The sequence below is a fragment of the Miniopterus natalensis genome, chromosome 4, assembly GCF_054644295.1.
Source record: "Miniopterus natalensis isolate mMinNat1 chromosome 4, mMinNat1.hap1, whole genome shotgun sequence".
Lineage (NCBI taxonomy): Eukaryota > Metazoa > Chordata > Mammalia > Chiroptera > Miniopteridae > Miniopterus > Miniopterus natalensis.
This window is the reverse complement of record NC_142084.1, coordinates 29,433,572-29,505,660: the sequence shown is the minus strand read 5'-3', so window position 1 is coordinate 29,505,660 and position 72,089 is coordinate 29,433,572.

Here is a 72,089-nt window from a genome sequence, read left to right as displayed (position 1 = left end):
CATGCTCCCTGCCCTGAGATGCCTGGTAAGCTTTTCCCGCGGCCTGCGCGATGGTGGGGGGAGAGAGAGAAACGACATGTGCACGCTGAACATGCAGGGCTGGAGCAAGGAGGGGCGGCGTCCAATAGCACGACAAGCAGTTGGCCAAGTGAGAGCCAGGGAGCCCGCACTGGTATCATCAAAGTACATAAACGGTGTCAATTGTCATGTAAGTCGTCTTTTCTAGGATTCCTCCAAGGCCCTGATTAGGGTCAAGCTAAACTCTTAGGAGCCTCAGTCATTAAAAATGTAATGTTTCCAATGAGCCGCCGCAGCCTCCAACATGAGGTTTTCTTGTGAACGTGACAAACCATAATGAAACAGCCCTTTCTGCCGCCTCCCTGGTTTAAACAGTTGCGCGGAACACAAGCAGCACTTTTTCCGCACGGGGCACCTCCACGTGGAGCTGCTGGCGCGGGATCCTCCGTGGGGGGCGCAGTGACGGTGCAGAAGTTTGCCCGCGTGCCAGTCTTCAGCGTCATGCCCCATCCTGGCAGCTATTTTTACCTGCCTGTAAATGATCTCGGAAGGCATTTTTCACTTTGCTTTGAGGCAGTGAAAGCTTATTAATATAAAGTTTTGTATTACTATCTCAGCTATTGACTAGCAAGTTGGATCATCTGGAAATTTCCTCTGCAGCCTGAGATCTTTTCACACATTTTCCATATATAATCATTAATTTTCTGTCCTCACTCCACCTTTTGTCACTGCTGTGGGTGTTTATTTCTTTTCACATTTTCACCCGGCTGTGAACCAAGAGATCTGCTGCCAATCAACAGAACAGATTCTTATTGTTTCTGCTTTTGTTTTGGTTTTTCTTTGCCTCTTCCACCTCAGTTATATTTTTTAAAAGGCTAAATGTTCCATTCTAGAAACATCTTGAGCAGGTAGCGATGTCCATGGTGTGCAGTCATTCAGATCTGGTATTGGAACAGGAGCATTGAGAAATTAAGCATGCAAGAGTCAGGAGATTCCAAAGTTAAAATTTCTATAGTAACATTAATTCATCTACCTTGGAAAGATGCGGAGCTACGAGTCCATCATAGGTACCTGAACAGAGAACAGTTTATACAGTGTATGCACATTTGTACAATTAAAGATACATTGTGTGGTGCTCAACACTTTCCACACTTGACAGTTTCACAGTGAGTATGCTTTATAAAATAAAGAGTGGAAATATCGAGACGTATTGCACTCAAGGTCATACGCCTACCTGGTTCTCCCATATCATGTTCCTGATTTAAAATGCTTTGCCACTGGCCCTACAATATTGAGCTCTCCTAACTTGTCTAATCAGGACATAACACTCCCCCGCACACTGCATTTCACGTGGACTGGCTGCTTTCACCAAGCCATCTGCACGTTATTACCCCAACAGTATGGCTCACAGAGGGCTTGGCCAGAGCTGTGTTTTCCTCGGAAGGTTTTCAGACCTTCAGAAATGGTCTTATAATGACTAAATAAGAATACTCTTTCAAAAAGCTTTTTATTATTTTAATATTTAATTTATCTCTGATAATTTGTGCAGTGACATTTCCTGTTACTTTCTTCTTCCTGAGCGGTTTGTTAATATATATTATATTATAAAAGGTTATAATATAACCTTTTATTTTAAAATTTTCTATGAGCATTTGTAACTTTCTTCATTCCTCCTTATCAATCCCTCATGAAGCCTATATCTAAGTAGAAGAATATTGCTTGCTATTGCTAATAAAATTTTATTTTTTAAAATATTTTTACTGTGGCAATTGCTAGTAAATAAGATATGTTTAGTTTTATTTATAAACACATGTTCATATATTCTTTTAACCTACTGTATTAATTCATTTAGTTTTTTGTTTGAGTTTATTTTGTCAATCTTCTTGTTATAGCTGATACTTCTGAAGGAATTATTATCAGAATACCATGGTATTAATATGTTGGGTTTAAAATGAGGCTGTAGAACTGAGGGAACCATTCCTTGGGGTTGCTAAAACTTAATATTAGAGTAAGTCAAAGTGAGCAAATAGCAGAGCAGCCTCAGTATTAGGGTATTTTTATTAATGTGCTATCCATTATTAATATGTATGGAATATTATTTTATGATTTTGGATAGAAATGAAAAGTAATAGATTTCATGGGTTTTTGCATTACTGTAAACATGTATATTTTTGTAGAAATTATAGGAAATTATCTTCAGGGCTTTGGATGGTTTTGGAATCTATCTAATCTATCTAATATTGTAACATAAATAACACTTACAAATGGAATCCTTGTGAAAAGCATGCAGAGTAGAAAAATTAGAATATAATGAAGATCTTCTCTTGCTCTCCCTAGAGACTCTTTAGAACATATGTGAGGCTATCTTAAAATTTTGGTTGCATTTTCTCTAAAAGTTAAATTCTCTCAAGTTGTTTTTTTTCTTTTTTTGGCAGGGAAAGTGATTTATTCCTATCCTAAAGTTGCCTATTATTTCACCCATTATAATGATCCTTTGTTGTAATTTTTTCACATATTTACACACTTACTTGGAACTCCTGAGCTACTGATTACCTGTGAGTCTACTTATATTGACTGGTGTGGCCCAGGAAGTGCTTCCCGCCAATTACCCCTAAAGATTCTCTAAAGAGAATTTGTCTTTCTGGGTCTGCACCTTTGGGGTGTGCTAGTTTATAGGTCCTAGTTTTCTAGGGAGGACTGCATTTTCAAAGGGACAAAGCAGTGGATCCATTAAATTAGATGCTGAAACTGCTACTTTGGTTTTATCATGCTAATCAATAGGCAGAAAGGACTTTGCTTTCCAGAAGAGATGATCCTGACTATCAAGGGTAAAATGAATTGCTAATAACCCAATTTCATTCTCAGTGACAGGGAGATGTATGTCTGGAGACCCTCCTAGCCCATGTATGTCACGTGACAAATTTCAGTAGGAAAATAAAACTAGATAGACAAGAATGTCTCTGACCCAGACTCTTCATGAATGAAGGTTTGGATAGATGTGCCAGGCAATGAATCCTAAGCAGATGAGGTGCTTGCTGAGGACAAAGGGAAGAAGAATGTTTTAAATAGCTCCTATGGCCATGTGGCCAGTGGTAGGACAAAAGCTTTTGTAGTTATATTTATCATTTACTTTGATGGGGATCCATGTATGTGGGTATGTATTACCCAGTTCTTTTTTTCTTTTTTTTTTTTTTTTTATCTCTCATTCCTCCACTATCTACATAAAATGTGTTGAGCAGTTAACCAGACATCTCAATATTTGAGTTATAGAATGCCAGAGGAGGAGTGTGACTCAACCAGAAGGATGGCCTTGCTCACAGATGGATATAGTGAGACTGTGGAGTCTCTTTTGCCTAAGTGTCAGCGTATTCTTGCTTGTAAGACAGAGAATTGGACAAAGCGAGGTGGAAGCATAATTTTGATATCGTTTTTGGAGCTAATGTATACTCAAAAGATGATTATAAAAATTCCAAGTTGGCCTTGCTAGATTGTGTCCTATGGATTAGAGTCGCCAAAAGAGAAACATGCATGAACATTGGAAAGTAGAAGTAAAGCAGCGGGCACTGTTTTCAGAAGGTCGTGTGCTCAGAGGAGTCTCAGGCAGACACATGGGTTGTCAGTGGGCCTGTTTGTCTTCTGTTCATTGTCCAGTTTGTTTTCCTAAAGTGCTGGCCCTGCTAATATGGCCCACGTCCCAGCCCCAGATGCTTGACTGTGGGCTCATAAGTGGCTCTATGATTTCCCACTTTGCATCTCCACTCCACTGTCAGGATGTGTTAGTGTGTTCAGTTTGCTACAAACTCCTGCTTTTCCACCTATGTTAGTGCTTCAGGTAGATGGATCGATAATTATTTCTCTCATTATACATAACCTCCAGACTTTCACTTCCCTAAATCTCCCATATTTGTGTAAGATGCATTTCCTATAATAAATTTCTATTTACCATTAATCATATTTGCTCTACTGATTAAACCTTAACTAATATATTCAGTGATATCATTTAAAAACATTTCTAGTTAATTTAGCTTCATTTATAGAAATCAGCCTGATCTTCTTAAATTTTTATCTTCTTTCTTTTAATTTTTTAAATTTATCATTTTAAATGGATATATTTTTTATTTTGTATCTGAAAATCCTATTTAAAGTCATCAGTTAGCATGCAATTGCCTTCTAATAGGTCACATCAAAGCATAGCGTTGTACTGAACTATAATTTAGAAAGTCAATCTTCAAGGTACCAGAAACATTCCCCACCTCCAAGCCTTTCTGCAGGTAACAGCTCATGTTTGGAGGTAATTCAACAAGGGCTTGTTGAGAGGATGCTTTGAATTGTATTAAACAAAGTTTTAAGATAGACTTTACTGAAAAGTTATTGGAGTAGACTGGGATGTCATTGCTTGGCAAGCTGAATTATCCTTGCTACCCAGCAAGGTAAGATGTTTAACACAAATTTAATAGCAGCTTTTGAAAAAGAATTAAACATCTTTCATACATGTACCGTATTGTGTTGAAATCCTCAAACCTGCGAACCCAAACTTAGCAAGTCAAGCTCAGATCTCATCCTTTCCATCTCAGTGGCCTCGGCATTAGTTCACAAAACACCAAAAGGGTTCTCATTCCAGGGCTGATCTTTCTACAGAGGCAAACCTTTGTTCTGTCGTCTCTGAATGTCTTCCAGCTGCTTAGAAAAGAAAGTGCACATTTACAGGTACGGCCTGTCCTCGGCCGCCTTAAAACGGAACCCGCTGTTGTCCCTCCCGTGCCCCTGTACACACTGCGTTAGAAAGCCCTAAAGTTACTGCCTCGCTGCGTCCCACTTTTCCTCACCCGCCTGTTTGTCAACCTGCTTTTCTGTTTCTTTCTGGAAAGTCCTACTCATTTTTTGGTTAACACATCATTGCTTCCAAGAGACATTCCCTAACGTCCTTTATTATTAATTTATAAATATCTTGTCTGGACCTGCTAGGATTATAATAAATAATTTAACAAAATATTGTAATTATTTGCATATGAGCCTGTCTCCCCTACTAAGGCTTTAAACTGTTTGAGTAGAGAAACTAAGTCACAGAGACTGTTCAGTCTCCAGTGGCCAGACTTCGACTATTGTTTCGTAAAATCTTTACATGTACACATCTATCCTTTTATGTTGGATACTTTAGTAGTGGTACCTAGAGGAGAGTTGGAAATGGCCTAGATACTTATGGAGTTCAGAATCACAGAACTGGCAGGGGGCTGATATTAATCTAGTAAAGTTACCTGTATGATAATTAGATACTCTCTTGAGCTTTTTCTCCCTTCTCCCCCCCCCCCAATAATAAAATTGAAAATGTATTTCATGATATAAGGGAGATATAACTGAAGACTCACATTTGCTAGAATGGGATACATTTTAATAATTACTAAAGTTAACAACAGTATGAAAGTGGGGCTGCTTGCTCCAGAGAAAAATATTTTACAAGTATAGCAGCATCTAAAGTTAGAAATGAGCTTAAAACTTTAGAATTCATTATCTTGAAATCACCTTTAGCTCTGGCATAATATAACTTTCTAAAAGCCATTTCTAGGGTAAATTTAGAAGCAGGGCACAAGATTCAAATAAATACTTTTGTACATTTGCACAGCTCAAGCTTCCACTTCAGCAGGAGAGACTTTCTCAAATGAGCTCTTCGGCGATGACTTCTCAGCCATGACAACTCAGTGGTTTGGATTTGTAAAACTCAAATTCCAGTAATTTGATAAATTTGGAATCCACAAGTTTCTGCCAACACTAAAACTTTTTGAGAACACTCTTCTTGCAAAGTAGAATATAAATGTCTGTAACTCTTGTATGGGTACATATTAGTATTACAGATTCTGTCTAAAATTTGTCTAAATGCGGAGTCATGCAGCTTTTATAACTGAAAAGACTTCTCCAAATCATTTTTTTTTTTTAATTATCTTTATTGTTTTAAGTATTACAGATGCCCCCCTTTTCCCCATCATCTTTAAATGAAACTGCAAAAAAAATCTTGGCTTCAACTTTAATTAGAGTCAAGCCTTTCTTTATCCCATAGGACAAGCACCTCATTAAAACACATTTCCAAACCGCTTATATGATTGTGTGACACTGTGGATCTCCCAGGTGCTTTACAGATTGCTAGGGAATCCACTAAACGGTGATGTCTTTGAAGACAGTTCAGATGCAGACTGATTTCAAGACCTGAAAAAAATTCCCAAATGAATAAAATTCCTATAGGGTTTTGGGGAGTTGGAGTTCTGGAATCCTCCGAGGAGCTGCGGGTGGGCAGGAGACATGAATTCCAGCGCAGATGTGCAGCTCATCATTCCTGGGATCTCAGAAAATTCTCCCAGACATCACTGGCTTTATTTACTCCCTGGAAAACTAAGTGTTCATGGGAATGGGAATGTGGAAGAAAGGCCAAGATGATCTATTAAATAACTCTTAAAGTCTTAGCCCATAATATTGCTAGTGTGTGTTTATGAATGGATTGCTTCCCAGGATTACGTCAAATAAAATACCTGAATTACCATGGGTCTCCATGCTTGTCCTACATTTAGAAATTCTCTTTTAAAATATCTAGTCTATTCCTCCCCCTTCCCCACACATATATGCTCCTAAGAAAAATAATACCTCGAGAGAGTTTCTTAATTCTGTCCCACCAAGAATGTAGATGCACCTTCAGGCCGTCCGTCATCGGGAAGCATGATCTGGACGTGTGAAGCAGTGGTGCGAGCTCATATCAATGTATATGCCTGTTTCCTCTGTTTCCTTCTTTATTTTCAGTTTGTTTGGTTTCTTTGTTTCGGCATTGTTATTAGCATTTACTCAGCAACCTTTAGAATTGCTAGCAGAGCCTGGATTCATATCTTTTATATAGGGCTATGCTTGATTTCTTGCTTGAAAAAACACCTTCACTCATTCGGTTCCGAGTTTATACACATTTTCAAAGAAGAATTTCATAAATCCTCTTTTAGTGGTCCTCTTGTTTCGGGATTGTTCTCATTTTTCTATAATACCTACAATAAATAAGCAAGAATATAGAAAATATTTGTAAAACTCTTATCAGAGGAAATTATGTACTAAATATACCAGAGAGATATATACCTTTTTAATATAAATTACAAAAGAAAAATAAACTTAACCTAATTAATAGCAGCAGTCATATATAGGGTGGGGCAAAAGTAAATTTACAGTTGTTCATATGGAAAATAATACAATAATTAATAAAAAAGTAACAAAAGTAAACTCTGTGTTTCGCATACTCACAACTGTAAACCTGTTTTTGCCCACCCTGTGTGGATCTTCTATGTTATTGTAGCAGTGTTGCATTTTTTTAACAAATAATCAAAATATTATAAACAATTTAAACTTCATAGGTCAACTAATTGGTCTTCAAGCTATTTGATCTTAAATTACAAGACATCTGTGCACTCATGTATTTCCAGCCAGACCGCCGGTCTGATCACTGTAAATTGGAATTCTCTTTTAGAATTGGAATGCTCCTCCCTTCCCTCTATTTCTGAAAACTGGCCCCCCAAAAAAAGATGTGTTTTTTTTTTTTTTTTAATTCCAGATTTGTCAAACAATAGACTCCTTAGGATTTTGAGCTATACTTGAACTCGGGGAAATCACTGCTATGTCCCAATTAACCCAACTGAGATCAAATGCAACACGGACTTTATAAAGCATTCTGCTTCAAAGCACATTATCCATTGTCAGGTTCTCCCTTCAAACTTCCTGACTCACGTGAGTATCATTACGAACAGATACTCTTCTCTTAATTAACCTTTTCACAAAAGGTTAATAGAGATTTTGTGCATTTAAAAAAGTATCTGAAAATTACCAGTACAAAAGAAGAAATACTGATCACAAAGCATGCAGTTAAACTCTAAGTAAAATATGATGAGTAGTTTATTTATAAATACATTTACTCAAGCTTTTCTTATGCAAAGAGAATTTTAATATCTGATAGAAAGTGAACTGGCTTTTTATCTCCATAGGATAAAAACATTTTAAGTTTATATGCAAACAGGCTTTAACAATATATACCTCTTTATATGCAAGGGGAATGCTGAATGCTTGAATTTTGTATGTTTGTATGTAAAACGTCAAGTAACATAAAACTGTAACTAAAACCTGAATTTTGGTAGATACAGCATTTGGAGTGTCGTTTTGAGACTATGCTATGGTGGTAAAATAAATTTAATTTTGAAGTTGCTTTATCAAGTGATAATTTTGTTTTCATTTAAAAGAGGAATGAATGAAGATCTTTAAAACTGTGATTATAAAACCCGAGTGAAGAATTTAATGAAACCTGCAGCAGCAAAGGCAGTGCTGCCGGGACAATAGCCTCGCACCGGCTTGGACACTTTCTGGCAGAGGGACCTTAAGCGGAGAACCCGACACTTTTCTTTTGTCTCTTAATCCATAAACTAACAGTGATAATAAGCTATCTCTAAATTTAGCTTCAGTTGTAATGAAGCAAGTACTGAAAACCTCTATGAAGAAAATAAAATCAATGGCCTGGTTACTTTATTGTGACGCAGCTAGTCAAGTGGCAGCATTTTTGCACAGCCTCCGTGTGAAATAAAAAGGCATTTAGTACACAATGCATACTCCCCCTTATTATTTTTTAATTTGCTTGCAGGTTTGTTAGTTCTGTTCTTATTTTCTGTCACACCTCCAAATGGGTCCGAGGAAACTTCCTCAAAGTAAACGCCAACAGTAGCCGATATATATCACATAAAGCACATTATTAAAATGGAATAAATATGAAAAAACACACATTTAGATTTAAAAAGGGCAATATATTGACAGTGATTGTCAATGGACTTGCTGTGAATAAGCTTTTCAGTCACTGGCAAGGCAAAGCAGGAACCATGATGTCACACCGTTGTCATCATATGGGGGGACACAAGATGATTTCTCAGGAAGAAAAAAATCTACATTGATGCCTTTTGAGCAATCAGGTTGAAAGGGTAAAGCTAGATCATGGGATCCTGACTATCTCAATGAATTCTGACTCAGTCCAGAGGGAAAAAAAGGAGATTTCATAGGTTTCAGATTCAGGTTCATGATATACTTCATCTAGGTTAGAAAATTGAAAATCTGAAGTTCGTTCCGTAGTTCAGAGATCCACTGAAGACACCCTCGCAGGTGAGTGGGAAAGGAAAAGAAGACAAATGCATGGAACAGTGAGATAAGCAAAGGAAAAGAATAATGAACCTGCTGTTGGCAAGGAAGACATAAGGTTAGGGGCACAGTCATCAAAGAGTGGCTCTGCTTTTGGAGTTTATATCTGTCATAATGATAGAGTGAGCAGGGCCTTCAACAAGAGGATCTGTTTAGAGAGATGCTAAGTTGATATTAATCACTGAAAGTATAAATATCTCAAATCAGGAGGGAGTAAATATTTGGGTCACCATCTTGATAAGTAGTTATGCAATAAATGCCTCTTCTGCAATCATATTTAGAACTACAGCAATTAAACAATGATTTGGGTTAGGTTTGGAGTGATAATAAAATATAATCAGCAGTTATCTTTAGGTAAATCTTTTGTATCTTGCACACTGTAACTTGTGGAATTCTTAAACTAGGCCAAGTAAAGGGTTAGCCTGGTAAATGCCTTATTTAGTTTGCAAGATAATTGGCTTTTTTCTGTTTTCTTTTTTTGTATCTCTCTCTGCTTCAGTTATACTTTCCAGGCAGAATGTTAGCTTATAATCACCACTTTAAGCTTTAAGTTGAAAACATTTTATTGGTTGACTGAACCTCTCTGTTAGGAATGTCCACATCTGGTCAGATGGGGAGTTCAGTGTTTGCATTCCCCAGTCCACACTGCTGAGTTCAGATCCTTTGCTGGCTAGTTTACAAAGCTTCACTTTTTATAGCTACTTAATGTACAGGCTTCTATAGCATATACCTCCCTGAAGCACTTTCTTTCTCATACCATCTGGTAATGAGAGGATCATTTGCACTACATAAAACTGTGGCATCTGGAGAGGAGAATTAATGTGATAAAATCACTCAACTACCAGGAATGGCCATATTTCTATTTAATTTAGGGGAAATTATTTAATACTGAAATGAGATTTAAGAGAACCAATATTAAGTAAAAATGTTAATAAGTAACACCAGCATATTTTTAATGGGTTCAGCCACATAAACTTTTCTAGGGGGGAAAAAATCAAATAATTAAAAGCCATATATTTTAGTGAGATACAAGGCAAACACTTGGAGGGTAAAGGAACCATGTTTGAAATTAATGTCAACATTCTCCTTTAAGACAAATTTGGAGGTTGTGACAAGACCCCCTTCCCGACACCGTAGCTCTCTGTCAGATCTAGATGAAAGCCAGCAGCAGTTCTAGACGTTAGAGACAAGTGGGGACCAGCGGAGAGGGGGTTTGGTGATTATGAGCTCCAGCAAGGAGCAAGATGCACTCATTCACTGGGTCCCCCTCTCTGCGCTTACCGTATGCCAGGCCTTGTTCTTGTCACTGAGGGCACAGTTTTGAGGTACATAGGAGTGGCCTTTGCCCTCCTCACATTCTAGTGAGGGAGGAACAGAATGATGCAGCTGCTCCAACAGACATAAGACAGAGTGACTGAGGTAGCAAGTGACCCTTAGATGGTAGAGACAGTGACACGGATGAGGTGAGAGAGCTACTAAGTACGAATTGGTGCAGGACGGGTCTCTGTTAGGGGCAGAATGTAAGGTGACAGCTGATTGGATGTTAGGAGACAGCCATGCAGGTTAGTCTGGTCTTTGGGAGAGAAGACATTGAGCCCTGATTCAAGTCTAGAAAGTACCAAGGACAAGAAATTGAGTGAAGGAAAGCTAATAGGAAGTCAAACTCTTGGACAAAGGGAAATAATTTAGTACTAGGACAGAGTGACAATCTTTGGAGAAACTTGTCTGTCACTCTAACAAATCCTATTTCTGTGATATGTGATTTTTGTATTTTTCATATATGTAGACATTTATAGAGATATTATGTATATATACAGCGTGTCCTCCAAAATGTATACACACTTGGAATAATTATTAATTCCAATGGGTTAAATCTGAAAAGAAAGAAACATCAATTGAGCTTTCAGCTGTTAAAGTGTGTATACATTTTTGGAGACACCTTGTGTGTGTGTGTATACAGACACACAAACATATATATATATATATATATATATATATATATATATATATATATAATTAGTATATAAATATTTAATTTTTTTCCAGTCAGTCTCCTGTTACTTCAACAAGTCATTACAAGTCAGGTGTTGCCTTGTTTAATAGCTTCTTGAGTTCCCTTGCCCCATAGAGTAGTGAATCTCAGTGGGCAGTACAACTGAGGGTAGGGGGTATAGATATTTTGGTAACAATGACTGAGTTCTTTAGTGTGCAAAGGCCAAGGATTCAGTGTATATAACAGTCCTGCAAAACAATGAATTTTCTCACAGACTACACAACTTATAAATACTTTGTGACCAAAACTTAAGTGTAAAGGTCTATATATCTGGACATGACTATACTGAAAGCAAAAATTACACAAACTTTGACACAGACTTCAGTGATTTAAGAGAAAATCAGTATGTAGATAGAAGATTAATTGGAATAAAGTATATTATTGATGCTATTAGACATTTCAATTCCCTCAGGACATTCAAATGCCAGTAAGTAAATGAATAATTTCAATGCCACAACATTAATAGTAAATAAACTAGAAAGTGAGATATTCTTACTGATTTGGTAAGAATTTTATAATAATCTCATATATTTACTTTCATTAACATGTTAATACTTTTTTTTTTAAAATATGTCTTTATTGATTTCAGAGAGAGGAAGGGAGAGGGAGAGAGAGAGAGAGAAACATCAAAGATGAGAGTCATTGATCGGCTGCCTCCTGCACACCCCCGACTGGGGATCGAGCCCGCAACCCGGGCATGTGCCCTGACCGGGAATCGAACCCCGATCTCCTGGATCCTAGGTCGATGCTCAACCGCTGAGCCATGCTCAGCCGGACAACATATTAATACTTTTATTGACAACATGAGACAGGTATCTCATGTCTTAATTTTTTCACTTTTGAAGTCAATAGCATGGCATTTTGATATGACATGTTTTCTATTTTCCGATCTCTCTTGTCATATACAAGTAAGATTAGATTATCATTATTTATCCTGATAAAAGTTTGTATTTAATGCCCACCTAACTTTGACTTTTATTTTCCCTTATTTCATATGCAGGATAATTTCTGGGCTTTGTTACTTAAGTGAAAGCATTGTTTTGAGCATTTATTCATTATAAATTGGTGAAAGTATTTGACTATTTTGTTATAGGTCCTGTGATAGTCATACCATAGGATTTGTAAAGGCTTATTTGAATTTCATTTCAAGATAGTAAAGGGGATAATGAAAAATTATTTATTAGTCAAGGAGCTTGTGTCTGATGGCACTGAAAAATTAGAGAACAGAAACATGAATTTTGGAAAATAATACATTTGAGACTTGCATTTTAGAAGATGCATTTTGGACTTGATGCAGCCGCACTCAAATTGTAAATTAATTGGAACTTTAACCAGTGTAATAAAAAAATTTTAAGAGTGCCTAATTCTGGCTGGAGAAAAGTTTATATTAGATAAAAGACATTTCTCAAGATTTTATAAATTATACTAGGGATTTTAATACCCATATTATTAATTTTATTTTACTCATGTAAATATTGACAGCAGAAAAAAAAAAGTGTTTTTCTTTATATTCCCTTGGAGACCTTAATTGAACTTGGAGTTTTAAAAATAAATACCTTACCTTTGAATTATCCAGACATCAAGTTCTAGGTACATATTAGAGACTGAGTTTCCTGAACTCGGCACATAATGCTAAGTAACACCTTGCAACGATATGCAATTACCAGCTTCGATTCCCTTATGCTTGTGTGACTTACATTTCTGGAGGGTGGAACACTCTGTTTGGGCGGCTATAAATGCAGCCTACACAACGGGAATGAAAACCTGGGATAACGCAGATCATTCGATATAGAATGCTCCGAAGAATCAGTCACATCCCAACAGTGTAGAGAACTCACCAAACAATATGCACCTTAGAAATTATATTTTCTTCTCTCCCAGAGCTTGGTGAATTTGTAAAATCCTTTTTATTCTGTCAGTATAGCACAGAATGAGAAGCTTGTATAGATAAAATTTTCACAGACATCAGTTTTCTTTCTTACTGCATAAATCTGGAGAGCCAGTATTAAGAATAGCACAGCTAAATATATGTATACAGATATTTGATGAACACTCTGTGTTTAACTTGTCATGTATTTTTCAAAATGTTATGGGGGGTGATATAGCCCGGCTGCAGGGAAGGCACAGAGAGGTTGCACAGTCCAGAAATGAACAATGAGAGACTGACTACGGGTAGGAGACAGAGCAGGTATAAATAAATGTGTCAGTTGCATCCTGATGTTGGATTTGAATTGTAATAAGCTGAATCTGATGCACCCACAATGCATCTGACATGTAACCACATTTTCTATGATCAAATATTTAACACATATGCCATCCCCTTCATCTGTACTATTTACTAACTTGTATATCTTTTCATTGACAATTATAATTATAAAAAAGAACTGGCACAGAACTGTCTTACCACCGAGTCATTGAGTAAGTGGAATAGTTAAGAGCAAAGAACGAGGCTGAAAAATTAATTAAAAGTCACATAATCACCATATTAAATGCTTACTGCATATAGATAACTTCCTAACAACCTTGTGGTATAGATACTAATTTCTCTAATTTACATTTAATGAACCTGGTAATTTATTCAAGATCACACAGCCATAGTAGCCATAGTAGTAATATTAGGATTTGAAATTGTCTAATCTGATTCTAAAGTCCATAAACTTAACCACCACAGCATCTTGTTTCCAGAAAACTGAATCAAATTTCCATTTCATCAATCCTTATTGGGGGGTTTTGACTTCTTAAGTTAACATCTTTGTGTGCCGGTTTCTTGTTTCATAAGGATTAATGTTAATTGCAATGATTGTGTTTCAAATATAATGGTCAGCAAGTGTTAGCTATTGTCATTTCTGTTCATCAAGAAATATTTTTTAATAGTTCTGTTGAATATTTTAAACTTGAATACATTCTTAGATAAGCATGGTCCCAAATACAGTCGGGCCAATTCCTATGCATTCACTTAAATTAAGGAATAGCTACAATATTCACAGTAGTGATTGTGGACAATTCTAATGTGGTTCTAACAAGAATACAGTTAGAACCACATCAGAATCGGTTTAATAATCATGATTCTCTGAGATCTTAAGCTGCTCATTAGGACAAAGATGCACAAACAGAAGATTATGTTGGAAATGCTGTTGAGTATTGGAATGAATGAATGAAAGGTTGGCTAGTCTACCCTCCCTATATAGAGCCTTCTCACAACAGGACTGATATCTTCAATACCTAAGCTATGCAGTGTATTTAATGAACTTGTTTGGTACTTTCTTTTTGAAATGTATTAGTAACCGCCATAACGTAGATTAAAGAGATAGACATCAAGTTCAACCTTATTTTAATATCCCATTTCGTAAAATAACTTGAAATGTCAGGCATAGCCCCATGGTTTCTTGGCCTTTTCTGGATCAGTAAGACTCATATGTGGAATTACTCTGATAGAGGAAACCTCATTCCCATTAGAGACTTAAAGAATATTTAAACAGTGAAAGTGATGTATAACGGATGAGAGACTTTAACTCTTTAACTCCCAGATCTTGTTTGGAAATGTAAGTCAAAACCCATGTTACATTAGGACAATGTCATACGGAATCTCCAAAAGTTCTTAAATTCTAAACTTTTCCCCAAACTTAAAAATAATTAAAGAAGACAATTTCGGTGGCACAAAAAAAACCTTTATTTAGCACTTCATGAAGTGGACAGTCTCCATTTGGAACTACAAAATGGGAAGAAGGCAGGAAGCACTTACAGGGTAAAGAGTAACAAGGAAGAGCTTGGCTGGGTCACACAGGAACAGTATTTGGGGTGAGGGGACCCGGAGTGGGTTTGGCCGACCGGACAGACTGTCTTTCTGGTCAAGCAGCACATTCACAAAGACACAAAGCTATTGGAGTTTGCTGATGTGGGACCCCGGGCAGGAGCAGCTCCATGTTGGTGCTAAAAAATAATTTTAACAGCAGGAATTAATTTCATTATTAGTGCAGTAATTTAAGTATGAATTCTTCCCTCCCTTACACTCACGTGTTCATCGAGCATTTAGTATATAAGAGGCGGTCACATGCTTCGCAGGATTTAATGCCTCAGGATTTAATACATGAACATATTTTCAAATATAATTTATAAAATGTAAGGACTTCTCCACATGATTAAATCACTGGTTTCTTTGGTGTAATTACGTCTAAGAGAAGTGGAGTTATTGGTGGTGGGAATGTGACTCAAATTTTTATGCCTGATTTATTGTTGCTATTGAGACTGAGGCTGTGAAAAACCCCTCTAATATTTCCCCATATATTTCTTTGTCCATTTTTTATTTTGAAACTTGATGATTTTTTTTCAACCTACTGAGGCTTATAATGACTTTCTTTTTTACATTTTATGTAGAAATAGTTGAATTGAGAAAAATTAAAGATGAATCTGTAGAGGAACAATGTGATTGAAGATACACCTACAGATATGATATTTTCATTTATAAAGTTTAGTGTCATTTAATATTTTATCATAAATATTAGACATATAGTAGTGTCGCTTGTACTTTTACACGTTTAGACAAATTATAGTTGAATAATTATTATTTGTGGCATCATTCTGTTATATGCTTTCTTACCTTCCGTACTTCTTTATAATACTTATAAGCATTTATAATTAGCAATTATTTCTTATATGAATCTCTTAGCTGATACTACTAATACTATTACTACTAAGAGTTAATATTGTCAGCTCAGCATTGATTTAAAACACTTTGTATGTTCTGTCATTTAATGTTCTCAGCTACCTGAATGTTGTTGTAGATACCATTATGTTTCACATATTATGGATAAGGAAAGTGAAGCGGAAAGGGTAAATAATACTAAATAATGCAAAGATTAGTTCATGCATAGTGGAGCCAGGACTCTATCCTTTAAGGCAGTAGGAACACAGTCCAGTATCCCCAGCATCCTGCCCAGTTTCTGGCACTTATATGATCCTCAATTAATATTTGGTAAATGAACAAATGAATGTTTAAAAAATACAATTTAAAGGTTTGCACATGTTTCCTTGCTTAGCCTGATCTAAAGAATGATGCGAGATCTGAAAAAGAAAATTAGACAAGTTCTCTGATTAGTCTGACTTTTCAGCCAAGTCTAGGTGGTGTCCATGTGGATGCAGGAAAAACTGCGCAGTGTTCCCTTTACATTCTCTTGGAGGCATACTGTCACATAATTGATCACCTCAGAGATAAGAGTAAAATTAGATTCACCTGCTATCAGTTTTTTTTAGAACTGAACTGTGAGGATTCCTGTGCCCAATTAATTGACAAACTCACTGGGTTTGCTGAAATAAATTCAACTCTCTCACATTGAAGAAAGAGGGAACGTCAGCTTTTGTATAAACAAAGAAGTCAAATGGATAACAGATCATTTAGAGACTTTTGTACTTGAGAGAAACCAAAGAAGAAGAAAGAGAGAAAATCAGTTAAACATATTTTTTAGTAATAAAGTAGAGAGAAAGCAATGAAAATGACTTTTATGAGGGTTAGCAAAGGAGACCTTGGAGTCTTTTATATCCTTCAAGCATTTAAAACACACTCATTTTTAAACTTCTCTGGAAAACTTACAAAACAAATTGAAATCAACTAAGTCTATATCTCTCATTTTTCTTCCACCGAGACAAAACAATATTCTATTATAGGAACATATACTTTGATCTCTTAGGTAAACATTTGATACTGAATGAGATAAAAACTCTGAATATCGCATCTCTCTCTGTCACCAGGAAAGTCTGAAGTTGATTTCCACATCAAAAGTAACGAAGGAGCAAAATAGGCAATTTACTTTTATTTCTAATCCTGTAGTAAAACAACTTATGTTGGTTCTAAAAAACGTAAGGAAAAAGAAAAACCTAGTTATCATCTACAGCTCAATATTTACATACTTTTCTCATAACAAAAAGTGCTCAGCATTATTGGCCAAAAGAGGAGTGAGAAAAGATGAAGATGTGCCAGTAGAATTTGACTGTATTAAATGAAAGATTTTAAAAAATGCAATCCTCCTTTATATGGGAAGCAGCCTTATAGGCTAATCCCATTTTAATTTAAAATATTTATGCTGGGGTATTGCATATAGCATGTATCATTGTTGCTAAAATCTTATCTGAGTAAATGACTGATGTAAATAATCAGATGTGAAATAGATCATGAAGCCTTTGACAGACTTTCTTCATCGACATGTATCAGAGCAGCCTGTAGATTGTACTCACCCCCAAAGGTCTTCAAAATGGAGCACATTGAAAGGAGGTCTCTTAAATGCAGTTTCCAACTTATTCAAATTCCATCATCTCAAATTTGTGAAAATGAGAGATCCATCTCAGAAAAGATACCCTTAGGTGAATTAAGTGCATTTTGACGGTCTGCACAAATGCAAAGACATCGGGCTGCTAAGTGGCCACATGTGTATACACATGTTTAGTGTTAAGGCCATAAAGCAAACATTAGCAATCAAGAACATCAGGTTGATTTTGGAGCGCATGCCTTCCAAGACCCCACAAAATCTGGACAACAGCTTGGGAAAGATTCAGACAAGTACTTAGACAGTATGCCTCATTCTCGATTGCAGGAGATTGTGCTCATATGTTAAACTCACGAAGAGACTACCTAAAAATTCATCCCTACCTTTGATAGAACCAAGAAGTGAAAATTACAAAATCTGTGTGTCATCACTGACCTCCATCATGCTTCCCAGAAGACCCAATTGGTAAGCTCCATCAAACCCTACCGGCACTGCTGACACATTTAGAAACGTTAGTGCATAAATTGCTATTCTGCATTATTTTCTGGGCAGACTCTCATTATCATAGTCAAACAGTATGAGGCATTCGCACATGTGCAGACAGCATGTTCCCGCCAGGCACAGTCCGTCATCGTTGGCAACCGAGAGACAACAGCAATGCTGCTTTGTTGTGTTGTTATGGTTTCAAACAAACCTTTCCAAACTCGTCATTTATGCATAAAATGAGGTCTACACAATTGTGATTATCCAAATAATTTATAACAAAATATCATTTTAGTTGATGAAATAGAACAGTGGTTTTCAATTTTTCTTCTTTTTTAGTACTCAATGAAATCTTTTATTCAAACAAACCTTGCCCAGACGAAGCAGATAGAAAACAGGTCTGGAGGTTGAAGTGTGTGGGATGGAGAGGGCGGAACTTCACCTCTTTGATGGCTGTTTTGTTTTCACAACAGTTCCTGAGGCATCTTTTAATTACTTTAGGGCTGTGTGCAATATTTCAATAACTACCGATGCCCGGGATGCAGGAAAAAGAAAAATGTCTCTCTTCTTGTGTCAGACTTTCAGACAGTAAACTAGGTCGTTACTGTACTGACACACACTTAATGAAGGTCACTTGTTGAGGTCAGGCACAGGAAATCTCTCCCCTACCACTTTTTCTGCTTGATTCCCATGTTGAGGGGGCTATTGTTACTGATCTAAAGGGTTCGGTTTGCCTGGCGCATCACGCCCAAAAAGACAGGAACAGGAGCTTGCAGCAGAGAAAGTAAGGGCTTATTTTTAGGAAGTGGCCCCCACCCAGAGTCACAGGTGAGCTAATGCTCAAAGACATGGCTCCCGATGCCTTTCAGGGGATGGGTTATATATACGGAAGAATAATTATTCACAGTCACTAAGGGAGTTAGGGTCATGGTTCCTACTGATTCATCAGCCTTAGGGTAGGCAGTAGTTGAGTGTACAGCTGGTCCTGATGTCAAGTTTTGCTGCTTTTCTGGGCCTGGGGTTGAACGCAACTGAGATTTAGATGTTCGCCTTAGTTTGACCAAAACTCTGTCTCTGGGGTCAACAGACCCAGGGCTTTGTTCCTAAGATGGTTTGATGCTGACCAGAATCTTGTCCTGAGGGCTTAACAATTAAGGGCGTGGTCCTGCAAGGGAGAATGAGGCAGGTGATATTAAAGAAAGGAAGTTTCTACTTGCTTACACTATTGCATATGTGAGTAAATAGACACCAACGTAGCCTTTACAAGTCATGACCATGAGGATGTACTTAACCCTTTGAAGTGAGAATGGGCAAACTTTCAGCCTGGGGACAACTGGCTCAACAACCCAAATCAGAAAGTGGTATCACCAAGGAAGTGACACAGCACATTGTTTACTAATAGAAAGTAGGGTTTGGCTTTAAGCCTTTCCTCACTGAAAAGGCCACCAAGGCTAGCTGTGGACATCGAGAGTTTGAATTCTAGCTCTGGCCCTTGGAGTGTCACATGAACATGCCATTTTTAGAAATGAAGACATACCTGATCCTGGAAATTTGAAAGACCAATCCTATTTGCCACAGAACCATCTTATCTGGTGTCTGAGTTTCCTTCCTCTTTTCTAGTCACATGGACCAAAATTCACAAAATAAAGGCAACCGTTTCAGCCCTATTTTGCAAGTGAAAATGAGTTTATTGAATGCATTTCTAATGAAACAATACACTTGCCATATGTATGACCTAAAGTGAGGCTGTTTTTCTCCTAAGACTTAAAGAGCTGTTCTCTTCTTACTCGGCTCTGAGCTTCATCACAATCAAGGACATTCTGAGCTGTTCCATATTTTCCTGCATGACATGGATCTAATTTAAGGCTATAGTTAGGTAATGAATACTGTAATCTCTTGCTCGAGAATCAGACTGCAATGCAGTTCAGTTGGTCCAAAGACATGAAAAGTGTCTGCTGGGAAGTCTAGCGCCTGTGAACCCAAACTGTAATAGTAACTGATGGTTGAAGATGCTTTCATTGCTCCCAAGAATGCTGGATTAGGAACTTGTCATTTGTCAGGTGAAAGACAACGCAATGACAGTGATAAACTACAGTTTGCTATGGGATGTTGGTTAGCACCAGATCTGGGGAAGAGATAAAGCAAAAAACTGCCAAGATTTAGCGTGAGGTACTCACCTAATTGATCCAATAATGTCATATTAAAGAAACAATACCAAGAATGCAAGGTGGGGACCAGGATGAATTACAGCTCCTTAATAGATGCTGAGGAACTGCAATTCTACCTACTCCTTATTAATAGAGAGAGATGTAAGCAGGATGGACCTAGTCAATCTTCTATCTAAAGTCTGTCCGTTTACCCAGAGGTTCTGGGAGAGTAAAAGGCTAACTTTTATGAGTAAGCATAAAAGAAAAGATATGTTTACATTTTTTCTAATTGAAATAGCCCATATTTGGATTTAAAATGCTCAATCCTCTTTGATTTCAGTGTGCATATTTTTCTTCCCAATTGTGGGATGGCTCCCTGGGGATAGGCTTCTCAACAAAGTACCTATAAATCAGCATCGCTGGATGCTCAGGACCCGGTACGCATAGTGCTCTGAATGTGGTGTGTGGCCAGAAACATTTTGCGACTGCTAACATATGTAACCCAGATCTAAGGATCCAGAGAAGCTATTATTTGGTTGACTATGAGGATGACCTTGTTCTATAACTGAGAAGAACAAAATGAGTAATTAATGCTTTTATTCATGTTTTAAAAATTCAGCTGTATGTTGTTTCTATTGGTTTGTCAAATGGGCTCTCATTTCCTTGTGTGTTCTATGCCATTTTATGTTCTTGGAATTGGGTCTTTGGGCTTCTTTGAAGCTAAAAGGGACTGTGGCTTTCCTGAGAAAAGCTTTTACTATGGTCCCAGGAGTACAACAACCTGAGACCATGTTAAACTAAATTATCAGCTTGAAATATCTAGGGTAGTATAAAATTTAGCTGTAAACAAACATGATTACCATCTTGGGATAGATTCTCCAGGGAAATTTTCTTTCTCTCTTCCATCTGATTCTGTGGCAAAACGTGAGACCAGCAATTTCTTTTACAGTCTTTTTGGTGGGGGTCAGGTTTATTTCTAGTTTAGCCCACACACTGAGGAGGTTAATGTGGGGGTTTCCTCGTGTGTGCCCGACTTTAGGCAAGCTCTGAATGTTGCTTTCTTTGTGCTCTGCAAAGACACTCCCCAGGGCCCAGCAAATCTCCCACAGGAAGAGCCCCCTTCCATGCTCTTTCCGTCTCTCAGTCACATTTGTTTTTTTGCCCCTTTGCCATATTGTTAATATTTTTTTAAAAAGGCTTTGTACATTTTATGCTATATTCTAATTATTTTTAGCAGTGGTGTATCTACTAAGCCAAAACTAAAAGCATGACTACCCACTGTTGTTAATAATACTAAGTTCCTGAGATCCTGCTGCCACTGTGATAAAAATGTCCATGGACATTTTTAAAAAATAAAAATGTCCATTGACATTTCATTATTAGCTCACATTTTGAGAATGGAGCACTTCTTGACAGATAAAGGGGCTGAATGCATCGTCTGTCTTTACAATATGAATATTGGCAGAAGGAAGTAAGCTAGAGAGAGAACATGGAAAGGAGTTGAGAACATCACTGAGAACCTCACGTTCAAGAAAAGATACAAACCCCCCAAAGTGAAGCTGTTGCTAAACCTCAAATGTCATCATCCCGCTCTATGACCACAGCAGTCCATTTCTCTTGCTCTGATTCTGTTTCTTCTCTAATGTCATCAATCACCCGTCCCTTTGTTCTTTCTCCCAGTTGTTACTCACTTTCTTGTCTATCCAGACTATGTTACATATTCATTTACTTTTTCCTGCAATACCTTCAGATCCCTTGCTCCTTGCAACACCCATCATGACCAGTTCTTCTATATTTATTGGTGAAACACCAACCCAGACTCCAATACCCACATGGAGAGAATTTCATGGTCTCTGGATTTGTCCCACAATAAACTCATAGTTCCGCTTTCAGTTGGATCTGCAAAAAAAAACCCACCCAAAATACTTTCTTTTCCCCCTCTCAAATCCTTCTCTTATTTCTTGCATCTATTTCAATCTTCATCAATTTCCGTAAGCCCTTTTTCCTAGAATATACACTTTCACTCCTACAAAACATCCCCATCAAACTACACGTGGAAAACGGATGCTTTTACTTGGATGTGACTCAAATTCCTACTTTTTTTTTTTTAACCCCAATTAGTTTGCATTTGCTTCCACCCTTAATGATTTAATACAGCGAAGTGGTTCTTTTCCCACACTCCAAGCGTAAACCCTTCCTTCCCCTGCAGCTCTGGTTTCACCTTTCCCTACATCCCCATATTTTCTAGTGCCCCGTTCAGGTTTGCCACGTCAGCCATGGGTGCCCTGGTGACTAAGATGCCTTCACCTTTGTGTTATATGCATACCCGGCTGCACTTCCAGGCCCTACCATGATAATGTTATACTAAACACATAAAAGATTTGGTTGGATGGCAGGATTATGCAGAACCACTTGTAACATATTGATACACAGAGACCACATTGTCTAAACAATTTGATTAAATCGCACACAGCTCTCTTTGCAATTCCCCTTTGTTACATCATCGCCAAAAATAAATATCGGGCGGGGTACCTTCGGTCCCAATTTCCCCACCTGCGTCTTATTCCAGAAGAGTACAGAAGCCCAGCCTTGAAAACTTCCTCTTTAATTTTTCAGTTAGATATTAGACCTCTGCCCATTTTATCGTCCAAGTTTCATGTGGTTGTACGATATGTTCTAACCCAGGGAAGGAGTGACTGGATGTTGGGGCTAAAGATTTTATGTCTAACTAGTTTAGGAAAATAAGATGCACCAGTGTACTCACAGATGATGGGAAGCGAGTCATGTTTTAATAACGGACACTTGGATTTCCATCTGCAGTTTTTACTTTTATACCACCATCTGTGTTTTCTTTGGAGGAGACTTTCTTCAAACTTTGGGTCATTAATTGTGGCTAGTTTAAGAAAAGAGCTCCATAATTTAGTGGGAGCATGAAAGCATATATGAAGTTGCTGAGATGAAACCTAAGTCCTTGAGCAATGATTAAAAATCCATTTATGAGGTGGTCATTTATGCAGTTATTTCAATCTGTTTTTTAAAATTTATCTTTATTGTTGAAAGTATTACAGATGTCTCCCTTTTTTTTTCCTATTGACCTCTTCTACCCCACCTCCACCCCCTACCCCAGGCCTTTACCACACCATTATCTGTGCCCGTGGGCTATGCATATATGCATATAGATTCAATATTTAAAAAAATTTTTTTTTCTATTTCCCCCCATTTTATTTATTTATTTATTTATTTATTTATTTATTTATTTATTTATTTATTCTTTTTTATTGAATTAATTGGGTGACATTGGTTAATAAAATTACACAGGTTTCGGGGGTACAGTTCTATAACACATCATCTGCACATTGTACTGTGTTCACCACCCCAAGTCGAGTCTCCTTCCATCACCATTTATCCCCCCTTTACCGTCTTCTGTCCCCCTCCAACCCCTTTCCCCTCTGGCAATCACCACGCTGTTGAGGTTGTTTTTCTTTTTTCTTAATCCCTTCAACTTTTCCACCCAGCCCCCCAAATACTCTCCCTTCTGACAGTTGTCCATCTGTTCTCTGTATCTGTGAGTCTGTTTCTGTTTTGTTTGTTAGTTTATTTTGTTAGATTCCACATGTAAGTACAATCATGTGGTGCTTGTCTTTCCTGACTGGCTTATTTCACTTAGCCTAATGCTCTGCAGGTCCGCCCATGCTGCTGCAAAGGGTGAGATTTTATTGAGGTTACACTGGTTAATAAAATTATATAGATCTCAAATGTACGATTCTATAATTCATCTTCTGTGTATCATATTGTGAGTTCGCCTTTCAAAGTCTAGCATCCTTCTGTCGCCATTTATCCTTGCTTTACCCTCTCTTACCTCCCCCCACCCCATCTTCCTCAGGTAATCACCTTCCTGACTTCTGTGTCTATGAGGTTTTTTGTTTCTTTGTTTGTTTTTGCTTAATCCCTTCGCCTAGCCCCCCGGACCGCTCCCGTCTGACAGCTGTCCGTCTGTTCCCTGCCTCTATGAGCCTGTTTCTGATCTGCGGGCAGGAGGAATGCAACACCTCTTCCTTTAAAGGCACGGCCCCTTGGCCCTCATTTCTCCTCTTCACCCCATGGTACTCTTGGGCCCATTGGCAGTTGATAGGCTGATTAAAAAAAATAGACTTGATATCTCCTTTTGTTTTTCAGAAAGGACTAGTCCTGCCTTTAGGCTCTCAACACTTTGCCTGTCTCTTGTTTCAACTCATTGGTCCGTCATCTCCCATTATTCTGTCTTTCTCACAAGGTTCCCACTCAGGGCCCTGAGTTCTCCAGCCTGCTGAGCTCCGCAGGGACTTCAGCTGGCTGGAGAGCTTGGGAATCCTCATGGAACACGCATGTAAAACCTGCATGTAACATGCTTCCCAGTTTTTTACTTCTGTGCATGTTAAAGTTAGACACGTATCGAAATGAAGAAGATACAGATTGGTTCTTTCTCTCCTTTGGCAAGTAGTTTCTTTGCCTATTGAAGGCATTTTTTTTTTCTCTCTCCTCCTGATTCCTCAGAAATTACCAAGGTTGTTCCCTCTCTTCCCAGTGTATTCAGTTTCTCTCTCACAGTTCCTTGCACTCGCTTTTTTTAAGTCTCAGATTTCTCCCTGAAACACCCTCATTTATCCAAATAAAATAAAATAAACACACCAGTTACTGCCCTAGTTCCTTCTTGTCTTCAGAGCCAGACTTCTCAAATGAGATGTTCATAATTAATATGTCGATTTCTTTATCTAACACTTTCATTTCAGCCCACTGCACAGTGGTCTCTGGGCCATCACGCCGCTAAATACTCTTCTCAGTGAGGTCACCTCTCTCCTCCCTCCTTCCCTCCCTCCCTCCCTAGCAACCTTTGACCCTGCAGAAAGCACCAAGGAATGAATGAAGGCCCCTATAAATGACTGATACCCTTCCTTTCTACTCTAATCTTCCTGCTCATTTCACCTTACACCTCTGATTTCTGAGGCAAATAAGCAGATATTAAGGCACATGCAAAAATGGTGTCAGTTCTTTTAGGACTGTTCTGTATCTACTACCTAGAATAATACGAGGCACTCACATTTTATCAAAAGAATGAATATATGCTTTATAGTACATGTTTCCCCCAATCTTCCACTAAAAGCTTTTTCTTCTTTGTTTTAGTTCATATAGTAATTGCCCATTATGGAAATGAAACATCCAGCCTTTTTCTGTCTCCCATCCCCCTGCCCTGGGGCTAGATTTGTGCTTATATCAAAGGATGTTCTTATATGGCAAATAAACAGGATGGAGATAATGAGCTTTTCTACCCTTTTATCCTTGGGATTTTATTCTTTATTTAACTCTGAAGTCTCTTCAGGCTTATGAGCAAGAAATTAGGTCTTTACCACTTCCATTATTTAAATATCTGTTAGAAGTGGCTACATGAATTAATGGAAAGGAAGACAGAATTTCCTAAGTCTTTCCTTTATTGTAGAATTTAGAAGTTTGAAAGCTTAACCCAATTTTGTCCTCAAAGACGACTAGGGACCTTATAGATCAATTTACATCTTTCAGATGACTGTGCCTGTATAATTCTCTTTCTGCCAGTGGACGCTGAGAGATCTATTCAGTTTCTGGTAGTTCTGCTGGTTATCACAGAAAGACAACTGGGGAAAAGTGATATATGCTCATTACAATTATATCTTCTCAGAGTGCAATCAGTGCCCTACCAAAAAAAATTTTTTTTAAAAAGATACCGTGATTAAAGTAAGTTGGGGAATGTTTATATATCATCATATTAGTATACTTGTTTTAGGAAATTCACTATTTACATTTTTATATGATATTTATGTTAAAGGGTCATATTTTTGTCTTATAAATCTAATGTTTTAAGAAATAAGTTTGAGGAAGCACTGCTAAAAAGGAAACCCAGAGCAGCCATTAGTAATAGCTATAAGGTGCCCTGGCCTGTGTGGCTAAGTGGTTAGAGCATTGGACCCAGGAGCCGGTGGGTCTTCAGTTTGATTCCCAGTCAAGGGCATGTACCTAGGTTGTAGGTTTGATCCCTGGCCCCAGTGGTGGTGGGACGTGTGGGAGGCAAACAACCAATCAATGTGTCTCTCCCTCATCAATGTCTCTCTCTTTCTCTCTCTTTCCCCCTCCCTTCCTCGCTTCTACTTTCTCTAAAAATTAATGGAAAAAATATCCTCTGGTGAGGATTTACAACAACCACCAAAACTATAAGGTTAAGGCTTCAGTTGCCTTAATAATAATGGTTACCAGACCCGGCCAGGCATGGCTCAGCGGTTGAGCATCTGCCTAGGATCCAGGCGATCCGGGTTCGATTCCCGGTCAGGGCACGTGCCCGGGTTGTGGGCTCGATCCTCAGTTGGGAACGTGCAGAAGGCAGCCGATCAATGACTCTCTCATCATTGATGTTTCTATCTCTCTCTCTCCCTTCCTCTCTGAAATCAATAAAGATATAATTTTTAAAAATAATAATAACCACATAGTTACCAGTTGTACCTCCTTCTGTCTCAGGCAATATATATATGTGTGTGTGTGTGTGTGTGTGTATTTATATATATTTATATATAATTTCTCAATATATATAATTGTTAGTATTATGTCTACTTCTTTAATAGATGAGGACACTGAAGTTCAGACAGATTAAGTAGTATCCTGCCTAAGATCTCTTACTTAGTTGTACTGAGAACTATAACCCAGGACAGTCTAAAGTTCACCTTCCTTCCACTTTATCTGCACTTCTTCCCTTCCAATTGTCAAATTACCCATCCCAGCAGAAACACCATCTGCCTTTGGGAAGTTCCACACTGTTTTCATCCAGTGTGGAGCGTTGGATAGGAACTTCTGCTTAAATTGATATAATCTCTGTATAATTATTTACTTGGCATTTCTGAAGAAATAGCAATAACATGATGGCTTGATTGAGTGTCCTGACAGATGTACCTTCCAAGAGTGTAAGATAAACCCTGTAATTTTCTCAAGATTCAAAGTTATTTTCCACTGACCCTGGTCAACATCCATCCCTATAAAGAGAGAAATTTTCCATATAAGGCAGCAGCCAGCATCATGGTAAACCTCTCCAGCTTCTATTGTTTCCTTCCCCTCTGCAACCTCTACCAGTGGAAAAACAATCCCCTGCTCGCTCCTGCAGCCTTTCTGATGTGAACTGACTCAGTAGTTACCGAGCATAAATGAACCACCTCTTTTTTCAAAAAACTATGGAAGATACCTCCTTATAGTTTTAGCTGTGGGATGAAGGATTTGTGTCAACATGGTCAATTACATGCCATTAGTGGAAAGTAAATTCTACTAGCAGTCTTTTTTTTTTTTTTGGTAAAAATTAATAAAACAACAACAAAAACACCTTTCAGAAATGCTCTTAAACTTGGGTATATTTTTAAATGTCACTCCTCTCATAACCATTGTTCAGCCCTTCATTTCCTGGTTCCATCACTTAGAAGGTTGGACTTGGGGAAGTTAGTTATTCTTCCAAGATCTCATTTCTTCATTTGTAAAAAAGGACCACTAATTGTTTTTATGGCTTAGGGTTGTTTTAGGTATACATGGGATAATGTTTATCATTTCCATAGCACAAAACCTGACCCATAGTATGTGTGTAATAAATATTAGGAATTTGGTATATCACCTTTTCTCCCCAATGTAAGGGCTAGAAGTATATAAATAACTTATTTTCAGCATTAAAAATGCTAATTTAAACTTACCACATTTTTGTCTTAAACTGCACAATAGAGAGCGATCTTGTCTTTTGTTGCTGTTATTGTTTTAATCTTTTATGGGAGGGGAGACTCCATCGTTGCTCTTCCCAGATTATTTGAAGGAGCTTTCTCCTACCCAAAGAGGACTCCCACTGGCCTCCGCACCAGGGAATCCAGGAGGCACCCTTGGTTCCAGCAGGAGATGGAAACTTCACCACAGGTCTTTTTAAGTCATACACTTGTCATGCTTTATGATATATTACACTCTTTTTAAAACGTAAATAAAAATCCCCATGTTTGCGGATTGTAGCCCTTGTTTACACTTGAATAAGACATCCTGAAATCAGTGACCTGACCCTTTATAACGCCAGCTGATGAACAGGACACAGGTATTGAAAGTTGAAATCCTACTTTGAACCTGAGCATCTTGTCCTTAGTGTTTATGGTGTTTCTCCTTTGAGTCAGAGATATTAATGCTGATGCTATTAGAGATAGTAATTTTTGGCATAGTGACTATAAGCTGCTAGCACCTTGGGCTTCTCTTTGGAAATTCAACTTGCTGCAAAAATCGTAAAATTTGGCTATATAAACATGCTAACAGACATTTAAGATCGAGCAAGAACTTTAGTTTTAAAATGAGAAAATCAGCTTTCTTTTGTTTATTTTATTCCTCTATTGTCCTTGACTATCCACAGTACTTATAAATAACAAAAGTCATATTAAGAAAAGCGCTAGGGGGGAATTGGAAAGCTATGCCAAATGTGCTAAATTCCACCTTAGCTCAAACAAATCCTGAAATCCAGTATCTGTATACCAGATGGTTCTGCATTCCTAAAAGCACTTGTTTCTCAGTGACATAGCTCAGTAATAACCTCTACATTTAATTTAAATATACATTTAATAGATATATAGATTTTATATACAGGGATGAGCAAAAGTAGGTTTATAGTTCTGAGTGCACAAAACACTAGAGTTTATTCTTGTATTATTATTTGTTAATTATTGTATTATTTTCCATGTGAACAACTTTACACCTACTTTCACCCATCCCTGTATTTAAAATCAACAGTACACATGCTTAGCTATTTGATGTCATGTAGCCCAGTAGATAGCATACCTTCAACTAGCTTTTGGCTGCTTCTGCTGAATTCTCCCAACTAGTGCAATCAAGGAGAATTATCATACCATTTGCTTGTGTTTATGCCACATGAGAAAGCTTTGGACTTAAGCTGTGCAGTTCACTCTGATTGCTACCAAGTAATCCTTTGCAGATTTGTAAATCAAAACCGTGGCTGATTTTCAGCAGCATGATTGTCATGTTTTAGAAATTTGGTTAATTAAAACTTTCTGAGTGGACAATTAAATGGAAAGACCTTATATTTGAGAATTAAAACAGTGGCTAGACAAGAATACAAGTTTTTATCATAGTGCACATATATATTGAAATATGAATTTTCTATATGGGAGAGGGGATGAGGTTATTAATATATTCAAATAATTCCTAGTTGAACTTTAAGTCTTCTTAAAGTTTCATCTGGCCTTGCATTCTATAAACAAATCTGCCCCCCCCCCCCCAATTATGCTATGATGCAGTATGCCGCTCTTTACGAGGTCAAGTCTCTAAATTTAAGTAAAGTAAACATGAAAATAGCAGGCAGAGAAATTTCAATTGAATCTTTACAGCTCTAAGTTCTTATAAAGAGTCTAGAGGAAAAGTGTTCCCTAACAAAAGGAGAAAGAAAACAAATATTTTAAAAGAAGGGAAGGGAAGGGTCAGAAACCTAGGGAGAGATTTTTGGTTCTTGCTAAGTTTTGTGTTTGGCTGGTATCACTGAGACAACTGAAAACATTTGCTTGGTGGTTACCTAATGATAAGACTAGTATTACTGCTTGCATATTTGTTTGAGAACGCTGGTTTGCATTTGGCTTAGATTCTCATTTACAAGGCTGTCCAAATATCACAGAGAAGAATCGTGAAATAAATAAAGCCACAAGGCAGTATTTGTAGTGTGTTGTACTGTGTTTGTTCACTGTTCTCCTAGTTGTTATTTTTGGAAATGCAGAGCAGGACAGCCCCAGGTGGTGAGGAGCCCCTGGAAGAGCCTCCCATACAACATGTATTAACTCACCTATTCCATGAGGCCTGTGTGTGCTTTCTCCTGGGGATGGTGACATTTAATGTCAGCCATGTAAACATTAGAGGAAAAGCATTTTGGGGTAGATTTTGAAGCAAAGTTAAGAATGTCTTTTTATACTGTTTTAATTACTATCTGGGCCTTATGGCCCTGGAGAGACTGTCCCTCCCAAGGCTAGTCAGTTCCTGGAGATAGTGAAGGTCTGGACTCAGTGTGCACCATTTATATGCAAACTAACCAATTCAGAGCCCACACCCCTCCACCTCTTCTGTAGGACTCTTCAAAATTCTAGTTCAGTATTCCCTGCCCTAATCATATCAGGGCCAGAGGCACCAGCCATCTAAGACTGCTCTTAGGCCTCAGTCTGCTGAGATCATTCAAACTAGTCAACCCAAACCCTGCTCACCTTGCCTCACTGACTTCTTCCCTTAAAACAAGGTTCTGCTTGCTCCCTCTGCTCCTCAGGGGAGGGAACCCAACCCATTCGAATGATATTTTTAAATTTGTCTTCTAAATCTTGAACTCTCATCTGGCCTTGTATTTTGTGAGCAAATCTGGTGGCTTTGTTTACAGCATGGTATTTCCCCCATCCCCAGCCCCTACCTCCTTAGGACCTATAATAACCTATCTTTTCAGAATTTCTTCTCTGGGAAATCTAGTTTTTGCTCTCAAAGCCTTCAACTGATTGAGGCTCATCCACATTATCAAGGGTAATCTCTTCTATTTAAAGTCAATTGATAGTAAATATTAGCCATGTCTACAAAATACCTTCACAGTAACACCTAGGTTAATGGTTGATTAAATAACTGTGTTCTTTAGCCTAGTCAGGTTGACTCATCAAATGAACCATTTCAATACCCAAAGTATTTTTTCTTGCTGTTGTTCATTTTCATCCACAATATATATTTTCTGAATTTTCAGTGAAATTGAAAGTACATCAGGACCAGACTTGAAAGAAACTAAAAATCCCTGATCTTTTTAAAAAAGCCTAGAAGTTTAAATCTTATTTTCCCTCTGTAGCATAGATTGATTAGACACGAACTCTCAAAATTGTGCTTTGGGCACTGAAATTTTTCTTGACCATTGTGTGGGCCCTATGCAAAGAATTTTCTTTCATGTCAGAATGACAAGGGAGGGAGCCATACCCAGTCCTGTGTAACTTCCCATGGCTCTTCCCATAACAGATTCAGTTGCATTTTTCCTGAATTACATACAACCTTACCTGTATTCAAAGAAGCACTGTGGGGTGGGTCATTCACTTGCAGAGTGGCAGTGGGAGACCTTCCGGTCTAAACTTCCTCTGCTTGGTCCTTTCAGAGCTCTTCCTGCCAATTTCTCTTGAATGTGCTGGAATCCTTGGGTGGTCATTAAACAGTAGGTGAAAGGTGAATGGGTGAAGAAAGCCATCCATTCTGATCTCCATAACTGGCCATTACCTTACCCCCTGCTAGGCCAGCATCTCCAGGAGGCATAAGATGGGCAGTTATAAAAAAGGAACAGCCAGCGAAGAGCTGTAAAATGTTTATAGAACACCTATAAAATGACCCCCGAGGCTCAGTGAAAAGGCTGCTTTACAGTTAAAGCCTGGATTCCAGACTACTGGTTGACCCCCTGCTCTGCAAGAGGCCACCTTCACACTCACTAAACCAATTCAACTCAACCACTTGCTTCCACCTTTTCTTTCTGTCCTCTTGTTTAAGGAGCCTATAAATTGGGGGTGGGGTGGGGAAGGAATGTACTTCACATTTGACTTTGAATTCTTGGACTGACTGAAGTTGTTGGGACAGGTCTGCTAATAGACACACTGGCATTTATGTGGCTGGTCCAGATGGGATACCAGGATCTGTTCGGATGGAATTGCTTGCTGTTTGTTGTTATGAGGCTATTACGGATGGGCCAGTTTCTGGATCCTGACAACTTGGTGTTGGTGGTTTATAGCCTTAACAATCAGACACCCTGGCCCCACCAACTTACAAACATTAAAAAAGGTTGTCCTGTGAGAAGCATTAAGTCAACTAAGACATTACTGAAAGCATGAGGGAAAAGATTGGAACTTTGCAAGCTCTAGGCCAGGTAAATATAAATTTTTTCTATTAATACATTTTATTGAGATGTTAGTGTGTAACAAAATACTTATTTTATTTAAAAATTTTTTTCATGTCTTTATTGATTTCAGATTGAGGAAGGGAGAGGGAGAGAGAGAGAAACATCAATGATGAGTCATTGATCAGCTGCCTCCTGCACCCCCCTGCTGGGGATCGAGCCCGCAACCGGGGCCTGTGCCCTGACTGACTCGAACCTTGATCTCTGAATCATAGGTTGATGCTCAACCGCTGACCCATGCTGGCCAGACAAAAGAATAGTTTTGAGTGATATTTCAACTATAGTGTGATGAGGTCAGGTGAATCATTCCTTTCTCACAGTAAATTTACTTTTTCAGTAAGGAGAAAATGTATGGCTATTTGGTTCCTTAGTCTTTTTTTTTTTTTTTTTTAATATATCTTTATTGATTTCAGAGAGAGGAAGGGAGAGGGAGAGACAGGGATAGAAACATCAATGATGAGAGAGTCATTGATCGAGCCCGCAACCCGGGCATGTGCCCCGACCGGGAATCGAACCCCGATCGCCTGGATCCTAGGTTGACGCTCAACCGCTGAGCCACGCCCGGCCGGGCTGGTTCCTTAGTCTTGAATAATGAAATTTTCTTGCTTTTGTGACTTGGAAATAATCATCTTTATTCTTCCAATAAACATGTGGTAAACTTATATAGATTTTGCCTTTATAATTGTATTCCAGTTTGGCTCTCTTTTAACATTGTGCTTTGGTGAATGTAAGTTGGTAAGACTATAAGACATAAAAATACCAACCTCAGCAGGTATACTAGATCTTAATGTCCCAACATGGCCTTCATGTAATTTGCATTTTTTCCTAAAAGATGGAGTAAATTATAGGTAGCAATGGGCTTTCTATAAAATTAATTGCTAAAGACAAAGCCCAGATGATGTCCTTTCGGGTTATATGTTTTTGCTTTCTAGAATATTATCTCATTGAGTTTTAAAACATTAGCAGTTGTTTTGTCAGCAGTCAAATGTTTTGTACTAATTCTGCATGATCCCCAGTCATCGTTTTAGATTTTGGAGAAAGCCTTTGGGAGGTTTTTTTCATCAAAATTTAGAAACTTTTATTAACATCATTGTAACCACAATAATAAACATATGAAAGATGATAGGTTATCGTTTCCTGCAGCTCCTTCTGAAAAATGTTTTACTATTTAATGGAGTCTTACATCAAGAGTAGATTTTAAAAGACAATTTTACATTATGAAATGCAATTTCCATATAATTCTTTTATTGAAATCTTCAAGTAATCCCTTCTCCAACAATGTTTATAGATTTTATTTCAATACAATGTTTTTATCATAAAAAAGCATGCATGTGCATTATGGAAAATGCAAACATATTATATAAAAGAAAATTTGGTGAACAATATTTTAGATATCTCTTTTATATATATATTTTAATCAATACTACTTTTCTAGACATGCTGGTTTGTAAATATTTTTTTCTACTTTACTTTATATTTGTGGTTATTTCCATAAACAGATATAGGTATCCATCATAATAATAATGCCTGCATTATATTTCTTGCCTATGGATCTATTAGAATTTATTGAACCAATTAACAATTAGTATTTATAATTTTTCATTGTTTTAAATAACACCATGAAGAACAGCTATGCGCATGCCTTTTTTCAAATATATGCAATTATATACCATGGCATTAATTTCTAACATTGGAAATGCTGAGGCAAAATGTGTTCACATTTTAAACTTAGATAGCAAAAATGTATCACAAAAAAGGATTCCAAAAGGGCTGCATCTGTCTGTACTCCTATCAGTGATTCAGAGACAACTCCTGTTACCTCCCAACCTGGCTAACACTGAAATCAGCAAAGATTTTGTAGTTTTTAATTTTATAGGCAAAAGAAACATACATATGGCTATTTCCTTTTTATTTATTTATTTATTTTTAATTTTAAAGAAGTTATTTTATGTAGTTTATTTTATTTTTTTACTTTTTGCCTATTTTCTAATAAAAATATTTGCCATTTTTTCTACTTAGGCTTTTTTATTTTACCAATTCATTGTTTTAGGCTTTCTAAGATTTAAAAAAATTTTTAAGTAACTTATATGATAAAATTTATTAATCTTTATCTCCATATTTTCTGGGATTCATTTATAATCTAGGGCTTCTCAGAGTTATTTTTCCAGTAGGAACAAATTGTTTCTAGATGCTTTACATGTCAAAAAGAGAAGACTTGGCTCAGACATTGAAGTGTAGATTTCTCTCTGATTTCATAGTTTAGGAAAGGTATATGAGTAATGTACTTTCTTTTTATTTCCTACATGGTAATATATTTCTGTTCTCTTCCCAAATCTTTGTTTTACATCGTTTCCTCCCATCAACGCTCTATACTTATTGGCTCATTTTCTCTGGCATCTCATGTTAAGAGAGCTGTGATCATCCTTATCTTCTGTTCTTTGTAGATGATCCAGTTAATCTGCCAACATACAGCATTCTTTCTTTAAACTTATTGATGAATAACTGCATGGTGAATAAAAGGCAATCACTCTCTTAATTTATTAATTTTTCCTTACCCAGTATAAGATATATTAGTCTGAATATACACATATCCCTTCAATTTAGGAAATAATTATATTTATTGAATCTCTGAATATATATTTTTCAGATATGCCAATCAATATTCTGGCTCTTTATTTATTGCCTATCTGTTGTATCTACTCTATTGGTCAAAGTTCTCAAGTAAAATAGAATCAGTAGAATCTGTCTATCTATCTATCATCTATCTATCATCATCATCTATCTATCATCTATCTATCATCATCATCTATCTTCATCTGTCTATCATCTATCTATCTATCATCTATCTATCTATTATCTATCATCTATCTATCTATCTATCTATCTATCTATCTATCTATCATCTATCTATCTATCTATCTATCTATCTATCTATCTATCTATCTATCTATCTATCTATCATCTATCATCTATCATCATCTATCTATATCTATCTATCATCTATCTATCTATCTGTCTATCTGTCTGTCTGTCTATCATCTAGCTATCTATCATCCATCTATCTTTCATCTATCTATATCATCTATCTATCTATCATCTATCTATCTATCTATCTATCTATCTATCTATCTATCTATCTATCTATCTATCATCTATCTATCTATCTATCTATCTATCTATCTATCTATCTATCTATCTATCTATCATCTACCTATCTATCATCTATCTATATCTATCAATCATCTATCATCTATCATCTATCATCTGTCATCATCTATCATCTATCTATCATGTGCCATCTACCTACCTACCTACTTACCTACCTATCTTTCTACTTACCTACCTATCAAGGAGAGAGATTTATTGAAAGGAATTGGCTTACAGGATTGTGGAGCTGGCAAATCACAAATCCACAGAACAGACTGGCTTGTTGAAATGTCTCTGGTAAGGCTGATGCTGCAGTCTTGAGGCAGGATTTTTCTTCAGGGAACCCTCAGTTTGCTCTGAAGGCCTTCAACTGGTTGGATGAGGCCCACCACATTATGAAGGATGATAATCTCCTTTACTTAGAGCCAACTGATTGTAGATGTTAAGCTCATCAACAAAAGTCCTTCACAGAAACACATGGAAGAGTCTAACCAAATAACCAGGCATTATAGCCTACCCAAGTTGACACATAAAACTAACCATCATATCTATCATTCCTGGACTTTTCACCTTCCTTTTTTCTCTATTCCTAAAGCAATTTGTGTTATTTCTTGAGTCTGAATTCTATTACTGATCACATATTCTTATTATATATTGATTATAGGATTGCATTTTCTTTTTAATTAATTTACTTTTCTCTGACAGCTCCATTTAATCTTATTTTTTGTCTCATTAACTTAACACCAAAAATAAGTTATCAATTAAATTTTAATTTATTTTCTGGAATAAATATCATTTTTCACCAAAGGGTATTCTAAAATATATCATTTACTAATTATGTTTCTATTTAATTTTTTTTCTGGTTAATTTTTTTTTCTTGGTTCTTGTTAGTTTCTCCTCTTGTTAATTAACTGTAAATTGGCACAATTCTGTTGAACCTATTACCAACCCAAAACAACAGGCCTAGAATCTCCTTAATTCCTAAGACATTAATATAAGATTTGACTGAACAGTGTTCTTTGACTTGAATTTGAAATCAGTGTGTTCTGTAATTTTTTAGCCCATCTGCTTCCTGAGGAATTTGTGGATAAAGAATGTGTGTTTGTGTGAGTGTGTGTGCAAGTACCAATTCAATCAGTTATGAGAATGAGGAGGTTAGCTTTTGATTGAGAGAGTTTATATTCTTTTTACTATTTTATTTTAAAAATAGGAGCATGCATTACCATTTAAATAAAATGAAATAAAAAACTAAAAGGAATAAGAGGATATAAAGTTGACAATATTTAATGAATTATATGGCCTATCCTATAAATATTATCTATAAAAGAGAAATTTATGAAAATATTCTTTAACTGTATTATTTTAAAATTAACTCATACTATTATAAATATTTTTTGCATAGGTTAATTTAATTCATTAAGTAATAATGCTAAAAAATGCACTTAGGTATTTCTTAGGCCTCTGATACCATATGGAAAAGTAATATTTTTTGGATGTATTTGCCTTCATTCAGATCTAGCTTCCTCCAGGATCTGTTGGATGATTTCTAGCCACAGTACTTAAAATAAACATCTATAATTTTTATTGACAGCAGCTATCTTCAAAATGTCAAATCAATAATATGTGTGCAAAATATTCCAGCAGGTGCAATAATGACAGCTTAAGGTCAGAATGAACCGCACACAAAAATTAATGAGGCCATATGCTTTGAGAATATTTATGAAATTCTTGTTCTTATTCCAGTTCAAATGAAGGTCAGGAAAAAGTATTTGTGTAGGGGTTAGGTAGATAGGAAAAAAAATGACTTGCTCTTTCTGTAAGTGTTCTGAGAAGACAAATAATAAAATAGTTATAAGAATTGTCTACCGAATAGCGTCTAAGAGGAAAGATGAGTTTCACGGTTTAAAGCGAAGCTTCAGAGCACAGGTTAAGAATTAGAGGGTCAGGACAAAAGAATGGTTCTTTTACTGCACGAAGTTTCATTCAGTTAGTATTCACTTCGGCGCATCACACTGAGCTCCCCGTGGTGACCGCTCCCAGCTGTCTGGGTACAAAGGGGTAACGTTGCCTGCTCACTCAGAGTGTACCTGTTTCACTGGAGCGTATTTACATTAACAGAGCGATTTGTCAAGATTCATTCAGATGCAAGTAACAGAAAATCCATATGCCTTAGTATGTCCTTTCTGGGACAAGCTCAATTCCTCATCTGGGACCGCGGCTAAATAAGCAAATGACAGCAACTACAAATTCTCCTTGGAATGAAACTTTCTTTTATTCACTGAAGTATTCACTAGAGTGAAATCCACACACCACAGAGATAAAACTGGCAGGCACAACTTTATGGTAATGTGGTTGTTTGCGTTTAAGCAACATTGAAATGTGAATGAATGACAGGCTTTAGCTGTACATCGATAATAGTTTTGTGAGTCACATTTTGCCTGGAGATCCCCAAATCTTTTCAGCCTGGCACCATTGAATATGGACCCTAGATTCTTGGTTACTGTCCGTGAGACTAGATTTTAAATTCTTAAGTGTACTTTCCTCCTGAAAATGGCCTGGGGAGGTGATAGTCTCTTGGGTAGCAGAAGACACATCCTGATTCTGGCCATTCCTGATGCACCCACTGGGACCTGCAGGCAAAATAGCTGTTTCTCCCCTGACAGCAAAGGGTGAGGGTGGATTCAGAGATATTTGGGACTCACGAGCTGTTGCATTCTCACTTTCTTCTCCACTGTTACCAAGATTCAAATAGAACATGAACTCCCTTCTTTGGCCGGAGTTCAACCGTTTTCTTCCCCCCTCAGTCCCGGAAAGCCCTGAGTCAGCCTTAAAGCTGGCTTGTGTATTTATCAGACTCTGTGATGGTTAAAGACCAACCCATATTTTAAGAAAACAGTTTTATTCTAACCTTATAGTTATACGAATACATTATTAAAACGGACAATCTAGCAAATAAAAAACTAAACAAAAATGTACATACCTATATACATATAAACATAACTTCATATGAGCTCGTATAACTAAGGGATAAAATGATACACATGAACTTACATGATGTCACAAAAATGACTAATTAATATTTCTCTAAATATAGAAACACAAATTTTTAATACAATTTTAAGATTTTCATCATAACAAGTTTGGGTTCATGTCAGGAATGCAAGGCTAGTTTTTCATTTAAAAAATCAATGTAAATGTTTAAATGAGAAAAAAACCTCACAAGATGCAGACAAAAGCATTTGACAACATTCAACACACTCTTGATAAACACTCATCAAATTGGTAATAGAGGTGATGTCCTCAATGTGACAAAGTACATGTAGGAAACACTCACAGCGACATTATGACAAGGGGGTAATGGTGAGGATGAGTGCTTCCTCTGAAGAATGTCCATTCATGCCATTCTATTAAACATGCACAATGTTGTATACAGGTCAGTAAAACAAGGAATAAAATAAGGGCATAAAGTCTAAGAAAAAAGTTATCTCCTTCTTTAAACACAGAACATACACTTTGTTACTAAAGAAAATCCTAAGAAATCTTCTACCTCCGCCCTGCGCCCCCAAATACTAGGAGGAATAAGTAAATTTGACAAACGCACAGGGTAATTGATAAACAAAAATCAATTTTATTTCTATATTATAGAAAAGGACAAATAGACTTTGCATTTTTAAAATACTATTTTAAAATATGTGAAATATTTAGGTAAAATTTAGGAAATATGTATAAAACCTGTACACTGACAATAAAAAAAATGGTAAAAGAAATGAAAGATGACTTAAGTTAATGCCAAGTATGTGGACTGGAAGAGTCTATATTGTTATTAACTTAATTCTCTCCAAATTGATGTAGAGATTCAAAGTCATCACAATAAAAGTTCCAATGGAAATTTTCAAGCTCATTCGAAAATGAAGTACCAATGCACACAGTTCCTACAATAGTCAAAATAATCCTAAAATATAAAAACAATGTTGGAGGAAATCAGGAACATACCTGATTTCAGTAGTCACTGTAAAGCTACAGTGAGAAAGAGAGTGTGCTTACGGCATGAGCCGGTGAACAGATCAGCAAAATAAATAGAGAGTTTGCGAGTGTGCACTGACATGGTCAGTTTTTAGTCAGTTCAGTGGAGAAAGAAAAGTTGTTGGATTCTTTTGGTTTTGGTTTGAATTTATGGTTCTTGAAACGCTGGAAAAATGGATGGAAAAAATAATACTCTACCCTTCATACCATACACAAACCACTAGTTTGATAAGGATCGATTATATTAAGTTCTTGAACTTAGAACTTATAATTAGATATATATGGTGGTAGAAATCAGAATTGTGTTTGCCAGTGAGTGATGGAGACTCACAGTGGGGAAAAGAAACATAAGATATTTTATATATTTAATAGTGGATTGGTTACTTGGGTATATATATATTTATTTTTTTCCCCCAAAATTTATCTAAGTGCACCTTTACTATCTATCTCTGCTTTTCACTCTAGGTAAATTTTATCTCAATAGAAAGCCTTCAACTGGCGAAGAAAGTTCTAACTCTATACACTTTAACTTACATGACACCCACAAGGAACTCTTGACACATCCAGAATAAATGAAAACACCCTTTGCAATTAGAATCTGCTTTGTTCTAGTGGAAATATAAACCTCCTTTGAATTTAGCCAAAGAGAAAATTTTTTTTGGAAAAAAAAAAAAAGACCCCTCAAGAATTGGTCAAAAAATTCAAGTATTTAAAATAGAAAATATTGTTGTATCCCTGGAAATCAGCTATGTCTATATGACACTAAACATCTAAGTGGAAAGAGAAAAATTCAAACATACAGATGTTTTTATTCAAACCAACAAATAATCTCATGTTTTCAACACTAAAGATAGACGTCTCTGTATAAAGTTGATTTTTGTCGGAATAACTACATCAGAGAAAGATGAAAGAGTCGAAGGAGGTGCTAGAGATAAAGTTACAATTAAATATTGATAAAAGTTGGCTTTGGAAAAGTAGAAAGAAAAAAAAAAAGACTGAGGTTTCAAATGGAAAGGAATCAAGTTCGCGGTTGCAGCTTTGCTATTTACTTTTCCCAACTTGTGTTTAGTATTTTATACATTTTCTTAAAGCTCATGAGGTTATATTTTCAAAAAGTATTTTACTTAAAAATAACTACCCCCAAAAAGAATTAAAGTAGAGGATATGACCAAGTAGCTATTGGACCATAATCTTCACATTCATTTTCTTATCTTTGTAAGAAGGCTGATCTCCCTTCTCTCCTCTTATTGAACTACGAGGCCTAACTGACGGTATATCTGTGAATGAACTTAAACACTGTGACACCAGGCTCACTGTATGTGTCATTCTAAAAGTATCACGACATAGTTTTGAGCACTAGTGCCATAAAAATCGGTTTTAGGGGAATGTTTATATTTTTACTTATTATTTTTTTATTTCACATCTATCTTTTTTTTTTTTTTTGCTTCTCTCATAGTGTTTTTGCAGAAGTCCTCTAGATTCAGATATTTAGACTTAGCATGTTGCTCCTAGCCTTTGGTTGTCCTAATCTTGTATATTTATTTTCAGACATAAGCCAGAACATTTCATTTTTTAAAATAAAACTCTATGCACATTCAGATTTCTTTTGATGTTCAGGATAAATATAGATGGATCAAACAGCCTTCCTTGCAGACCACAGTTGGCGTTATCTGTTGTTGGGTTTTTAAAAGGGGGAGTAGACAGACAGTAAGCAGAGAGGCAGGTCAATGTTGTGTTATGAGGACAGGCTCAGGCAGCTTGGGTTCCAGTTCTTACTCTGCCACTTGACTCGGGACGTGACTTTCAGAAAGGACCCAAGCTCTCTTTAAATCAGTTCTCTCATCTTTAAATGATCTTTAACTTTGTGCATTTCACAGAGTAGTTTTGCAAATTAAATGTGTTAGTACATTCAAAATCTTTGAAAGAAGGGTAGAAAAAATGCAACAAGTATCGGTTACTTTTATTGAAAATAGACATCATCATCAGTCAACTTAAAACTATGTAAGTAAAAAACCACTGTAGGTGAGGGGATAGATCCATACAAGGAAGCTGATGTTTGAAGAAACTTTAGATTGTTGTAGTTGACTAGGATCTAGGAGTGTCAATGTACCACTTACTAAACAAGCAGCTGGGTCTGACAGCACATTTCTAGTTCTGCGTTTCCTTGGGGACGGGCTGGAGGCTGTCTGGCATTAATAGGTGAGCTGAGATTTCTTTTCAGTGGTTTGGCCTCCCTTCTAGTGGGATTAAATAAACCTGTAAACTGCTCTGTGTGCTCAATAAAATAATAAAACGGAAATCAGAGTATTTATTTTTGTTTTGGAATTTCATAGCTATGAATCAATTGCTCTTTCTGAAAAGCCATTTTAAAGGTAGCCTTTAAGAAGAAAACAATAATACACTGAAATGTAAAATCCTCACCTTCATGTGCTTGACTGAAAAACTTAAAAGAAGAGTGGAACATGCCTCATTACACGTTTAAATGCCTGAGAGGTTTCTCATCCCATTTTTTGAAGATGGGGGGATATCGGTTCTGAGGCTACATAGGAGTCAGAGATGGGCTTGATCACAGGGCTGCTCTATTAGGGCATGAGGTTCAGTATTTATGTTGTTCTTTTCCTTCTGTTTCACTCCATTCTATTGACAGAGGACAGATTTTGTTTACGGTGTGTGTGTGTGTGTGTGTAGTGGATGTGATGATCTGAGCTGAATAATAAACAAGAAACCGGTGGAATTCACTCGGATGTACTGAGAAATTACTTTGGCAAACAGGCTGTAACCCTACATGAGGACACTGTTGCTTTAACTTGCATCATTTCTTGTCTGTCCTGAAGCATGTCAGGGCCATGTTCTTGGGCACAGTGCACACAATCAGTTACCTTTTAACTTTTAAGATCATGGGACTTTCACTGTTTTACAGTGTTCCTCTTTTCCATATTACTCCAAACCACAGTTTTCCAACATGTATCTCCTTACTGATCCGTTTCTGTACTGATAAGCATATGCACACAGAACTGATCATTGAGCAGGGCAATTAAGTAACTTTGAGTAAGCCTAAATTTGAGGGAAGAATCTCTTGGTATTGCTTTAACAGTGGAGCAATTGTGTTCCCCCTGTGTGGTCCGGAGCGCGTAGGTACAGCTTTGTAAGAGCAGCTGTGAAAACAGTCTGCCTTCCTTGTGTTTAGATACCTATCTGTGATCATGGGGTAGTGGAGGAAATAAAAACTGAAAAATGTAATAACGGTAGAAAATATACATTAGTTGTATTTCTCCTTAATCCTAATGAGAAAACCCAGACTATACACTTGTTTTTTTCCAAAAATATATTTAATGTATCACCTTTTCTAAAAACCATATACTCTATGTATTATGTTTCAATACCCAAATGTGCTCTTTTTGTGGCTTAATACACAAGTGATACAATGCTGTAACTTCAGAAAGTGAGGAGATAATTCTACTCTATAAGAACACTCAATTATGGGCTACATTTCTAGACTTGGACTGTGGAGGTGGTCTTAAATTTTATTTTAATCAAATATTCCCTCTTTATTGAATCCCCTTGCTCTTTATGCTAAATGAATACATTTGATTTATATTAAAAATATGATGAAAATGAGTCCCCTTCACTTAGTAATGTGTTAAGAGGGTAGGAAAGACACTCAAATTAACATATATACATATAATGAAAGTTTTATTTCTTTTCATTTCATTGATAAAATGACAGTTTCTGCTTCATCAGTAGTATTTATGGTAAGAAATTGTTGGCAGAGCTGTTTACTTTTTTGGATAAAACTGTATTTGCGAAACAAAAATTAATATTTTTCAGATACATTTTGCAAGTACCATATTTTAAGAAACACTAATTTAGATTCTCCTCTAAATATTTTGTTTGATGAGGCATTTAAACAAATATGAATTTACTAAAGAAATAAAAGGTAAAAACAACTTTAAACTAAATATTTCTTGTATGGGTCTAAATCTAAATTAATTCAGCCATTTTTTTTTTCCTTAGTAGAAAAATATCAAACATGTGGCTTACGGCTTTGAGCTTCCTTGAACTAATAATGAGTAGTGTCTTCATAATTCACATATGTCTTTATAATGGACATATTTTAACTAGGAAATAAGATACATTGTTGGAAATTTTAAGAATGTTATCATATGTTGAAAAAATACCTTTTAAAATAGAGCCAAGCTCCTGAGAATAAATACATTATAATACTAGAGAAAATGTTCAGGCAGATTCTTGGATGCTGGCATAAGTGGCTCACTTGCTGATGGGAATTTAGACTCGGCCCCCTGGCCAGTGTGGATCGGTTAGCGGGGCGTCATCCTGTGCAGTTTCTGGTCAGGCCGCTTGCGGGTTGCGGGCTCCGTCTCCGGTAGGGCCGTGCACACGCAGCTGATCGATGTTTCCATCTCACATCAGTGTTTCTCTCTATCTCCTCCTCTCTCTCTTCCTTCCTTTCTCTCTAAAAATCAAGAAAAACTCTTTAAAAAAATGTGACCTGCTGGTGCAAAAGAAGGGAGAGCTGCCCAGTGTATAATTGGTGGAAGGTTTTATTAGGAAGATGCATTAAAAACAAACCAGTAACAATAAAACCTTTTCGATGATTGGGGACTTGGAGTTTAGAAGAAAAATGAAGTGTCCATGGTTAATAGAAGCATAAAAAGATCAAGAATAAGTAACTGATAATTAGACACATGACCTCCACACCATGAGGATTAAGATAAATTGAATTCTTTGTAGTTTAAAAAACTTCTGCCTCATTTAGATTTCTTTTGTGCCTTACGTCTAGCAAACAATGTACTAGTAGCTGAAAATACTTGGGTTTGCTTCCTACTTCCACCAGGGGAATATAAATTTAGACCAATCATATAATAAACTCCAATGAATACACCAAAATTACTTGATTGTAATAGACATTACACATATATATATTTGTTTGTTTATTTGTTTACCTACATACTCCTTAACCAGATTATTTAGTGTTCACAAAGGGACTCTGCACACCTCCATTAAGCTACTTAAGTATTTGGAAATTACAAATAAGTGGAATAACTCTACCCCTTGCCAATTTGAACAGGTAAGACTATTTCTACCTTTTGTATTTTTTTCTGGGGAACATTTCCCTCTTTTCATAAAATAATATGACTCTTCATGTAGACTGACAGAGGCAAACACTTCTTCCTCTGTTTCTAAAGCTGGGGGAAAAGCCCCTATGACTGTCTTGCCCAGTCAGGCGAGAGGGATGAGTGGTGCGGACCCGGTGGGCCAGTGAGAACGTGCTTCATTCAGCCAACTGTTGCTACGTGGACATGGAAATGAGGGCTTGGTGTTCCCACGTGCTCTGATTTTTAAAAGAAGCTGGAACTGCAGCTTTTTAAATAAAATATTCTGACTTTTTATATTAGATGAATATAAATATTTACAACACTGTGTGAGCTAAACAAAACTTGAGCGGCATCGGCTAGCTTGTTGCGTCTATTAAAAGTCTATTAAAAATCGTCACCAACAGTCAAAGCATGCGAGGGTAGCTGGAGTTTTAAATCCTCTGAGGTAAACCTGAAAAACTATCTCTATTGAAATAGGCTGACTTTTGAACAGTGAACTTGACTTCCTTCAAGGAGCCTTCCCAGGTCCCGGCTGCCCCCAGCAGGATTTAATATGCCCTTTCTCAAATTACCCATAGCTCATTTTTGTATTTCCATTAGAGATATGTAATAATACTATTCTAAAATAAAAATATTTTTAAATTTATCTTTATTGTTGAAAGTATTACAGATGTCCTCTTTTTCCCCATTGAGCCCTTCTACCCCCCACTCCACCCCACCCCACCCCAGGCCTCCAGCACATGATTGCCCGTGTCCCTGAGCATGAGGAATAGAGGATCCAAGTATAATGTTGGGGAAGGTAACACAGAATACATGGTATAGGTGCTATCTCAGAAAAATTTTGGAATTATGGCTTTCATGATAGAATATGTATCACAGTTTTATCAATTAGAAAAACGTAGCTGTCACATATTATGTTGTAACGTTTTAGGGAAAAGGGGCTATAATCCCTCTCATGTTGTCCAGACTTTTAATGTTTAATATGTGTAGACTCGAATTAAGTCTATGACGAATAGTTCATTCTGATTTTGCATGCCTTACTTGCTCAGGAGTGGGTGTTCTTGGCACTCATATGTTGAGAAAACAATCAGTGCTCACTTATTCTTCGGCTCCTTAAGGGTTTGTAAAGGGAGTGTTATGAAAGCAGGGTTGGTACAGAACATCCAGTGAAGCCGTGGGAAAGAAGGGGGAATGGGCCCTGCACTCAGATCTAGGAGCGATTGCCTACGGGGTGAGAACCTGTGAAGGATTAATTTTATTTTATGTTTCCTCATCTGTGGAGAGTCTATTCCAACCCAAACCTGAACCACAGAGACCTTTGGAACCAAACCTGATTAAGGTCTTCCTATGAGTTTTCCCAATAGTCGCTGTTACCAAATACCCGCGAACGCACTGTCACTATTCAAACAGCTGTTCTTCTGTTTCAGTCACAGAGTCTGAGGGGGCATGTTTCCTTTGAATGATTTTGCTATGCTCATGATTTTTTAAATTTGATCTAGATATACTTACACACACATGTACACACACACACACACACACACAGATGTATATGTGTGTTATGCAGCAATTTTCAACCTTTTTCATCTCACGGCACACAAACTAATTACTAATATTCTACAGCACACCAAAAAATATTTTTGGCCAATCTGACAGAAAAATGGGTATAATTTTGATTCATTCACATTGGAAGGTATTGTTGTGTGAGCTGTTATTTATTTTATTTGACAATTTAAGGAAAAAGAGTCAGGTATTGCATACTTTAAAAATTCTTGCGGCACACTGGTTGAAAATTGCTGAGTTGATACTTTGAACAGAAAATTTTTAAAAAGTGTCATTTATTGAATTTGTTGAAGATAAAAAATAAGGAAAATGATGGAGAATATCAAGATATACAAACATAATTTATGTGTTTATCAAATCCTTAAATCCTGTAACCTTTCTACAAATATTAAACTGGAAAAAGAATGTATCAGAAGTATTATAAAAATAATTGTAAATATATACTTGCTACATCATGATACCAAATCATTGTCTATACTTATAAATTCCTGCTGATCTTAAAATAGTCACCAACATATTTCTTGAAACAGTTATGAAACACACCCACACACACCCAACCACACACCCTGACACATGAGTATACACATATGAGACTAAAAAATTAGGATTTAAAATTCAAACCTGCTCAGACAGTTCCTTATTATGCATAATTCCACACAGATCTTTGAAATGTCATGACCATGATAAACTGTGAACACCTGGCCTGCTATCATTGATAATGACAGAAGGCTATGGAAATTTGATATATATTTCTTTTTAATAGGAAAAGTAATTAGACTTTATGGAAGCCATAATCCAAAGTGTGTGCACTGGCCTTTTTACAGTCCTTGGGATGGTTTTATTACTTAAATAAAGGTTTTACTCAGATTTAACTACTAGAACTTTTATATATTTTTAATATTGTGATGTTTCTACAATGTTTTACTTCTTTCAATCAGTTTCTGAAAGATATCTCATTTTAAACATATAATATACCAAAAAATAAAGACACACTTCAGAAGAATAATAATTCCATGAACCATTCAAATTACCTTTTAATTAAATTAATTATTTCTGAATTCATAGAACAAGATTGGAACCTCTAATAATAGCATTTAAATAAAATGTAATTATCTATATCCATCTCCCTAAATTAAATGTAAAATTACCTCAACATTAATTTATGATAGTCTAAAAAACTTGTCAGTTACTTGAGTTAGTATTTCTTCTAATTCAGAACATCTTAGTATCAAAAATTGAATTTTTCTAATACCTAGAATTCTGTTTTATATTAAGTGTTTAGCCACTGATACTTTTTTAAAGCCTCTTTTAATAGCTTCTTCCTCATTAATATTGCTTCTGGGAACCTACTAGATATATAACATACAAAAATTAAAAACAAAAATCTTGAACACACTCATGGATTCATAACACATTAAGGTTGGAATGTATTTTTATATCCCAGTTTGTCTAGATATAAATTGTACAGAATAGAAGCTGAAGACAAGCAGGAAGTGAAAAAACAGCAGTCTTGTGGCTTCCTTTATTTTTCAAATGGGCCTTTTCCTTAGAGGAGCTTTACTTTTGCTTCAGTTAGGTGGTCCCAAGCAACAACTAATGACAGCCACACTCTTCACAGATTTACTGTGGCTGAATTAGTTCCAAGGTGATCAAAATGTATAGCTAAACTAATCAAATTATTATTATGCTAACTGAAGTTCATTATCAGATCTAGATAGAATTCATAAAACAAAGTTTTAATTTTAATGTATGTAATTCTATATTAGCTGGGTAGATAAATTCAGTGAAATCAGTAAACTATAATTTAAAAAGTCTAATTGTGTGAGACCAAATTTTTATATAGATAAAATTTTAGGAAAATTACTTAAACATTTTTCAGAAGACAGGCCTGATATGTATTTATAAACATCTCAGGGCATAACAATGAAAACTTCTTAAATGTTGCTGTTCTCATGTGTATGCACTGGTAATGTAAAAACAGCTGAAGTCCAAATGTCTCCATTTATGGTAGTGCTCGTGATTGAGATCAAGCATGGAAATGTTCAGTCTGAAAGCATTATCGTTGTCAAAGTTATGAAAAGTTTGAATATGTAGTTTTAAATAGACATGTCTTCCCCTCCTTTTGTAAAGCCAGGAATAATAATATTTGCTATAGCTGTAATAAATTTATTTTAAAAATTAAGCATGGAAAATTAACTGTGTCTTAAGAATTAATTTCTAGTAATCAAAAGCAATGCCAAAAAGAACAGTAACATTTTTTTCCCTCAAACCCAAACACAATGGGCTTAGACTAAATACAAACATAGGCTTTCAATCATAGATACCACAAATCATTTATTTATGTATGAGGTATATAAGTAATAAACAGGTAGATAGGTCAATGGATATGTAGCTAGGCAGAGAAAGAAAACAGGAAGAAAGGAAGAAGGGGAGGGAGGGAGGAAAAAAAATCAAGAATAAAATAAAAATATATAGATTTTATAAAAATGTATGCAAAATATATACAAATTATTCTTTATAATAATATCAACTATAGCTCTATTGCATTGGCACATTAAATATACAAGATGAAAGAAATTTTTAAAGATAATGACCTTTCAGACATATATCTAACAAGCAACCATTGAAATGCAGTGAAACAAAGCAATTCATATATGGAAAGACATTTGTCAGTAAAAAATATTATTTTTGCTCTTATATTTATAGTGAGGCTACAATTTCTGAACATAAAGAGTGGATTAGTAAACTTACGTGATGATTAATGTTGCATAAAACATCAGCCTCCAGAGCTCTCTTGTCACCCTCCACTCTTTCTTCCAGTCGAGCATCTCACCTTTTTCAGGTGCACCTTCTTTCCCGCATGTCTGTTAGAAGAAGTATAGTACGTGCCCTTGACTGGGAATCAAACCCGCAACCCTTTGGTGTGTGAGCCATTGCTCTAACCACTGAACCATACAGGCCAGGGCAAACTGCTCAAAAGAATGTATAGGTTAGCATGTTTGGTATATTCCTATGTGTACTTCTACAATATTTTGATTATAAAAACAGTGTCTAGAAAAAATAATAAATAAAATCATTAACAATAATAATAATAGCTATACCTGCAGAATCAATCGGCCTAACTTTTATGTCTGTATAGGACCTTGTGTATTATTTTAACATTTTCAATCTCCTGTGCCTTCATGTGTAAATATAGGAATAATAATATTTGCTATAGCTACCCCTCAGGGTTTTTTTCAAAAATTAAATGAATTAATATATAAGAGATCAAGTGATCTGTAGAACTCACAGCACCATATACATTTCAGGTAGTGTACTTCATGATGTTGAGAAACACCTGGGGAAATGAAAGGTAGTCTTAAAGGGTTATTTTTTGGAGGCAGAGGGCCATCAGGGAGATCCCCAGCTCTCCAGGCAGAGTCACCGTGATAACAGCAGTAAGTCAGACGCTGCTGGGAAGAGTGAATTAAAGCAGGCAACCTGATGAGCCGTGTGTTCCCTCCTATATTCCCTCTTAAATACCCTGTTGTTTCTCCCTGAGGGGTTGAAGTAGACCCTGAGCAATGGGGGTGCCTGGTAGGTAGCAGCAGCAAAGGCATATTTCAGTGCTGAATGGGTGCAGAGGCTTTCTGCCCATCCTCACCTCTGTCTCTCACCATCTCAGCTGCTGACACTCACTGTGACCTCCCAGGTTAGAGTCTTTCTCACCTCCCCCAGGACTCTTACTAGAACAAGTACCTAGGAAAAGGTGAGTTCACAGGAAAAAATATTTTTTACCATAGAACTACCATAAAAGACAAGAAAAAGAATATTCTCTGATGTACTGTTATTGAAATAGTTTAATCGTGTATTTAAACTAAGCATGGTAAACTATTTCAAATTAAAATTATTGAAAAGACTTGTTTATTAATATATTACATGTGCATGGTGGACTCCAAATGGATGACAGTCATAATTATGTCAGGTAATACAATAAAATTTATAGAGAAAAATATGAGTTTACCTTTGTGATCCAGAGGAATAAAGGATTCTGTGAGCATAATTTCAAAAACACGAACTATATTAAATACGATTAATTTTATGATACTATTTGTGTTCAGTGAAGAAGGATCGTGCCAAAGGCAACATAGAGGAAATGATGGAATAATAGCGGCAATCTCTAAAACCCACAATATTAATATCTGGACTATTCAGGGAGCATTTCTAAAGCTACGTGCCCCCAAAATGAGGGCGAGGAATATGATCTGGTAGGTCACAGAAAGCCCCGAGCTGGCATGCCTGTAGAGTGTCGGTCAAACCTTCTGGAATTGAGAATAGTGGAGCTTTAATTACAGGCTTTTATCTTATACCGTTAGATTGTCAACAATGAGAAACCTGGTGGAGATGTGAGATATAGAAACTCTTACATACAGCTAGTGAGAGCACATCCTGGCACTTGTCATTTTGGAGAACATCACAGCATCAATTAATACGTCAAATTATCAATATACCCTATGGCTAGCCCAGATATTCCATTCCTAGGTATTTACCTAAAAGGAATTCTCACACATGTTCGTAAAGTATTCAAGGATGCGTACTGCAGAGGTGTTTGTGGAGGTGAAGGATTTGGGGTAATTGCCGGTGTCCGTAGTCGGGAGGTGAGCAGGTGACATGGAACAATCTGAAATACTGTGCGCAGCGCTTAGGAGCGGACCTGCAATGGACACGTGGCTGAATCTGAAAAGCTCAGTACTGAGTGGAAAATGAAGGGGAGGTATCTATTTTACTGCCGCTGATGTAAGTTAGAATATGTGCTCACACACGGCACAAATTTTTCAGGAATGCAGAAAAGCAAAATTAAATAAATGCATTTAAATTTAAATTAAACACACTTGCGATCCAAGAAAAAGAAAACAAAAAGAGTGAAACTAAGCAAAGCAACAACAGAGAAATCTGGATTTGCTATTGCTAAGAGGAGATAATGTCCAGGTTTGGCACAGGTGGAAAATTTCAGCATTTTTCTTTTCTTCTTTGACTGTCTTTTGCCCGGAAGACCTGAGTGACTTTCTAGGTAAGGACGAAGCAGGAGCATGAACGCAGACTCCCTGGTGCTCAGTGGCACATGGCCTCTTGGTCGCACAGCACTCCCCCTTTTCTCTTACTTTCTGTAAGAAAATCCACATCTTGTTTTCATACACATAGTATGACTTTAAAATTTTAGACTCCTTTAGCTTGAAAATAGCTTTGCGAATGGCAATAGGATCTTCATAGCAAATAATAAAACAAAAATGATTAAAAGGTTTGTTATGTAACTATTCATATTTTTGCTTCTTATGTTTCCTTGGAGTACTTTCCTGTCTGAACTTATATTAAGCAGTTTACTTTGGGGTGTGTAGACAAAATATTGGAAGGAAGGGCTGATGACAAGATTTTTTTTTTTTTGATGTGCTATATTTTTATTTTTTATTTTTTTTTGTTTAAAATATTACAGATGTCCCTTTTTTCTCCCCAATGACCCATTCCACCCCGTCCCATCCCTCTTCCCAGTCCCTCTCCCCACCATTGTCTGTGTCCTTGGTTGTGCATAAATGCCCATAAATTCTTTGGTTAATCTCTCCCCCTCCACCCACCCACCCTCCTCCATCCCTCTGACATTCGTCAGTCTGATCCATTCCTCCATGTCATTGAATCAAGATTTTAATTTGCGTGTGTGTGCACCCGTGTGTGTGTGCACAGATACCAGGTTAGTTAAACACCATGATTTCTTCCAATTCAAAACTAGGAAATTCAAAGGTACATAAAATAATAGTTTCATATCAACATAACAAAATATATTAATACTATTATACTGTATAATTCAATAAAATATTGTTACATCTACTGGAAAACGTCCACTAGGTTGTGATGACCTAAAGTAATAACAGTGTCAAGCCTGTAGAGAAATTAATTTTCAAAGTGTTCCACTTTTTCCATCACAGAATACTATTCAAACCGTTTCAGAGCATTTCTCTGTTAGAAGGTGAAAGTTCAGAAGGAATTTAATATGAAACTGATTGTGGTTAGAAAACCAAGAGCGGGCCTTATTTTTCTTGAAAACGCAAAAGCAAAAGGGACCTCAAATTATACCCCTCATCCAAACCCAACACCTAAAGCAACACCGCGACCTCTTCTAAAGTTGCCTGGGGACATAGACTCAGAACTTATTTGCAAAATGGTTTTGTAATTGAAATTTTAACATCACTTTCTAAGCAGATCTTCTCTTCTTGGGTGTCCAAAGAGTGCCACAGACACTTTCGGGCTATAAGTTCCCTGCTTATGGGGTCCCAGAACAAAGTGGGAGGGCTTCAGACCACAAAAAGTAAACTCAACTTTTCCCCATTTTGAAGAAGCAGAATTACACAATGTAATGAAGAGAGGATTCAGAATCCCCTGCTGCCAAGAAGGACCTTATCCCCACTCTCCCCCATGGCCCTAAGTTAGACCCCATGGGAAAGTGTTAACTCCTCTATTGTACCTATGTCTACCTGATAATATATCAATAGCCATCTGGAAGGTCAAAAATCCCTCATAGCTGAATCTAGTCTAAGTTTCCAGAGTTTTGGCAGCCACAGATTCTGATGGGTTCATGAGTCTGCTACTGGGCAAATAATATTTTATTTTTTAATGTAAAATTTTAATAATCACAGAACCATTTTGAGGACACAAACTCACTTAACCTTTGAAAACTTTCTTTGAGAGAAAGCAATCTTCATTTTTTTTATTCAAACTTTTCAGTGGAGAAACTGAACCAAAAAACAAAACAAAACAAAAAACCAAACAAAAACACTATATTTCTTCATCTCAGTCTATTTCCTGGAATTGGCTACATCCAAAAAAGACACAGTCGAGCCACCACAAGAAAGGCTTTTGTGCTGGAATTCCAAGCCAGGCGCAAACCAAAGCCTACTGGGAACCTCGTGGGAAACGCGTTCTGGAAGATTTCCCCTTCCAAGAACCTCGCCATCATTTGAGTCTGTAGGTGATTCAAGATCATCCGTCACTGACTTTAGCTTTATTATTATTTTTAAAACAGGTCAATCTCTGTATCCTTGAAAATATCATTATGAGAAATTTGTTTCTAAAAGTTATTGCTCCAAATCTAACCATTTCTGAAAACAGAATGCTCTTTAATTTTCTTAAGTGTTCTTCAACCACAAAGTCTCTAAAAACACCGTAACCCATCTTTACTACAAAGTTAGGCAAAGTCTTTGTAAAAATGGGGGAAATTTTATAATTCACACTTTGGTTTTATATACTTTTCTTGGTATATGGGAGCAGAAAATTATAGGCATTGTAGAAACTCAGGATAAACATAGAAAGACCACCAGGTTGTGCGGTAAAAGGGGGCAGATCGTGGGTACTCACTCATGATGTGGGGATCCTGCCCTTGGCAGAGTCACTTCCCAGCCCCCCCCTTTTTCTCTTCGAAGCCCTTTACTTGACCTGCACTCTTTTCCACGGCCGCATCCACCTTCCCCCCTCTACTATTCTCCCCTTCAAGACTTCTGCAGAGTCAGGCAGTAGTTCCCAAGGATCATTTCTTTCTGGCGTCTCTTCACAAAGCACACAATCACCTTTTCATGTTTTAGAGATGTTTAAATTTTCTAGTAAACAGCACTAAGTGAAATACTGATGAACTTTGAAGCAGTTCCGTTATGTGACATCTAGTAAAACTGTGGGCAAATATTGTTCATACTTCGGTCATGCACTTCATGCAATTCCTGTTCTCTCTCCTCTTCTTGACCCAACGTGGAGAGTCGGTCTGAGTAAAACATCGAGGTTTAGCTGGGCCCCAAAGAGTGCCAGACCAACTTTCTTTCACCAAAACATATTATGTTACGCCTTTTTTTTCTTCTTCTGGGTTTTCATCTGCATCTTTTCTATTGGGTCATTTCCATCAGCATTTTGAAATGACTCTCATGCTTCAAAAATCCTTTCTAATCATATGTCCCCAGTTACCATTCCTCAGGTTCCCTGCCTCAGCTACTTGCCTTTTCAGACCTCACTCCCCCCTCCCTTGAGCCTCTGATGCCTCCAGTCTACTGAAAGTGCTCTTGTTAAAAGACTTGTGAACTTCACGTTTTTAAATCCAGTGTAGACTTTTTAATCCTTTGTGTCTATTTTAACCTTTCAGAAGTATTTAATAAGTTCTCTCTGTCCCTCTCTTTGCGAAAATGCTCTCTTTGATAGCCTCTTACGGGACCCTATTGTCTTGTTTTTTCCTTCTATCTCTCTAGTGATTTTTTTTTTCATTTTTCTCTTCCATTTTTCTCTCCTCTTTAACAGATTTAAAAAATTTTGGATATTTGCGGGCATTACTCCTTACACACCCTCATCCAAAGAAAGCATATTAATGCCTAGGTCTTAAAAATACCATCTGTTTCTGAAAACTTTCCAATTATTGTCTCTAGCTCTGATTTCTCTTCTCACCCTCACATTCCTATATCCAAATGATAACTTAGGTTGATTTCTATGACTAGTAGACATCTCAAAATTAAGATGCCCCAAATGGCGCTCTTTTAAACATTTTTTTTATTTTTCCATTGCAGTTTGCATTCAACATTATTTTGTATTAGTTTCAGGTGTACCTTTCCATGGAAACCTATTATTCCTCCAGATTGCCCCCCTTTCAGTAATTAGCATCAATGATGTGGACCAGAAACCTGGACATTTCATTTCCTACTGCCAATCTTTCACCTCCGAATTCATCTCCACAAATTGCTGTTTTCTCTCCCAAAACATATATCAAATCTTTCCATTGGTTTCCATTTTCACCACTCTCCCTCTGGTCCACAGCATTGTCCTCTCTCCTCTTATCTGTGGTATTAGCCTCCAAATGGCCTTTTCATGCCCATTCTTGCCTCTAGCTAATGAACCCTTCACCCAGCAACAACTCTGAGCTTTTTTAATTTTATTTTTCTGTTAATCCTCACCTGAGGATATTTTTTCCATTGATTTTTTAGAGAGAGTGGAGGGGGAGGAGGGAGAAAGAGAGAAAGAGGAGAGAGAAACATCATTGTAAGAGAGACACATTGACTGGTTGCCTCCTGCATGCGCTCCCACTGGGACCGGGGACTGAACCTGCAATCGAGGTGTGTGCCCTTGAGTGGGAATCAAACCCGCTACCCTTTGGTGCATGGGCCGATGCTCTAACCAGTGACCCACACTGGCCAGGGCACTGTGATCTTGTTTAAAGGTAAAGGAGGTCACGCTGACCCTAGCTTGAAATTATTCAATAACATTTCATTAAGTTTAAAATAAAATCCCAAATTCTTATATTTCATAATTTGTACATGACCCAGCCTTTATTTAATTCTCAATGCTCATTTCTAGCCACTTTCTGTGCTTTCCCTCTGTTAGCCTCATTGGTCTTTCCAGTCCTTGCACAATTCAAGTACTTTTATTCCTCAGGACCTTTGAACATGCTGTATCTTATGGGTTGAATAATCACCTTCAGTCTTCATCTGTTAAACTCTATCATTATGCAACTTCACAACTCAGGATTTTCCTGACTCTACAGTCTAATACTAGATGGGTTTTGCTACTTCTTTTCATATTACCCAGTTATTACCTTCAGAGGAAGTAGCATTAATATGGTTTATTGTCTTGGATTCTTAACTGATTGTCTTACATATGGATTTATAAGCTTTACCAGGCTAGGAACCATTCCCTTTTTTTTTTTTAATGATTCATACTCAGCATAACACCTGTGGGTTTCAGATTTCTTGTCCACTTTTTTGGTCTATGATACCCGTTATTGCCATCTTAGTCCACTTTAGCCTATCCTAGCCTTACTAATTAAAAATTAAGACACTTTCTGCACATCCCCACTCACTGTCTTTGCTGTTTTCATCCCTCCTGTCCTTGAAATACCATGCTCAGTCTGGATAATGCTTCTGGTGTTGGTAACTCCAGAATTTCTGTTGCAAGTGCATGGCTGGGTCTGTATGGCTAATTCCAACCAGATCCGCTTGTTGTAGATCGTCATGCCCCAAATGAGCAGCAGAGTTCCAGGCAGCATTTCCAGTCACTGAGACCCACCCCGAGAGCCCTAAGGGAAGGGCAAACATGCCAAGAGAGTGGCATGTGCTGGAAGCTGCCTCCTGGCACTGGGGCAGATGCCAGAATCTGCTCAGAGGTCAAGTGACCACAGTCATGGAAATACACTTTCTTCTTTATAAGGCTGCCCTTTCAAAAAAAAACAAAAAACAAAAAAGATGAAGAAAACTAACCAAACAAACAACAAATCCTGAAGCTCTCAGACATCAAGTAAAAGAGGGATGATTCAAACTCAGGAATTAAATGCCAGATTGCCAGTACTACAGATGGAGGGGCAGGAGATAGAGAGGTGGGTCCCTTCTTGATCCAAAGTCCAGTCCCCACTGTAGGACCCCTGTCACTTCTGTTGTGCTGGAGTGTCTAGCCTGTCTCAGTAACCCAACCTGTATGTGTTTTGCTTGTGTACTTGTTCTAAGTGCAATTTTAGTTCTGAGATTTTATCATAGAACAATTTCCTTCCTAGTATATCCTGCACATTGCAACTGCCTGATATATATTTTTAACAACAGAAACAATCTGTGAGGTGCTCTAATATTTAAATAGAACCTCCGTGTCTGCATTCTTCCTGTGTTATCTGAGGTGCCCTTCGTCATGACACCGTGGTGGGTAATAGCTGGAGTGTTTCTAGCTGTTTCAGTGAGACCAGATGACCTTCCAATAGTATAAGAAGTGGATTCTTATCAAAGAGAATGTAAACTCTCTTATTTCTATGCCACAAAATTAAAAAGCAACACACAAACGGCAGCCAATTACTTGGGAAAATTTGTCACTTTATTCACAATATAATATAGATTATCGAAGCACAGGGGTGGGAAAAAGAAGGTATGCAGTTATTTACATGGAAAATACTATAATCATGAATAAGTAATACAAGAATAAACTCTGTGTTTTGCATACTCATGATTGTAAACCTACTTTTGCCCCACCCCGTATTATAATAATTTGCTCTGTGCAGCTTTTGAAATAATTATAGACAATAAAAGAAACACAAAACTAATAAGTAACATTAATATTTCTATCAATGACCCAAGCTCTATTTTAAATAAGGGTATACTTGACAGGAAGATGGAAAGTGCTATTACTCCTCTGAATTAAATAGTTGCTCATAATACTACCCATTTTATTGCAATTGTGATACTAAATGCATATACATTTATCCAACATAGATACATGTGGGTTCCTTCCTCACTTTCTTCAGTACCCTCTACAGTTTGTCATTAAGAATTTTCTTTAAAATATGACACCCACCCCCAATCTGCTACCCACCATGCCCATTGCATCACTTCTCATTCCTTCATATCACAGGACACCATCAGGTATAGTTAGATGCTTTCATGGTCTATCTCCGTACAACTGGAAAGTGAGCTCTGTGAGGGTGAGGGATTTGTTTTGTTCTGTACTATCTCCCCTGATATAAAATAGTGCCTGAGATTTGAAATGACATTTCACTAAAGAAGGTAAATGAATGGCCAACAAGCAAGTGAACAGATGCTCAACATCATGAGTCACTAGGGAGATGCATCTCAAACTTCCAAGATACCACTTCACAGTAACAGGATGGGTGAAATCAGGACATACAAAAGCAAGAGTTGGTGGAAATGTGGTAAAATTGGAGCCCCTCATAAATTTCTGGTGGGAACGTAAAATGGTACACTGATTTAAGAAAAATTTTGACCATTTCTTTAAAAAGTTAAACATAAATTTACCATGTGACCCAGCAATTCCACTTCTAAGTGTTTACACAAGTGAAATGAAAACGTATGTTCACATAAAGACCTGCACATTAATACTCATAGTTTTATAATTCATAAGAGCCCCAGATTGGAACCAGCCCAAATGTCAATCAGCTGGACAATATAAAAACAAAATGTGCTATATCCATGCAGTGGAATACTATTCAGCAATAGAAAGGAGTGTACTACTGATACATATTACCACATGGATGAACCTCAGAAAACTATGCTAAGTTAAAGAAGTGAGGTGGAAAAGATCCCATATGTACAATTACATTTATATAAAAATGTCCAATAAAGAGACAGAAAGTTGAAGAGAGGTTGCCTAGGGCTGGAACAGTGAAATGATTGCCAATGGACAGAAAAGATCTTTTGGGGGATGGAAATGTTAGAAAACTGGATTGTGATGCCTTTTGTGTAACTGCACAGTCGCTAAAAATACCTTAATTTTACACTTAAAACATCTGAATTTTAAGAAATGTAAGGCAGACTTCAAAAAAGCTGTTAAAAAAGGGACTGGTATAAAGTAGGACCTCAATATTTGTTGAATCAAAGAATAATTAACTATGGTATTTACTCAGTAACGATCACAACCTCAGAAGAGGGGAAACATGCCGTATTTGACCTACCGAATGTCCTTATACAAACAAATAACTGTTTACAAACAAAACTGTACTTTATATACATAATGTGTGTATATGTATGTATGTGTGTGTGCCTGTGTGTGTTGTGTATATATTTTCACAAGCTCAGAAAACTTCTTACAATGTAAGAGACATTGGAATCTAAAATTTAGGAGTGACGTTGCCATGTGGTGGTAAATTAGGAATAAATGAGTGGAGATTCCATTCCATTGCGGTGGAATCTAGAGACGAGCTTTGCCCGGGCACTGTCCCCAAGCACAGCCATCTGGTTTGAAGGACGCAGGTTTGATGAGAGGCTTCTGCCGTCTGAGTGAAGGAGGCGCGTGACCAGCAGCTGCTCAGAGTTGATGGTCCGCTGGAGAGACGGGGGCCGGAGGCTTCTGCAGAGCCTCACTGCGCTGCGTCGCAGGGTCCGAGGCACTCCGCATCCTGAAGGTAGCCAGCAACCATCAAAGTAATTATTTCCGATAACAATGGAAATCAACGTCTGTATATAGCATCCTGAAGCTAGCCAGGCAGCAGAAAGGCAAAACACAGCGAACTTTGAAGTCGGAATGATGTTTTCTCTAAAGTGGACATCGCTGCAAGAAGCTCTGTGTGATTCTAAATTTGAAGCTGGGCTTTAAAAGTGATTTTCAGGACTGGAAGCTGGCCCTGGACATGAAGCTTTGGCATCGAATCCCTTCGCGGAGAAGCTTGAGCCTGGCTTGGCTTTTCCACTCCAAAAGCTGTTCCAGGTCTCACTGCTTCCTCTGGGGGGGAACAATCGGATGGGGTCCCCGGGGCCACTTAGGAACATTAGGCGCTGCCTTCTGCCCGGGTCCCTCGGGCCCAGCTAAGGGTCGCTGCTTCGAACAGGTGCCCAGGACCAAGGAGCTGTTTAGTGCAGAGAGAAAGTGCTCTGGGAGCAAACGGTCAGGGCCCTGTCCTCAGCCGCCTCTCTGGTGTGAGATCCCAGCAATTAAGACAAGTTTTTCATCTTTCACTGTAGCATGCGATTAAACGTCAACACAGTGCTCGAAGAGAGAAAGGCGAGTGAACAGGAGTTCATTTAACTTATTTTTAGAAGGAAGCAGAGTAGCTGAAAGGCAGAACGCCACTTTGCTGCTATCTGAAGGTTTAGGCTCTGGTCACTGACTGATCTCCTCGGTCGTCCTCGCCTCGGATGAAACCCGCAGTGTTTGACGTGCGTGGGCAGGACTGGGCTGCGCGCGGTGAACTGGTCAAGGGTATTAAAATATCCTTCTCTTCTCATGTGGATCCAAAAGCCTATCTGCCAAAATTTATTAATTGGATATTTGCTCTCCAATTTATTTACATATCTGCCAAAAGTGCTTTTGAAATTTTTGGCATGAGTTACTCTGGATAGAGAGAAATATGAGCTGTAAAATAATAAAATAAACTTGAAAATAGCAGCCTAGTGTGTTTGATTTCTTTATGAACAGCCAATACCTCTATTATTCAAAGGAATTTGAATCCTTTAAAAACGATACGGATGTAGTACAGGGGATAAAACCACCACGAGAAACCTATCATAACAATATAGTCCTTATGTTCAAACCTTGCTGCAAGAAGGGCCCATTTGTTATTCCGAGGAGAGAGTTCAGGTGTAGATGTGTGCAGCCAGCGGAGCTCATTGTTAGGTGGTTTTATTTTGTTAGCAATGACATGGCATGAAACCGGAGAAAAGCATCAGACGGTTAAGATATATGGATAAATGAGCTCTTCAGAGATGAGCATAAACCGGACATTTATTAAATATGTCTTAAAATTACAGGGTGCTTAGAGAACATTCTTGCAGAAACATCTGTAAGGAAAATAGTTTTGGCTAATATGCAAAACGTCAAGGGTTCTTGGTATGCATCTACTGTACATCCCCCGCTTCATTTGTATTCATTCCTATATCATAAACACTTTGAACGTAAGGTACTCCTCACTGCAACCTTATCTAGGTTATTTTTCACCTGCTGACTTAAAAACTGTGGGGCAATTTGACTTAAGTTTTCCAATTGCTCCATGCAGCATGAGTTCATGTCTTCACTGCACCTCAGTGAGGGGGGCCTATCTTGAGTTCAAGCTTTTGTAATCCCTGGCATGGTCCCGAATGGTATATGAGCCAATATCTGAAGTACCCCTTTGGAGGGGCCACGGGCAGGGCTGGGAGGTGAAATACCAAAGGACGAGGTTTGCATTTCTAATTTGAGATTGAATTTCAAGTCAAGCAACGGTTCCTAAATTTCAGTTTGAGGACTGATGTTGATCTAGGATGATTCTTCTTAACAAATGTGAAAGATAATATTTTAATGATATTGGAATAATCATGATAATAAATAAGTAAATAATGTTTTAGCAAATTTCAAAGAATAATTTTGAGTGACTGTTTTCTCCCTATGTATACAAGGTGCCCCCAACAAATGTATATACACTTTGAATAATTATAAAGGCAGTGTTTATTTACATACATTTCATTTCCAAAATGTAATAGAATCTACAGGCATTGTATATATATTTTGGGGGACACCTTGTACATGTACAGATATGTAAGTATATCCATACATACACATAGTATACATACACACAGACATATATACATCATACATATATATGTGTATCAATATGCACACATATCTCTAATGCCACGATGGTAAACATCTTTTTTTTTAATGAAATAATGGTATGTCGTAAGTAGTTGCTTAAATGAATGATTTTAACATCCTGATCTGACCAAATTAAAAGTTAGCAAGCCTGAGATGAAAATTCCTTTAATTAATGGCCCATGAAATCTCAAATTTGAAGAATCCCATTGTTATAGTAACACCCAAACTACACTGGAAAACACAAGTGTGTGCCTCCCCTGTGGCAGCCCGCCTCTGCTACCCTCAGTGCAAGCTGTTCTCATGCTTTCTCATTGATGTTTTCTCCAAACTCTGGTTTCAAATCCAGTGCATTTCAAAGGGGCACATTTTAATCAGTCATGCTGTAGTTTGAATTTAGGTCACTGTGCTTGCTCTACCAGGTTTCCTTCAAGTCAAGAATTAAAAATGAAGTTAAATATTTAGATATGAATTAATGTGTTGCTTGTAAGCAATACATCTATGCTTATCAATGCCCCAAACCCCTGGGCACATCCCTCTATGGGGCCGTGCCTCCTCCCAGAGGAATTAGGGGAAGGAAAGATGCGGCACAGCCTATTCTTGCCTCTAATATCCAGTCTCTCGACTCATTAAGACTATTCTTCCCTCTAATATTTAGTCTCTTTATTCATCAAAATAATTTGCATTTGGCTCTGCAGCTGCATCAGACATTAATCAAGGGTTTTATGTAATTAAAGGGAATGATTATATACCAAGATAATTTCTTTTTAATGTGTATCCCATAAAACTCCCTGTAGCTCCAGCTTCTTAGCCTTGTTTCTTTGCCCTCAGATCTGCCTCACTTGAAAATGATTTTTTACCACTTTGGGAACACCTTTCATCCCGCTCACAAGGATGGGATCCCTGCAGGATCCCTGCACTTCTCTTTGTCACATTTCACTGATTGTGGGCAGCTGAGTCTAGAATAACAGTCAACTGCAGCCTGTATAAGCCCAAACCCATCATATCGAATATGAATATATACACACATATATATACGCACACACACATATATATATTCCTAAGGATGAGGCAATGTTAGAAACAGGGCCATCTAAATCTATAAAAAGAGAAAGAAAAAGATTTTCTTAATTTCTGCAACTTCAGGTATGATACATCAAATGATTTGTGGCTATTACAGAGCCATTCTATGTTAGAACTGCTCTATTTTTCCTATGAGTAAACAGCATTTGTCTTTACTCAGGGCCAAATTAAATTCTTAGAAAAATGTTACCTCCTCAGTACAGTACAGTAGCAGAAGACAGGTCATGTGGTGGCTTGCGATTCTTGGCTGGAGGCAATCATCAGAGCTGGGGAGAAAGATACTTTGTTTTATCAAAAAGCAAAATGAAACTTATAAAATGATCCCTTGACAGTTGAGAATTCTCCTTGTTGAGGAGTCTCTTCTCTTCTCCAACCTTCCAAAAGAATTACACAAAAAAAGTTTTCACGGAGAGCCTTTGATGTGCAGGGAGTCACAATATTTTTTTTTATCAACTCCATCTCCTACCCAGCGATGGGCATTGCAATCCCTAGAAAACGTTACATAAACTCTCTGAAATGCTTATAAAGTACTCACTTTGCCAGTAGATGGAAACTATGGATGTTATAGGGAAAGGACGAGAGATGATCTCTGTGGCCCTTCCCACAGAGGACAACATGCCGCTCCCCTTTCACATGAATCAGCCAACATGTGGCGACATGTTTTGCTCAAGGGCTTATTAGCTACACAGCATAAAATGAAGCAGAAAGGAATAAAACAACTAATATTTTTTAAAAATATAAAAATGATTGAATGTGGGCGTTCTCAACCTGAATCTTATGGAATTCAGCCTCTGTATGGGATTTCCTGATAAATGAGCCCCTTACACTTTTCTCCATACAAGGTCCATATCTTCTATTAGATTCTTAAAAGCAATTCAAGACCCTCAAAGTGCTAACAGGCATTGATGATGCACAACAGTTTTTTGATATGAAATTCACTGGTGAAGTATGACATGCGTATTTCTGTGCAGCACATGCCTTCACTGGTAACTGTCCTAGCTTGCCAGTCACAAAGGCACAGTGTCAGAAAGGTTTGGGTGCTCACGTGTTGTTTGAACGGTGACCAGAGGAAGTAGGTGAGGGAATGGGGGGAGTGAGACAGGGAAGGAGGAGAGCCAGTGGAAGGTTTGTTTCACGGTAACACAGGCAACACGCAAGTGCTTGACTCCGGAGGAACTTCTGAGAAATGTCCAACATGTTTTTTCTGCATTGTCTACCCTAATAATGGAGACTAGAGCATTTGTCTCCTGGCTTCCGTCATCCCTCATAAATTGAAAATTGTGTTCAGAGGCATTAACTCTAGCTCTCGCACTGCCTTTTTGGGTTGCAGCTACTTTGGAAGGGTAGGTGAACTTTATCTGCAGAGAAAGCAGTGAGTTAGAAAAGTGGGGAGCCACAGAGCATGCTCAAGATGAGGGGCCGTTGGCACCTTCAAAACTGCCTACTGCAACTAAAACTATTTACCTTTGCCTTAGCCGGTTTGCTCAGTGGTTAGAGCGGTGTCCTGTAAACTGAAGGGTCCCAGGTTTGATTTTGGCCAAGGGCATGTACCTCGGTTGCAGGCTCAATCCCAGGCCCTGGCTGGGGGGGTGGGGGGTGGGAGGCAACCAATAGATGTGTCTCTCTCACATCAATGTTTCTCTCTCTTCCGCTCTCTCTGAAAAGCAATGGAAAAAATATCTTCGGGTGAGGATTTTTTAAAAAACCAAAAAGCTATTTCCCTTTGGTGAATGTATCTGTGATGAATGGGAGAGAACCAAATCCTACAGAACTATGTGGCAACTGTCCACATATCACAGAGAGGCATAAGCACGCTGGTCTCTAGGCCTTACCTCTGGCAGATGAAATGCGGGACGTGCAGTGGAGGAAACTTGTTTTTCAGGGTCTGTGCCTACTCTAACAGGAAGAAAGTGAAATTTTGTTTACCCAACTTGTCTGCATGTAACGCCAGTGCAGCTGTAATTCTTGAATTTGTTTACTCTGAAGCTTGGGAGGAAAAGTGTCTAGACAAAAGAATGGTTGGTAGCTTCTTGCCATTGTCAGTCAAGAGCAGTAAGTTCTTCGTGCCATGGAGCTGCTGTTAGGTCTGGACTCTTCAGACTATTCCGAGGCTGTGAAAGTCCTAGATTCGGCCGGTTCACTCATTGAGCAAAGTAGACATTCTGTCCTGCGACCAGAGAGCAAAGAACAGTTATAAGTTTAAACACTTGAGAATCAGGATCGGATTCTTTTTTCTCCTTTCTCTTGCTGGCACTGACGCAAATGTGTAGATAAGTCCAAGAAAAATACAAAACATCCAAATATTATGAATATAAATTATGCTAGTCTCAAAATCCCTACAAGATACATCATACATAACAGTTGGCTCACATGTCCTTGAAATGAAAAATAAAATGTTAAACAGCCTTGCATATTGTATGAAAAAGATTATTCAAAGATGTTGACTATTATTTAAAGAAATAATTTGGCCAATTTGCTATTTTAGTGTAGAATTGGGAGGTTTCCTGCAGCTTACTTCCCAGCTTTCTGATGGCTCAGTTTTTTTCTCCATAGATTCAAAATTACTGTGTTATATTCAAATAGTGTTTCTAGGACTAGAACTGTGAAAACAGAACCGCTTTATAAATTCTGGGCAACGATTTTCCTCAAAAAATAATTTAGTTCATGTAACATTTACCATGATAGATTATTTTTGCACTTTATTTACTTTTAAGTTTCTCTATATGATGGTGAATTCAGGCACTATACCTGCTTATGTTGTATCAACTGATTTTCTTAGTTTTTGTTAAAATTGTTGGGGTGACATTGGTCAACAGGATCATATAGGTTTCAAGTGTATATTTCTATGATACATGATCTGTATATTGCATTGTTTGCCCACCACCCAAAGTCAAATATTAAGAAAAGGTTTCTCTAAATCATGTAAAAGAAAACTTAACTAATGCTGTTTAAATGTATGGTGAGAAATTCACGTTCAAGAATCACCTTGGCAAAGGCATGTGACCAGGATGCCAGTATCAGCAGGAATTAATGTATAACAGGATGGTAAATGTGCAATTCCTCTCTATGTTAATATGACTAAAAGCGTATGAGAAAGGGAGTGGTTGGTTAGAATGCCTCCCCAGGGGAAGCTGTTCATGCCAGAGCTGGTGGGACAGGCGGCTATAAAGTCTCTGTGCTTAGAAATCTCTGGGCACCGCCTCCAAAACACACGCTGAGTCTATCCCTTCCCTCCATGTTGTCCTGCCTTCTGTCCACTTCAAGCCACTCTGATCACTCCCATGAACTACTGAAACTGTCCCCCAGCCTCTGTGCATGCAACCGTGCAGTCCAGGCAGCCATCATGTACTTTTAAAAATTACATTATTTATGTGTTGAAAGAGCAGAAGTTAATAAGTCATAATTGAAAAAAGCAAAAGCAGTTTTCTTTCTCCTTTCCAAAGACACGCACACACACACACACTTCTTTGCTTTAGCTCTATCCTATGTCTCAAGCCAATTTGAGGTCAGGTTTTATATTTTTCGTCATTTTCATGATCTGACCCCACTTGTAATCACAAAAATTATTAACTTTGGTTGTCAGAATAGCCAGCAAAACTCAAAACAGTATTTAAAAATCAAGCCTTTTTTTCTATTTCAGCCTGGGTTTGCTTCATGCTACCAGCAGCAGCAGCATGGGGCCTGGTTGGCCTCTTGTCCCTCTCACCCCCTGGGGCTCCACTTCCTCTCCTCTCCCCTCTGCCTCCCCTCTGCCTCCCCTCTCCCTCCCCACCGCCACTGCCTTTGGGTCCTCCTGGATATGCATCAAGGAAAGGAAGGAAACCAGTGAGCAGGGAGGCCTGACTTCACTGACAGCACTGTGACCTGGTCCAGGTGCTCTCAAGGGCAGGGTTTAGATGTCACCCTTCAGCAGAGCACTTTCAAGGGGCCGCAGAAATGTCCTCACTTGACAAATTCTAACTGCAGTTCCTCTGACGTGAGTGATTTTATTTCTGCTTTCACTAGTCACTTAAGAGCAGAAACCTTAAGATCTGGGCAAATGGTGATTCAAGCCACAGATTGTACCTTTCTGTTGGGGTCTAATCATACCTCCACCTTACTAACTTTTAAGACAACTTCGGGCTGGTCGATTCTCCCAAGAAGCAATCACAGGTACTTGCCCCCAATCTGTGGAAGGACAGTAAGTTGCCATCCACTTGTAGGCCTTGGATTATTAGCAACAGCTTTTCAGCTTCAAATTTCTTAGCCTTTGCACCCCCAAATCATAACGGATCCATGACAAGCTTTCTGCTTATTTCCCTTATAGCCTCTCTGATTTGACTTTAATTCAAGGAGAAATGATTCTCCACAGAGTGTCACAAAATCCAAAGAAACAATATCTTCTGGTTTTTCCAACATCAATCCATTTGTTCCCCTGTAAGGGTGTTGGCTTATGAGACGTGAACAAGTTTCTGATCATTTCCTTCCAAGTTCCAAATAAGTAGAATAGCACCTAGCTTTGTAATGAGGAGGTACCTGGCATATATTATGTTGTTCTTGACTATTATAGCTTCAGCCAAACTTCATGGCATTTTACTACCTGTTAAGCATAGAAATCATACACTTCCCTACCTAAAATGATGTACTATAGAATGGTACACGTGAAACCTATATAATTTTATTAACGAAGCCAGCCCAATACATTCAGTAAAAAAGAAAACAAAATTCTATCAAGAGAAATCATTTAAGACTAGGTTTGCTTGTAAGTAAGAAAGATTCAAAATATTGGTAGTCTAAATAAGAGAAATTTTATTTTTATATCAGATAACCGTAAAAGGTAAGGAGAGAGGGGTCTGTGCTGATACTGTAACTCAGCTCTCACAAGGTTCTCAGGATCCAAGTTCATTCTATCTAATCATAAAAAGAATAACTTCCAAATCTAGAATCACTTCATGGTCAAAGATGGCCTCTAGCTATAGTCACCCCATCTGCATTCCAGCCAGCAGGAAAGAAAAAGAAACTAAGAAAAAAGGGAAGAGGAGACTTGGAACATCTGCTTTGTTTTGGTTCATGTTTTGTTTTTATTTAATTCTCACCTGAGGATATTTTTCCCATTGCTTTTCAGGGAGAGTGGGAGGGGGGAGGGAGAGAGAGAGAGAGAGAAACATCGATGTGAGAGAGACACATCTATTGTTTGCCTCCAGATTGGTTGCCTCCTGCACCTGCCCCAGCCTGGACTGGGGATCGAGCCTGCAGCCGAGGTACGTGCCCTTGGCTAGCATCGAACCTGGGACCCTTCGGTCCACAGGCCAATGGCTCTAACCCTGAGCCAGACTGGCTAGGGCAGAACATCTGTTTTTTAAGGAAGATTCTATGGGCTACCAGATGATGCATCTGCTCATATGCCATTGGCGCAAACTTACTCATATGTCTGTATTTAGCGCAAGAGATACTAATGGATGCGCCCCCCTCCTCTGGGTAGCTATGCATTCTGTCACTATGGAAGTGTAAAGCACAGGTAAGTGACAGTTAGCGCTGGTGTGCCTCTTCCCAACTCCCTGTAGCACTTAGACGGAAATCTAAACTCCACGCTGAGGCCTGCAGCATGCCAGATGACCTGGCACCTGCCTAACCTCTCAGCCTCCTGAGATTCTTCCCCTTCTCACTTGCCGCAGCCACATAGGAATACCTTCCGTTTCCTGAACATTCCAGGCTCGTTCCTAACTCTCGCTTTCAACCTAGAACTTTCTTTCCTCAGACCTTCTCATTGATAGCTCTATCCAGTTACGTCCTCGATAATGCTTTCTGCGGCCAGCGCGTCTAAGTGAGGATGTAGCTCTGTCTCCCCGCATCATTGCGCTTTTATGTTTCACTGTCTGCAGAAAAGTTATGTCACTGTCAGAAATTATTTGTTTGTTTTTTTATTATCTCTCTCCCCACAATAGCACTGTAACTGCAGAGGACGCTGTCTGTCTTCTTTACCTTTTGATATTCGGTCTCTAGTACTCTGCCAAGCGTGCAGTAGGTACACACTATTTATTGAATAAACACACTCATATATTAGTGTTTTTCAAATGTAAAGTCATTGCAAATGCAGGTGGTTGTGTCTGAGTCCTTTATAAAAATATTTCATGGTGTGGTTTTTGGTTATAGTCACCCTTCCCCCCAAGAAAGCCTTTTCTTACCAGGTCATTTTTTAACTAAGGTAATCCTAATATTTATTCAAATGACTCTTGAAAATAATATGTTTTTCAAGGAATAAAAACCACTACAGTTTTACTTTCCTTAAGAAAAGCGGGCTATATCACTGTGGGAACATTCAGCGATCTAATTTCCTACTTCTTTTAAAAATAGTATATGAACCATAGAATGGATATTCCCATTTAGATAAACCACCGAGACTCTAAATGTCCTAATTTTTTTCCCTATTAAATTCAATTGCAATATTTCAAACTTAGGGTTAGTTTTATCTTTCTACTTCCCAATAGGTAAAATAACTCTCCGTAGATACTTAATGGCTAAAACCATGGTGTCTTAAATTGCAATTTCCCCTGTAAGCTCCTGAAGCCATGGATAGTGCCTGCACATAGCGCTTAATAAGCCTACGGATATAGATTTCTTCCTTTTCAGTGTTTGGACACACTCTTAGAACAAGTAGTAGTTACGACCTTTCACGGTCATGCTTTAAGGCTTGCGTAAGAAACAGTGTGCTTCCCAATTGCGTGTCATTCTCCTAGCACATTATGTGATTATTATTTATTTATTTATTTATTTATTTATTTTATTTATTTATTTATTTTTATTTATTTTTTTCAGGTGGAGGTTTTTTGTTTTTTTTTGGTTGTTATTTTTTATATATATCTTTATTGATTTCAGAGAGAGGGAAGCAGAGGGAGAGAGAGAGAGAAACATCAATGATGAGAGGGTCATTGATCGAGCCCGCAACCCGGGTATGTGCCCTGACCGGGAATCGAACCCGATCGCCTGGATCGTAGGTCGATGCTCAACCGCTCAGCCACGTCCGGCCGGGCTACGTGATTATTTTTAAAATAGTGTTGCTCTTTATTTAAAATTGAGTAGTGTAAGTCTTACCTATACAACTACTGACTTGTGTAGGCTTTTAGTCACCTGAACTACATTTGCACACTGATTTGCTGAGTGGGTTTCTCTCGATTTTCCCTTTAACATGTTTATTCAATGAACAGCATTAATTTATTCTTTCTAAAATTAGGTATTAGGTATTTTGCATACATGTTATATAGACTTTATATACAGGGTGGGGCAAAAGTGGGTTTGCCTTTGTTCATATAGAATACAATATTTAATAAATAGTAGTACAAGAATAAACTCTATTTCGAGTACTCACAACTGTAAACCTGCTTTTGTCCCACCCTGGAGTGAGAAACTATCTCTAAATAACTTGAATCATGTGATTATGTCAATGTATGTAGGTTTTTATATGCATCTGAAATCAATGTGTGTATACTGTATTCACACAACACCTATTCAAAATATGAACATGATGAAACCTTCTTTGTTTTGCTTCATTGACACGTTCTACCATTTGATTTTCCCTTTTTCTATCCAAATGGTTTACATAAAATTTTGTGGACACAATTTCTGCTTTTATTTTTCTCCACACTTACCTCCTGTGTGTGCTCGTATCTTTGCCTTGTTCATGTTCCGTGTGTCTGCAGCTTAGAACTGATCTGCATGTGAAGAGTTTCTCACTCCTCAAGGGGGGTGCAGCCTCTTTCTCTGGGCTCCCCAGCCTAGCCTCTGCACCTCCTTTCTTTTAACCTAACTTGTTTACCTAAAGTTGTGCATTAGTGAGGGTAACTGTATATGTGTATAAATAGTTGAGCATTAAGATATTGATCTTTTCATATGCATCTGTCTCGATCACCCTATTAGATAGTAAATATTTGGTGTGCAGAATCCTCATGTTATTTACTATTTTTTATCTGGTAAAATGCCCAATAATTTTGCTTGCCTTTAATATAAATTTCATAGCACTCATCTGAATAAATATGAAACTTATTTTTGTGAAGTTCTTCAGGGCCTAAAAAAGTATTATCCAAATCATGATTTTGATGCCCACCCGAGTTAAATCAGTCTCTCCCTATCTTCCCCCTCCCTCCCTATCACATTACCCTGACTTATAGTCTTCAAAGCAGATATCTGTCCCTACATCTGAAAGTTCATATAGTGTGAATATATATGAGTACAGTAAATAATATAACACTTTATACTGTTAAGCATAGACTTTATTGCCTGTTTCATAACTGAACACTAAGAAGTTCAGTCAAGTTGGCGCCTCCCAGTTTTTGGAAATAGGAAACCACTGTGGGTCTAAAAGTTCATTCATTCGGAAGAATATGATCTCCACAGGATTGTTACCAGAAGAACACAATTGATATTAGAAGCCTAAATAGTCATATTAAGGATGTTGCAATATCAGTATAGAGATAGGACAGTCATAAAGTTTCAGTGATTGAACATGCACAGACAGTAAGGTGCTGGGTGTCAGAGAAGTTTGTCAGCAGGTAGAGGAACCATCAGCCAGGGCTCCTGGAAACTTAGAACCGTGACCTTCATCAGGAAATCCAGGCATTAACTCAATCATGATGAATTAAATAAGGAAACTGTTACTATCTTTAAGCCAAAAGTTAAAAGTTAAGGTTACAGAAACAAGTTAAACATTAATTTCTCAGACTACATTATCAGATTACTAGTGGAAAAGGAACTAGTCACTAAAGAGATCTCAGAATTAGTGTAGAATACCTAATGGATCGCCTACAAAATGGGTGAATAGGGTAGAGCTGAAGGAAGATAAAGGCTATAGCTTTAGAAAACTGGCAAAGGCTGATATAATTGTAAGTATATGTATTAAAATATGTTTTTTGTGCATTGTGTGAATCATGAAATTATATATTTCATAGATATATAATGAACCAACATACTACCAACATACTCTTATAACTTTGTCCTATCCCCTTATTGATTATTCCCATATCTGAATAGCAGTACTTTATCATTTTTCAAATTTATCTGTATTGTTGAAAGTATTACAGATGTCTCCCTTTTCCCCCCATTGATCCCCTCCATCAGGCATCCTCCCACTCCTCCCCGCAGGCCTTCTCCACACTATTGTCTGTATCCGTAAGTCATGCATTTATGCATCTAAGTTCTTTGATTCATCCCCCGCACCCCACTCCTCACCCCACCCTCCCTCTGAAATTTGTCCAGCTGTTCCATGCTTCTATACCTCTGTATCTCTTTTGTTCATCAGTTTATTTTGTTCATTAGATTCCACATATGAGTGAGATCATGTGGTACTTGTCTTTCTCTGACTGGCTCATTTCACTTAGCATAATCCTCTCCATGCTGTCCCAAAGGGTAAGCAATCCTTCTTTCTTACAGCTGCATGGTATTCTATGGAGTAAATGTACCGCAGCTTTATTGAACCTACTGATGGGCACTTGGGCTGTTTCCAGATCTTAGCTACTGTGAATTGTGCTGCTATGAACATAGGGGAGCATAAGTTCTTTGTGATTGGTGTTTCAGGTTTCTTAGGATATGTTCCAAGAAGTGGAATCACTGGGTCAAATGGCAATTCCATTTTTAATTTTGTGAGGAAACTCCATACTGTTTTCCATAGTGGCTGCACCAGTCTGCATCCCCACTGCAGTACTTTACTTTAAATTGGGTTCCTTTAAAATTTTAAATTAAAAAATTTAACTAAAAAAAATTATAACAAATGAGAAGTCTGTAAGAGGTATGCTCAAATAAAGTAGCCATGAAAATAAATAACAATAAAATAAAAATACAGGACTATTATATTTTAGCTAGATTCATTTGCTTGTCAACATCGTAACTTCTGTGCCTGCCTCTCTGTTGAGGGGGAGATGAGCACCTGCTTAAAGGGATTCTAATGACTTTCCGCATCGTATGATAGGAAGAATTAAAAGTGGGTAATTTATTTTTATTTTATTTTATTTATTTTTTATTTTTTATTTTTTT